The sequence below is a fragment of the Molossus molossus genome, unplaced genomic scaffold (genome assembly GCF_014108415.1).
Source record: "Molossus molossus isolate mMolMol1 unplaced genomic scaffold, mMolMol1.p scaffold_m16_p_4, whole genome shotgun sequence".
In the NCBI taxonomy this organism is placed as follows: domain Eukaryota; kingdom Metazoa; phylum Chordata; class Mammalia; order Chiroptera; family Molossidae; genus Molossus; species Molossus molossus.
In genome coordinates this window covers 31512813-31583760 of record NW_023425377.1, presented here as the reverse complement: position 1 = coordinate 31583760, position 70948 = coordinate 31512813, and the positions used below count along the sequence as shown (strand labels likewise).

The window sequence follows — 70948 nt, the reverse complement described above, 5'->3', positions numbered from 1 at the left end:
GATCACACTCATTCATTAATTTATTCAGTCATCCCATCACTCATTTGGTGGAATTCAGCATGTTCTTCTCTATTTACAAGGTCAATTTTTTTTTTTTTTTTGGCAAGGGAAGTAGCTGAAGTCGACCCACATTTTTCCTTCCTTTTAACCATTGGTTTGGTTCTTTTCTTCACATAGAATCTAATCAGCCAAATTCTCACCTTGCTTCAGAAAGGTTCTTGCAGGAAGGAAAAATGAGTCTTCCCTTCGTTACATAAATTCTCATGGGGCTTCCCTTTATTAGTTTATGACAGCCAGGAGTTGAGCCTGGAGCTCTGAGAGAAGCAACCACACACTGATTTATGATGGCAGCTGCTGCTAAATCTCACCCCTCTTTCCTTCTTACAGAGCCATGTTACCTTGGGGTTACAAAACTCTTTTCACTGTTATTCAGGGGAATAATAATAAAATGCCAGGTTGCAAGTATAAACATGATCATTCTGTGCCTATTATTGTAAATCAAATTTTACTTGCTTCAGAAGCACAGAAAACATTTTATATTGTCAGCCACCTCAAGCCTTTTTAGGAGTCTGCTTTTATATAACCCTGAGATGACCTGAGGTCCTGTTTGAGTTGCACTGACCAGGGAAGGTGGCCACACAGATGATAGACCTCACTGACCACTTTCCATGAGCAAAGTATTAACTTGATTTAAGCATAAACTTGGGGCTAATGATGTGGACTCAAAACTCCAAATACCTGGGTTCAAAGCTTGGCTTATAATTTACCATCTGTGTGCCAGTGGCAAGTCACTTAATTTCTCGTGATCAGTTTCATTAGCTTTAAAATAGGGATGTTGATGATGGCAACTATGTTATAGGGCTGCTGTAAGGTTTAGTGTAGTCGATACACAGCATTGAGGGCCTGGGACACGAGTAACACTCTGATTGTTAGTCATTTATAATTGTGCTTTTAGTGTAGTAGCTTCCATTTTTTAAAAGAATGAAACCCCCATTTTAAAGAAAGAACAATTTTTCAGATTCTCATGTGATAAAAATAAAACTTTTAAGACCTATAACGGGAGCAAATATACAATGACAGGAGACCGGCAGGGAGCCAGTGATACTTCTGTGCTTCGGTGGGGCTCACTACCATCCAGTTCTCTCCCAGGTTGGGACAGGGCTTTCCCTTTCACACTGCTGCCCCTCTATGTGTCAAGGCTTGTTTCAGGGGTGCTTGTGAGTGGTGGCCATTGAAAAGGGGGCTGTCCCCACTGGGCAGGTGGGATGAGCTCAGCAAAGTCTCTGGACACCTATTGGATGTCAGCAATGAATGAGAACAAGTGCAGGCAGTGCTGGAGGTCTGCTGGCCCTGACAGTTCTAGACATGGTCTGTGTCTCACTCCTGCTTCTCTGCCCAATGTCTTGGATCTTGACCTCAGGCCAAGGTCACATACCCCATCCTCTCTTAGCCCTCCACTCTACCATCTAGTATCCCCGAGGACAGAACATAGAGTTGGGTCTCTTTCTCTCTCTCTGTATTGTCATTCTCATCTAAGCTCTAATCCTAACTTCCCTAGGAACTTTCCTTTTAATTATTAAGGTCAAAACTACTTTGTTCTATTTTCCCTGGCCCTGTTGATACCCTGAGGTCCTACCTCACCTAACTTTTGGGCCAACCCAAGCTGTTTCCAGGGGCTTTACCATAGGATTGGCCTGTTTTGGCTCCTGCTTCAGATTTTCCTAAATTCTCTCAAACAATCAGCATCTGGCCACAGAGAGTTCCATACCTCTCGCTAAGTGGCCCCAGGCACTAGAAGCAGCCAGCCTTGGCTCACAGCTTGGTTTTGCCTGGGCATCTCCAAGCCCAGCACAAGAAGCAGCCATCGGCAAATCACTTTGTAGCTTATGCCTGGTGGACCTGGGTAGAACACAGGCAGTGGCTGACCTTGCCCCAGAGCCAGCACACCCAGTGGACAGGTTCATACCATGTTGAAGCACCACCACCCAACTATCTCCATAAGTGACACACTCAAGGAGTGGACTCAGTGGGTACCAGAGCCCTGCTGAAGTAAGTCTTGCTCTGAGTGGTGGGCCCCTGCACAGTTGATCATCCAAGGTAATCAGATGTTAGTGGATAGCGGGAACAGCCAGTCCTTGCACCTGATCAGCCTGAGTAAAACCCTCCCATTGACATGCCAACAGCAGTCAAGACTTAATTACAACAGAAGGGTATAAAGTCCACATCAGGGGTGCACCTCGAGGGCCCAGCTGGGGTGACCAGGGAGGCTGCGCCACTGGACCCCATAGGACACCTATTATAACAGGTCACCCTAGGAAGCCTAGGAGACATAGCAACTCTACCTAATACATAGAAACAAACACAGGGAGGCAGCCAAAATGAGGAGACAAAGAAACATGTCCCAAATGAAAGAACAGAACAAAACTCCAGGAAAAGAACTAAAGGAAATGGAGATAAGCAATATAACAGATGCAGAGTTCAAGAACACTCAGTGAACGTAGAGAGGACCTCAAGAGCATAACAAAGGACCAGTCAGAAATGAAGGATGCACTAACTGAAATAAAGAATAATTTACAGAGAATCAATAGTAGAGTAGGTGAGGCTAAGAAGCAAACCATCAATTTGGAATATAAGGAAGCAAAAAACACCCAATCAGAACACCAAAAAGAAAAAAGAATAAAAAAAAACAAAATGAGGATAGTATAAGGAGCCTGTGGGACAACTTCAAGTGTATCAACATTTGCATCATGGGAGTGCCAGAAGGAGAAGAGAGAGAGCAAGAACTTGAAAATCTATTTGAAAAAATAATGGCAGAAAACTTCCCTACCTTGGTGAAGGAAACAGACCTACAAGTCCAGGAAGCAAAGAGAGTTCCAAACAAGATGAACCCAAAGAGGTCTGCACCAAGACACATCATCATCAAAATGCCAAAGGTTAAAGACAAAGAGAGAATCTTAAAAGCAGCAAGAGGAAAGCAGTTAGTTACCTACAACAGAGCTCCCATAAGACTGTCAGCAGATTTCTCAAAAGAAATTTTGCAGGCCAGAAAGGAGTGGCAAGAAATATTTACAGTGATGAAAAGCAAGGCTCTACAACCAAGATTATTCTATACTGCAAAGCTATCATTAGCATGATAGCCATATAAAGAGTTTCCCAGACAAGAAAAAGCTAAAGGGGTTCATCACCACCAAACCATTATTATATGAAATGTTGATGGGTCTTCTTGGAGAAGAAAACAAAAATAGATAAACAATAAAATGGCAATAAATACATATCTACCAACAATCAAATCTACGAACAACATGAGCAAGCAGAACAGAAACAGACTCATAGTTAGAGAATTTTTTTTTAAATCCTCACTGGAGGATATTTTTCTATTTAACTTCAGATAGAGCGGGAGGAGGGTGGGGAGAGAGAGAGCGAGCGAGAAATATCGATATGAGAGGGACACATTGACAGGTTACCTCTTGCACAACCCCAACCAGGGCCGGTGACAAACCGCAACCAAGATACGTGCCCTTGGCCAGAATCAAACCTGCGACTCATTGGTCCACAGGCTGACACTCTAACTGCTGAGCCAAACCAGCCAGAGCACAGAAAACTTTTTGTTGGTTGCCAGATGTGAAGGGGGTTGGGTGAAAAAGATGAAGGGATTAAGAAATACAAATTGGTTGTTAGATTGAAGAACCTCAAAGGGAAGGGGGAAGTTGGGGCAGGAAGAGAGAAACCAAAGAATTTATATGCATATGTGCATAACCAATGGACACAGACAATAGTGTGGGGAAGGCAGGAATGGGGTGGGAGTGGGGAGGAGGGGATCAAAGGGGGGGGGGGAGGACATCTGTAATACATTCAACAATAAAGATAAATTTTAAATAAAAAGAATTTCCAGATGGCCATAGCAGATCATTAGACCAAGAGCTAGGCCCTTCTAAGCCTGAGGCCCCCCTAAGCACAGGGCTCTATGTGTGACCTCACAGGTGGCTGGCCCATGAAGCTAGTTCTGCATGGGAGGCAGTGGTGATTAATATCTTTAGAATCCTCTAGACTTGGGTTAGAGGCCTAACTCAGCAAGTTGCTTTACGGGGGGCAGAAATATATGATGAGGACACAGGAGCTTATTAGACTTTTAGGGGCACATTAGTTTGATGGTTCCCAGGAACAGGAACTAACATCTCAGCATCCCACTTAAATACTTGAGAACAGTGCTTTGTACCTAAATTATTGAGATATAATTCACATAAAATTCACCCTTTAAAAGTATACAATCCAGTGGTTTCTAGTATATTCACAAAGTTGTGCAACCGTCACCACTATCGAATTCCACAATGTTTTCATCCTCCAAGAGAATCTCCATTCCCATTTACAGTCCCTTCCCAAACCCTCCTGCCTCAGCCTCTGGCAACCACTAATCTACTTTCTGTCTATAAGAACTTGTTTATTCTGAACTTTTCATATATATAAATGAAATAATACTCTATGTGGCTTTTGTGTCTGACTTCTTATACTTAGCATAATGTTTTCAGACTGTAGCATGTATCAGTATTTCTTTCCTTTTTATAGCTGAATAATATTCCATCATATGGATATACCACATGTTGTTTATCCACTTACCCATTAATGAACATTTACGATTTTTCTACCTTTTGGCTATTGTGAACACTGCTGCTATAGTGTATATTTGTGTACACTACATACAAATAAATGTATACAAATGTAAATATGTACAAATGTAATTATGCATTTGTATATAGGTTTTTATGGGAACATATGTTTTAAATTCTCCTGGGTATGTATCTAAGAGTAGGTCTTATTGTAACTCTATGTTTAACTTTTTGAGAAACTGCCAGACTGTTTTCCAAAGCAGCTACACCATTTTTACATTCCCACCAGCAGTGTATGAGGGTTCTAGTTACTCCACATACTCATCAATACCTTTTATTCCCTGTCATTGTATTATAACCATCCTAGTGAACATGAAGTCATTTCTCATTGTGGTTTTGATTTGCATTTCTCTGATGGTTAATAATGTTGAGCATCTTTTTATGTACTTACTGATCATTTGTATATCTTCTTTGAAGAAATTTCTATTCAGATCCTTTGCCCCTTTTTATTAAAAAAAATTTTTTTCAATCAATCATTTACTCTTACATTTTCTTCTAAGAGTTTTACAGTTAGCTTTAGCTCTCACATCTAGGTCTTTGATCCTTTTTTAGTTACTTTTTCTATAAGGCGTGAGGTAGGGGGACATGTAATTTTAATTCCTGCTTAGCCTCTTAATAATCATGTGTCCCTTGGTAGGTTCTAAGTTACAGTTTTCTCATTTATAAAGTGGGAATAACAAAGAGTACCTAAATCATAAGGTTATAGTGAAGATAGACAATGTACATAAAGCATTTAGCACAGTGCTTGAGGCATCCTAATTGCTCAATAAATGTGGTAGTTATTATTGTTGTTTTAAAATGAACAATAAGTGAATACTTTCATCGCGGAAGTGCCAGAAAGATGGGCAGCATTTCTAAGAAGGTAGTTGGGATCAGAGAAGGAAGAGGAGACTTGCTTAAGTCTCCCTGGAGGAGCAGGTTTGGGATTGTTACAGGAGTGTCTGCCCCACGTAGACGGCTGCCTATCGATCACCTCTGGGATTGGTAAAAATTCTAATTCCTGGGCCCTATCCCAGAACTACTGAAAGGAGTCCGCTGGGCAAGGGGGTCCCAGATCTGCATTTGTACCAATTTCTTCACAAGCATAGGACTTTTGCTGGGCGGTGGTGGGAGTGACAGTGCTCCCGCCTGCAGCGCCACCTTCAGCCTGCTGGGGGCGGCCGAGGGGCCGGGGCGGACACGGCGGCTGCGCAGAGTCCTCCTGACGCTGGGGCTGTCCCGGCCGGATCCACCTGGCTCAGCTGACAGCTCTTAAGACGGAAGAGGCGGTGCGCAGGTTGAGCCGGGCGTCTCCTGACCGGTCGGCAGAGAGCCTTTGAGGGGCTTCGGGGTTAGGGCGGAGGGCGGAACCTTCGGGCCCGGCACGGGGGGGAGGAAGGGGGCGGCCGGAAGGTACCTTGGCGACCGCGCTCCGTGCGCGCGAGACAGAGAAGGGCGGCCGGGCCAGGACAGCTCAGTGGGCTACAGCCCTCCAAACACCGAACGGGGTTCCCCCAGTCTGGCCCGGCTAAGACCTCCCCGGGGCGCTCAGAGAAGGGCAGGGTCCAGGCCCTGCTTCTTCGGGACCTCACACGGCCGCACGGCGCCCTCCGTGTCCAGACGGTGGGGCAGGTAGCGAGGCTTGGGCCTGCTCCCCGATTGTAGGTGAGTCGCTCAAACTACGACTGACACTGGTGGGTGAGCGGTGGAGACACCGGCGGCGGCGTGCCCATTCCGGAGCCAGGGCTGACGCCGGCTCTGGAGTCCCCACGGTGTGGCCGGGAGAAGGAGGAGGATTTTCCCAGGCCGCCGGGAAACCCGCGGAGGAGGGGCTCCCCTCACCAGTGTAGCGGTTTCCAGTTTGCCAAAGCCAGTATTAAACTGGAATTACCTTGTCTGTTGGCGCCGGGGTTTATTCTGGTCCCTGTGTTACAGGTGAAGAAACAGGATGGTCTGAACCCAGTTTTAGTTATATATTAGCTGTGTGGTCTTGGGCTGGAAAAGGACTTAAAATGTCATTCTTCTCTGTGCAGTGGAAATAGGACTTGATTCATAGGTTGTGGGAATCTACGGTAAGAGTTCACCGAGTGTTTCTGTTCTTGCTGTGTGGTTTTTGGGTTTTTTTTTTAGTTATTGACATGAGATCTCTCTTTTTTTTAAATTGAATTTATTGGGGTGACATTGGTTCACAAAACCATACAGGTTTCTAGTGTACAGCTCAATAAAACATCTGCACACTGCATCGTTCGTCCATTGCCCCAAGCAAAGTTTCTTTCTGTCCCCATTGCCCACATCCATGCTCTTACTGTTACCTTGACCACCAACCCAACCTCCTGCTTCTAGTGGAATGTGCCAAGCAGTTACTGAACCTTGTGATTCTGGCCTCCCATTTCAGTGCACTGCATCTCACTCCAATTCACTTCTAAATTTTTCCAGTGTCTAATGCAAGGCACTGCCAGATGCTGAGAACAATACACAGACTTGATTCTTGCCCTTAAGGAACTTATGCAGTCCAGTAGGAGAGGAAGTACAAATTACTGTGATGCAAGGTGGGATGTGACGGTGTTATAGGAAAGTTACAGTAAAAGTTTGTTGGATTTTTAAAGAGAGTCATGACATTGAATTAGAAATTTCTACAAGGCATAGGGGCTTTGGAAGGCTGAATGGATAGAATCAGGGAAGTGTAGGTCACCGAACTGCATTAAGGGACTGGGACCCCATGGCAGCTTCAGAAGCTGGTATCTGGTGGGGTAGGTCATGAGGAACTGTTGATGGGAAACACAGCTTGGAGTAGATCTCAATCCTGGCTGCATGTAAGATCACCTGGAGAGGTTGGCTAGCTACTGACACATGGTTTCATTGCTCAGGTGATTCTAATGTGCTTAAAATATGGAGAAAATTAACCTAAAACCAAAAACTAGAAATCATCTATCACTCCATTTATAACTGCTTGAACAGGAAGAAACAGAGCTTAATTATGTTAGGCTTAATTACTACATCTGGTAAAATTGTTTAAAATTAAATAAGGTAATTTGAAAGGACCTAATATAGTACATAGTAGGTGCTTAATACATGTAAATTGATTCTGAATTTCATTTTTAGCTTATTTGGGAGTCATACATTTGAGAATCTGGTTTTAAAATTATTTCATATCATATTTTTGCATATAATTTTGGGGTGTTCATAGAATTCTCCATAACTCATCTATGGGCCACCCTCCTCTTTCTTCTCACTCCCAACTCTGAAGCCTGGCTCTAAAGCATTTAGAACAGAATTTAGTCTTTCTGAGCAACCCAGAGAGGGGCCCCTACAGTGTTGTTCTTGGTTCCCATGTAACTTAAAGGGCAACTTTCACAGTGTCCAGAGCCACTGATTTCCTGCAAATGAAGGAGGAGGATGTCTTTAAATTCCTTGCAGCAGGAACCCAGTTAGGTGACACCAACCTCAACTTCCAAATGGAACAGTATGTCTAGTAAAGGAAAAGTGACCTCATCCACATCATAAATCTCAAGAGAACCTGGGAGAAACTTCTGCTGGCAGCTCATGCCATTGTTGCCAGTGAATACCTTGCTGATGTCAGTCATATTGTCCAGGAATACTGGCAGTGTCAGTCATATTTTCCGGGAATACTGGCAGTGAGCTGTGGTGAAGTTTGTTGCCCCACTGGAGCCACTCCTATTGCTGGCTGCTTCACTCCTGGAACCTTCACTAACCAGTTCTAGACAGCCTTCTGGGAGCCGAGACTTGTGGTGGTTACTGATCCCAGAGCTGACCATGCAAGCCGTCCCTTGCAACAACAAGGGGGCTCACTCAGTGGGTCTCATGTTGTGGTTGCTGGCCTGGGAGGTTCTGTGCATGCATGGCACCATCTCCTGTGAACACCCATGGGAGGTCATGCCTGATCAATGCTTCTATAGAGATCCTGAAGAGACAGAAAAGGAAGAGCAGGCCACTGCTGAAAAGGCTGTAACCAAGGAGGAATTTCAGGGTGAATGGACTGTTCCAGCTCCCGAGTTCACTACAAGTCGAAGGTGTGCAGGTACTCTCTGCCTATTCAACAGTTTTCTACTGAAGACTATCTGCAGCCCCCACTGCTCAGGTCACTGAATGGGTAGAAATAACTACTGAGTGGTCTTAAGCTGTTCTTCCACAAACTCTTAAATAGAATGGAAATAAGGTTGACGGGAAAAATAGTGCCTGTGTTCACATGTGTGAGCACTTTCGTTGTTTTGTTTTGCTTTTAAACATCCTACTATCATGCGTGGAGTGTCTCTGACAGGATTAATTTGTTTGCAAGAGAAGAAAACTGGACGGGGATAGGAAATGAAGGAATAAAAGCAGCAGAAGAGGAAAAGAGAAACAAAAACCTTGGAAGATGTTTGTCAAGGGTTTTGGTATGCTGTCCTCTCATGACCTTGATGGTCCTTCTCAGCTCCACCCACGGCTGAAGTCTGTCAGATAAGACCTCTCTCTTTGCTGAGTACATACAAATGCCCCTTTATCCATGTGACTCAGGCTGTTCTAGGAAAGTAGCATGCAGCTGCAGATTAGGATTGACTGTGTATTAGGATGTGTTTGAATTAAATGGCAATAATGGAAATTCAGAATTTAAATTTGGAGAGGGTCCTAACATCTTTTGTATTTTTTTTTTTTTTTTTCTGCAGATGGCAGGATTTCTATAGTAAATCTAGTATGAATTCCACATCTTGGCCTCTTATCCAACTTCAGCAGTCTCATCTCCACCATCTAGAGAATAAATGGGATATTTGCATGAATTCCAGTCTCTGAACTGAAATAGACTGCAGTGTTAATATTCTTTTCTTGTTGTTATTAACAGGTACTAACTCAAATGGAACATGTCACTGTCTTAGATAGGGATACAGCTTAAGTACAACCATTATCATCTGCTGGAACAAAATTATTTTATCATTTTGTTGTTGTTGTTGTTAATCCTCGCTCGAGGATATTTTTCCCCCATTGATTTATAGAGAGAGTGGAAGGGAGGGAGGGAGCAGGGAGAAAGAGAGAGAGAGAAACATCAATGTGAAAGAGACACATCGATTGGTTGCCTCCTGCACATACCCTGACTGGGCTGGGGATCCAGCCTGCAACCTAGGTACCTGCCCTTGACTGGGAATCTAATCCAAGATCCTTCTGTGTACAGGCTGATGCTCTAACAACTGAGCCACATTGGCCAGGGTACAAAATTATTTTTGAAAGTGAAATTATTTTAAATGGGATTTGTCTAAAATTTTGTAGTGTCACCTTTTATAATGTGAACCATGTTCTAACTTTTTAGTTTTGTACATTTCAATTAAAAATGTTGCCCTGGCCGGTTTGGCTCAGCGGTTAGAGCGTCGGCCTGCGGTCTGGAGAGACCCGGGTTCGGTTCCCGCTAAGGGCGCGTACTTCGGTTGCAGTTTGTCCCCGGCCCTGGTTGGTCGTGCAGGTGGTGGCCACTCGATGTGTCCCTTCACGTCGATGTTTCTCTCTCTCTCTCCCTCCCACTCTGTCTGTACAAAAAATGGAAAAATACCCTCGGGTGAGGATAAAAAATAAATAAAAAAATGTTTTTGCTCAAGAGGGACTGTATTTGCAAATGCAGTTATAATCCCAATATTTTAATTGACAGAATGGTAATTTTTGTTGTTGTTTGATTAGATAATTTTTTTCTTTATTGACTTTAGAAAGAGAGAACATCGATTGGCTGCCTCCTGCGTGCCCCCCACTGGGGATTTGGCCCACAACCTGAGCATGTGCCCTGACTGGGAATTGAACCAGCGACTTCTTGATGCATGAGTCGACGCTCAATCACTGAGCCACACCAGCTGGGCTGATTAGATCATTTTTATAGATTCTCATTACATGTTTTTTTCACACTTAAATGACCTGAAATTGTGGTGCATCTTTTAGTCACTGTGATTAAAAAGCATTGATTCACACTTTAATTGTAGTATATTTGTGTTACCTAAAATAATGGTAAATCTTAAAATTGATTAGACAAATCTGGTATTATTTCAAAATTTAATGTTATTTTGCTGCTTCCTCAGTTATCTAACTTTTTTATATAGTATCTGTGCCTGTAACATTCTCTAGAACAGGGTGTTCTAAACTGGGAGTAATTTTGCCCCTGGGGACATTTGGCTATGTGGAGATAGTTTTTATTGTCACACTTTTGAGGGAAAAGGATGCTATTGGCATCTAGTGGGTTGAAGCCAGAGATGCTGTTACATGTCCTATAATGCACAGACTGGCCTCCCACAACAAAGTTATTTATTCCAAAATGTCAATAGTGCTGAAGTTAAGAAAACCTGTCCTAGAGATTCCTGTGGATTTTAAAAATTCATTTATTTTTTAAAAGGATATCAAATATATACTTTGACTCCTTTTGTGAGCAAGGCACGTTGCTAAATTTAGTGGACAAGTCAAAGTAATTTGTGATTTGTCCTTTCAGAACTTTGTTTTGTTAATCCTCACCTGAGGATATTTTTCCATTGATTTTCGATAGAGTGGAAGGGAGGAAGGGAGGGAGAGAGAGACACACATCTATGTGAGAGAGACACGTTGATTGGTTGCCTCCTGCATCCCCCAACCAGGGCCAGAGATGGAACCTGCAACCCAGGTACTTGCCCAGGACCGGAAATCAAACCCATGACCTTCTGGGTTGAGGGCCCACTCTCTAACCACTGAGCAAAACTGGCCAGGGCTCAAAACATTTTTTTTAATTATGCTTTTTTTCCTAAGTCAGTCATACTAACTGATAAAGTCAGCAATCAGAAACACCACTGTCATTTTTTTTTTTCTTTATTGATTTTTTAGAGAGAGAGGAAGGGAGAGGGAGAGAGAGATGGAAACATTGAAGAGAGACAACATCGATTGACCACCTCCTGCATGCCCCCCACTAGGGATCGGACCCACAACCTGAGCATGTGCCCTGATTGGGAATCGAACCGGGAACCTCTTGGTGCATGGGTCGACACTTAACCACTGAGCCACACTAGCCAGGCCACTGTCATTCTTTTTGAAAAAAGGCTGTTACTATTGCAAAACTACTAGAATATTAGACATGCCTGTCATTTTTTTAGTTTAGCAGACTAGTGACAATATTGATTAATCTTTGCACTTGTTTGTGAGGAACTTTTATTTATTTATTTATTTGTGGTGCCACTAGCCTTTTTCAAACTCAGCCTTTTCTATTCTTAACTGATTTGAATGATTGTCTTCAGCTCCTCAGAAAATTAAATGTCGTCAGAAGACCGAGAAGCTCAGGAGGATGAATTGCTGGCCCTGGCAAGTATTTATGATGGAGATGAATTTAGAAAAGCAGAGTCTGTCCAAGGTGGAGAAACCAGGATCTATTTGGACTTGCCACAAAATTTCAAGATATTTGTGAGCGGTCAGTTAATAATATTCTCTTAAACTGAGTTTTCTAAATAAAGGTTATTCTCAATTTCTTAGTGAAACCTAAACTATTTATTTTTCAATTACAGTTTACATTCATTATTATTCTGTATTAGTTTCAGATGTACAACAAAGTGGTTAGAAAAATCGTGCACTTTACAGAGTAGTCCCCCCAGTGCTTCAAGTACCCACTTAGCCCTGTACATAGTTATCACGATATTATTGACTGTATTGTCTGTTATAATCTACATCTTCTATAACTACCAATTTATACTACTTAATCTCTTCATCTTTTTCATCCAGCCCCCTTCCCTCTCTCCCCTGACAACTGTCAATCTGTCTCTATATCTATGAGTCCAAAACCTAAATTATTTATCCCTTATGTTTTTAGGCATTAGTGAGAGATGGTATTATTACAGATTTAATGCATGTTTCTGTTTTAAGTGAGAATAGTACTGGGAGGTAAACAGTTTTCAGTTTGATTCCACCTTTTGACCATTGAATTTGGGATATTATCCTGCATATTCCATGTGTCCTAATCTTCTAACTAGCAGTTTATCAGCCATGACTCACTGGCTATAAAATAGGGATAATAAAAGAGGAAATGAAATAATGTATGTGAAAACACTTGGAAGCTTTAAAGTACCATGGTGGTGGTTAATTTTATTTGGTTTCCAGACTCATTTAAACTACCATAAACATGCAACATGTGCTATTACTCTGTGACCCATTGCTTCAGACAAAACAAACAAAAAACATTTACAGAAAAGACTTTGATGCACGCTTTCTCAAATGTTACTATTATTAAAGGCATTGAGAAAAGAAAGTGTGATAATTTAAAATGAAATTTTGTGAAGTGTTGTGTGCTATATCTTGTCCTCAAGCCTGAGATCATTATGTTGTTACAAATTGTCCCAACTGTGATTCATGGGTAGCTGACACTTGCTGGTCTAAGTAGGTCAAGGCTTTTTGGTAGAAATAAACATTCTTTTCTGTAGATTGTGTTTTTAATTATCAACTGTAAAACAACAAAAGAAAACATTGTGTATTACTTGCTCATTAGTGTTAGGAATTGTACTCAAAAGTGTATACAAGAATAAGTTGTATATCTTCATTATAAATTTCATGCTGCTTAGTAGATATTTCAAGGGCTTCCAAGATTTTTTTTAAAGGTGGCGGATACAAAGTTAAAATTAGGAAATAGAAAGTGCTTTGGGGGAGGGTTTTTATCCCCTCAACAAAAGCATTAAGTCTTTCTTGAGCTCTGCCCAACAGTAATGGACACTCAAGTGTTGACCAGCTGATCCTTTCTACTCTTTGTTTTTGGTTCAGGCAATTCAAATGAGTGTCTCCAGAATAGTGGCTTTGAATACACCATTTGCTTTCTGCCTCCACTTGTGCTGAACTTTGAACTGCCACCAGATTATCCATCCTCCTCCCCACCTTCATTCACACTTAGTGGCAAATGGCTGTCACCAACTCAGGTTAGACCCGAAACTTAATTTCTCCTATCCATTTTTAGAAACTTAAAAATTCATCTTTAATTGAAGACTACTTTGATCTTGACTTCAGTGCATGAAGAACAAATGGCTTTGATTTTGTGATTTTTTTTCCCTTGCCTTCATGAATCCTGTTAAAGAATTGAAAATGTTTGGTGTTTTAGAAAGGAATGGCAGTAATTAAAATGATTAATCATTATGAATTGCAGTGGGAGTGATTTCTAATCAAGTATATTGTTTCTTGTTTTGCTATTTTTCCATTTAATCTGTATTGTGATGAAACTATAAAGTCCCCCTCATTTTCTGTAGATGTTGAAATTACATAGTTTCTTATCCATTCCTTAAAAGAAAGATTTCATTGTAATTAAGAGGATTAAAATTGATCTAATATAATTAGAATAAACAAATTGCCTAAGTAAACATAATAAGTGCTTTTATTTTTAAAGATCTATATAATAAGAACAAATACGTGTTGACTGGTCTCTCACGTCAATATAATTACACACAAATAGAAATGTATGTGATTCCTGTAGATAGCTCATGAAGGCTTAAGACCTTATACTATGAACCATCATTTCCTCCAGGTTATATATTCTCTTCTAGTAACAACCTTAACTCCTGATTGAGACATAAATATGACTTGAAGCTAATATAAAGTGTTCTGGGGTAGATAATAGATCAATAGCAGCTATTTGTCTAGAAGTCATGATGAAGATTGATAGGTTGATGTGTATTAAGACAAAAGCTGTCAGAATCATTGACCTTAAGGAACAGCTTGCCAGTTTTTCCTTTTGGATCATGTATTTTTCAATCCCCCACTTTCCCCTGCCCCAACAATCTAATCTTTAGATGAGAGTGCTTTTATAAAATGGAGCTTAAAATTGAGGTTCAAAAACAAAATTAAACTTAAAAAAGGATAATACACATAGAATAAAAAAGAATATTACCTTACATTCTAATAGCTGTGCCAGAGGCAATGCACACTAGACTGTAGATTATTTGCCCACTTCCCAATATTAACACTACTTGACATTTAGGTTAGTGATAGTTGACTAAATTATTTAGATATTTATAATTCCATTTCTCAAGAGAGCTTTTGATACTTGACATCCATGCATGTGTATGCGTATGCACACACACACACACACACACACACACACAACACAACACAAAGACTGATTAATAGGATGTGTGGTGGTTGTAGTTTCAGATTCCAGCCAAATAGAATCTCCTTAATGCTGGCTTTGGAGAGTGTGGGGAGGGGAGAGTTGTTCATTATTTTATGTTATATAGCTAAAATTACAGTAGGATTTTTCTATCAAATAAAAATTTTGTGTATATAATTGACATTTAACTGGTCTCTTATGCTCCTTCTTGGTTCAGTTCTTATTTGTTGCTGAGCCCTGATTCTTTGGCATTATGAATTTCACCTGCTGATAGTGAAGTTGACACATGGACCTGTCTTTCACTGAATTGGGGTTGGTAAATAGAAGGGAAGTAGGTTTAGTTTTGTATTTTCCATTATTCCTCCCCAACACAGTTGTCCCTCGCCACTTTGCACTTCGACTTTCACGGCTTCACTCTATTGTGGTTTCTTCAAATATAGTGATTAAAAAGTTGATCGAGACAGTGAAAATGATACAGTGCGCGCTCGGTTGTCTGAGTCAATTATACACCCCGGCATTACAATTAAAAGTAAAATTACTGTACGTATGGACTGTGGCCTATGTATTCAAGCACCCCAGGAATCCTTCAATGCCAGGTGCAACCGCTAGAGTCTGGAACAACTAACCGCGATAAACGAGGGATGACTGTACACACACACACACACACACACACACACACTCACTCTCTCTCTCTCTCTCACTCTTTTCCTCTTTCTGACTACTCCTTTCTCACATTCATGCACATTTCAGATGCCTCTTTTGAGAAGGGGCTGCAGAAGAAAAGAGATGGAGGAGAATGGCTTCTTCATTGGAATTGGTGGCTCAAACAGAACTCCAAGTTTCCCTTTTAGTGTTTATTACATTTTATAGCTTTCATCAGGTTTCTAAAAAGTGGATGATCTTATAAACATTCATGTAAATGTGGAAAAGCATTAATGGTTTAAATTCATGCCTGTATAGGGCTGAGTGCATAGCAAGGAACAGAAAATATGATATTTGTTCACTTGTTATTTAAATTTACAAAGCTGGTTTGCATCTAGAAGGCTTTTTTTGTTTGTTTGTTCATGTTTACCTAAAAAGAAAAGTTGCTTGTAGTTCCTGAGCTCTATGTATAAATATTTCACATTTCTAATGGAAAATCATATTTGTCATCAAAATTGAACAAACTACTTTTAAGGTGGAAAAGTTGAAATAGTTTAAACTCTGGTTGCTTAGCTTAGAAAGTGTGAACTTTCTCCCTTATGGCAGCCAAATCACATTGTGGGCTTTTAATCATGTCCAGGTTCAATATCAGTGTGCCTGCCTCCATTAACCAGGATCTGGTATAAGCCTAGATTGCTCAGTTAAAACCAGCTTGTAAATCTGAATAACAAGGACTCTGAGGTTGGATCCTGTTACTGATTCTTTTCACATGAATTGGCTTTTTGATAGGACTGAAAGAATTAATTTTAAAATCTTTGAACCATTCTCTTTCTAACTATTATTGCAGGGTACCTACAGGCTAGGACTCCATTTTAGAACTGGATCTCTTTCTCCTACATGTGGTATATAGCAATACTAACACAAAGAACAATGAAAGAACAGAGAAAGTCCTCCATTCAGCAGTGCATATGTAAACCTAGTTCTACATTTGTGAAGTCATACCATCTCTTGATACTTCCTTTAGCTTTTGACTTTGCTACTATGGTTTGTTGCTGAATATAGTTTAAGAAGTGCTCTGATGAGAATTTTGGTGCTGTTTTGCAGAACTGTTTATCACAGCAGTAAAATAATAATAATAATAATTTTAAGAAGTGTGAGGGCCTAACAAAGATTTCAAGGTAAATCAGGAGTTGAAGGCATCATGGCCTTTCCAAACTCAGTAGTATCCTTATGTGTTTTCTCCTAGCTGTCTGCTCTCTGCAAGCACTTAGACAATTTGTGGGAAGAACACCGTGGCAATGTGGTCCTGTTTGCCTGGATGCAGTTTCTTAAGGAAGAGACCCTAGGGTACCTGAATATTGTCTCTCCTTTTGAGCTCAAGATTGGTTCTCAGAAAAAAGTGCAGAGAAGGACAGCTCAAGCCTCTGCCAACACAGAGCTAGATTTCAGAGGAGCTGCTGGATCTGATGTAGACCAAGAGGAAGTTGTGGATGCAAGAGCCGTGCAGGATGTGGAATCACTGTCAAGTCTGATCCAAGAAATCTTAGACTTTGATCAAGCTCAGCAGATAAAATGCTTTAATAGTAAATTATTCCTGTGCAATATCTGTTTCTGTGAGAAGCTGGGTAGTGAATGCATGTACTTCTTGGAGTGCAGACATGTGTACTGCAAAGCCTGTCTAAAGGATTACTTTGAAATCCAGATCAAAGATGGCCAAGTTCAGCGCCTCAACTGCCCGGAACCCAAGTGCCCTTCTGTGGCCACTCCTGGTCAGGTAACTCTTTATTGACTGACAGCTGCATCCTAATTTTCTTTCACAAAGAAAAAAATTCTTCTTTCATCTTCTCAGGAAATTCCTTGCTAGGGTTCATCAGGGCACTCTGAGGCCTTGGAGCCAGCCCACAAGCTGTTTCACTATATCCATCAAGAATGCTGTGGTCTTACTTTACCATTTAAGCATACATAAATACGTCCTTTGCTGGCCTCAGTATGGGCAATCCTCAGCAGGGATAAATGTTAAAAAGGTGTAAAGTAATTCTGGTGATTTTGTATATTTACTAGGATGCCATCAACATGGGAGAATCACTAGCCTGTCTTTATGAGGTTGGGATCTGAAGGGGATATCTCTTGGAATGGCTAACTGAATCATTTACAGACTTTAACATAAGGACAGCCTGCTTGATGTGATTTTTTTTTTTTTTTTTGGCGCTTATTCTCAGAGAGGGAGGAAGAGACAGAGAGAGAAACATCAAAATGAGAGAGACACATCGACTGGTTGCCACCTACACGATCCCAATCAGGGCCGGGGACGAACAGCAACTGAGGTACGTGCCCTTAGCAGAAACTGAACCAGGGACTCTCTGGTCCGCAGGCCAATGCGGGCTGACGCTCTAACCGCTGAGCCAAACCTGCCGGGGCTTGATGTGATTTTTTAAAAAAAAAACAAATTTATTGCACTGGTTGGTTTGGCTCAGCAGTTAGAACATCCGCCTGTGGACCAGGGAGTCTTGGGTTCGGTTCCTACTAAGTCCACATACCTCTGTTGCAGTTTGTCCCCAGCCCCGGTTGGGGTCTTGTGGGTGGCGACCAGTCGACATGTCTCTCTCACATCGATGTTTCTCTCTCTCTCTTTCTCCCTCTTTCCCTCCCACTCTATCTGAAGATAAATACAAAAAACTGTCCTTGGGTGAGGATAAAATAAATAAATAATAAAGTGTACAATTTCTTAGTTTTAAATTTTTAATTTATTTTTATTTCTATTGATTTTTAGGGAGAGAGAAAATCATTGATTTTTTTCTACTTATTTATGCATTTATTGGTTGATTTAATTTTTTAATAAATATTTTTAATTGATTTTTTAGGGAGAGGGAGAGAGATAGAAACGATGAGAGAGAATGTGGATCAGCTGCCTCCTCCACTCCCCCCACTGGGGATTGACCCACAATCTGGGCATGTGCTCTGACCTGGAATCAAACCAGTACCTCCTGGTATAGGTGTTGACACTCAACCACTGATCCACACTGGCCAGGCGACTAGTTGATTCTTGTATGTGCCCTGACTGGGGGTGGAACCTGCAACCTAAGTGCATCGGGATGATACTCTAACCAACTGAGCTACCCGGCTAAGTTTTGACAGATATATAGATCCATATAAGTGCCATCTCAGTTAAGATACAGACTTGCCATACTTGGTTTGATCTTGCAGTGAGGTAGAGGGGTTTAATTTATGTGCATCTGATTTGCACCAGCAGCCTAAGAATATCCTCAGGATCAGAATTGGTTGGAAAATTATCAGACCTATGTGTTTTAAAATATTTTCTTTCAGGTCAAAGAGCTAGTAGAAGCAGAGTTATTTGCCCGTTATGATCGGCTCCTTCTCCAGTCTACTTTGGACCTGATGGCAGATGTGGTATATTGCCCCCGCCCATGCTGCCAGCTGCCTGTGATGCAGGAACCTGGCTGCACCATGGGCATCTGTTCCAGCTGCAATTTTGCCTTCTGTACCTTGTGCAGATTGACTTACCATGGTGTCTCCCCATGTAAGCTCACTGCAGGTAAGTGTGTGAACTCAGTTCCCCTCTCCCCCCACCAGAAACCCCAAAACTTATCACTTCCATTTTCCATTTGGAAATGTTCCTTCAACAGATATTTTTGTGTTATTTTACTGTCCTAGCTTCTGTAGGTATAGTAGTGACCAAATGCCCTCATGGAACTTATATTCAAATGGAGGCAAACAACATAAATAAGAATATCAGATGATGGTAAGAAAACATAAATAAAACGGAAACAGGATATGAAATATTCTGAAGGGGAAGGGACTTGGGATATTACTTGGGGAAGCCAGGGGAAGTCCCAGGAAGCCTCACTGGCAAAGTGGTTTGAGTAAAGATTTGAAGGAAGGAAGGAAACAAGTCATGCGGATATCAGGGGAGAACAGTCCAGGGAAGGAATGGCAAGGTAATTTTATCTATGAACATGAAATAATGGTAGATCTTGTTGGCAGATGCATAGCTGTCACTCTTATTTCTGTGGCACATATGTCTGCTTGTCATCAAGTGCTCTCTCATTGAGCTCAGGAAGGCCTCAAAATCTTCCTCAACACAGCACTTCAGAATGCCAAACCTGTTTGCCATTTCTGATCTAGATAAGGATTGAGAAATTAGGCCCTTGACATCAATTTAACTGGCCTCTGGTGACTTAGTCTTTTTCAAACTAACAGGGATGATGATAACAGCTATATCATAGGATTATTCTAAGGAAGAAATGCTCTATTATAGTGCTTCTCAAAGTTGTTATACTGGTCTATGAGAAGATAAATATAGAAATTGAGGGTCAGGATTTGAAACTTACAGCGAAGTCACAATAATTTTACGTCGGGCAAATCTAATAAAAATTTAGGCTTATAGTTTTTTTATCTTTTTACTTTTATTTTTTTTAATAATTCATTTTATTGTATGTTTCTAAATTATTGGTCCTTGACAGGGTAAGGAAGGAAAACTAGCCCTTTACCATAGATAATTTGAGAATAATGGGCTAATACATGTAAAATGCAGAATGGTAGCTATTAATGCCATTATTATTATAGTTACTAGTTGGCACTGTTAGAGTGTTATTATCTCTAAGAAAGTACCCTGAGAGAAGAATGAGTAGATACTCCCAGTGCCTAGAGCAGAGTCTTGTAGTGGGTCCAGGCAGATGGGATGGAGAACTCATCACAGCATAATTATAAGCTGTTCTTAGATTTCTGTACCTTAGCATTGAGAGGCTAAAGTACATTTCTCATGTTTCACAGCATTTGAGGAAGAAATCGAAGATAGGCTTGGGGGCTTCAGCAAAATTTGACATCTCATTCTCTCTCTCTCTATCTCTATATTCATATACATGTTAGATATTACCATGTAAAATATATGGAATATTAGCATTTTTATTATTTTGAGGACATTAGAGCAGTAATCTTTGTCCTTAAGATGTCTAGGAACACAAAAATGTTTTGAGTTATTAGAGGAATAAAAATGACAGGATAAAGAGACACACATTTGCTACATCTAAGCAGAGGTGATGGAGCCATGGGAATGCACAGTGCAGAGAAAGGATTCACAAGTGAAGGAAAAGAGTGCAGATAGGCTTCTGTACCAGAAGATGTTCACTGCACAAAAAGGGAGACAGCTCTAAATATGAGGAAAGTAAACTAATAAAATAACTAGAACATTGTTGAAAGTCTTTAATTGGTTGTGTTGAAAATTAAGATAACAGGATTGTGAACAAAAGCCTTTTGTCTATAAGTAAAGCCTTAAGGAATGGCTGCCTGTTCATGTAAGTGATAAAGCAATAGAAACCAGATTGAAGAGTATCAAGGGGGAAAGTTGGCAGGAGTAACTGTTCAGTAGCTGTGGGTAGTAAATTTTATTCACTGACTTTTTTTTTTTAATTTACCAAATTAAACAGTTAGTATTTACCCTTAAGCCAAAGGTGCTTTTATTTATTATCAAATGGTGAATGATGCTGAATGAAAATCAGTGTCAGTTTCAACCTTTGCATTTTTTAGATAAGTCAGTCTTTGACTGTATACTACTAATTGCACAAACATATCAGCATTAATAAATTAAAATCAAAGGGAGAAAAAAAAACCTATTATTCGACCACCTTTAGCAAATCCAACTTTTTTAGTTGGAGGATTCCTTTTTTTTCTTTGTCATTTGTGCATGTCTAACTTTTACCTAATTAAAACTTAAGTATGCTTTTTTTCTGGATTCTATAATGAGTATTTTAATTGAGCTGTAGCCATCCTAACTAAGTTTTTAACAACTGAATAGTATGTCATTAAATGGCTCTTTCACACATAATTATTTCCTAGGACATTTAATTTGTTTGCCATAGTTATATGCATTTCCATGCGTATAACTTTACTTTGGATTATTTCCTTATGATAAAGTCCCAGGGATAGCATTATTGAGTAGTCAAAGGTATTGGCCATTTTTAATGGTTGTTAATCAGCTTTGCGAAATTGTATAAAAGTTAATTTTCCATTTCTCTTTCTAGAGAAATTAATAGACTTACAAAATGAGTACCTGCAAGCAGATGAGGCCAATAAAAGATTTTTGGAACAGAGGTATGGTAAGAGGGTGATTCAGAAGGCACTGGAAGAAATGGAAAGTAAGGAGTGGCTAGAAAAGAACTCAAAGAGCTGTCCATGTTGTGGGACTCCCATAGAGGTAAACAGACTTGTAGGCATGTTACAATTGTCTCAAGAAGCCTATTAATTTTATGACTAATTAAGAAGACACATTTTGGTATTTTTTAAACCTTCTCACTTGGAAGATGTAAATTTATTACTTAATATTGTTATTGACCTTAAATGCATGTACGTCCCTTTCAGAGTGCTTTTTTTCATATAGTGACAATTGTTCTCACATTATATCCCCCTTAAAATGGAATGGGTTATGGGGAGGCTACACTGGAGCCACAATCAACTCTTAACTCATCTATGGGATTAAAAAAAAAAAGTCAAGTCTGTCTTCTCAGAACTATTTATCCTGGAATTTAACACACCTGTTTAACAAGTATATGCATAGGAAATGGAGACATTTTCCCATGAATCTGAGCCAAAATAAATAAATATATTGCTTCCTGACAAAAATCTTAATGTGTTTTAAAATTGAAATATATTTTTGTATTTGATTCTACTGTTTCAATCTATTACAGTGATCCTCCCTTATTTGTAGGGAATATGTTCCAAGACCCCCAGTAGATGCCTGAGGATAGTAGTAAACCCTATATATTCTATGTGTTTTTCAATAGATACCCATGATGAAGTTTAATTTATAAATTAGGCACAGTAAGAGATTAAGAACAATAACTAATAAAATAGAATGATTATAATAATATACTATAATAAAAGTTATGTGAATGTAGCCTCTTTCCATCAAAATGTATTATTATACTGTACTCACTCTTGAGATGATACAAAATGAGGTGAATAATATAGGCATTGTGGCATAGCATTAGGCTGTTATAAGGGTTACTTGAACACAAGTGCTTTGATACAGAGACAGGCTAATGGGAAGGGAAGATTCACATCCTGGTTGGGACAGCACAAGATTTCATTTCACTACTCAGAATGGTGTACAATTCAAAGCTTATGAATTGTTTATTTCTGTAATTTTTCATAGAATATAGCGTGGGGCAAAAGTAGGTTTACAGTTGTTCGTATGGAAAATAGTACAAGAATAAATTGTTTTGCATACTCACAATTGTAAACCTACTTTTGCCCCACTCTGTGTTTTTGGACCACAGTTAACCATGGGTAACAAAACTGGAGATAAGGGAGACTACCGTGTGTCTGAACTGAACCTCGTAGTCATTCCCTAATTACTCCATTAGGGAAACTGACATTCTGTTTAACCAATTTAATCCCTTCTGATGTTCCTCAGCTCTTTGATAGGGTGGAGAACTTGATACCAAATGTTTTCTTAGATTTATATAAAAAGTTTAAAATTACACATATTAAATATAAACATTTAAATATTAATATGACTGACTATATGTTCCATGTACGATATAGTAAGTACATGTTTGGTTTGTATCTGGAGTTTATCAAAAGAGAACTTGCTAAGTATCTAGTTGTAGAAACACTTGCTAAATATTTTCTTTTTTTTTTCTTAATATGTGTTCATTGAATTTTTTAGAGAGAAAGGAAGGAAGAGAAAGAGAAACATCGATGTGAGAGAGCTATATCGATCAGCTGTCTCCTGCATGCTCCCTACTGGGAAACCCAGGCATGTGCCCTGACCAGGAATTGAACCAGGACTTCTCAGTCCATGGGACGAAGCTCAATCCACTGAGCCACACTGGCAGGGCACACCTGCTAAATATTTTCTTTTTCACTTGTAATGCAAAAGTGTAGGCAGTAAATAGCTATCAGTGTGTTACCATATGTCTCAGCCCTGTGTAAGAAAAGGACTAGGAGAATGTTGTACTGAATCTTTTTGATGTATGCATTTCTTTTGCTTTTACAGCCGTGATATTTTTCCCTTTCTGTCTTTCCCACCAGAAATTAGATGGATGTAACAAGATGACATGTACTGGCTGTATGCAATATTTCTGCTGGATTTGCATGGGTTCACTCTCTAGAGCAAACCCTTATAAACATTTCACTGATCCTGCTTCCCCATGTTTTAATCGGTACGTACACACAGAATTCCCTAGGCTCAGCAGCAGTTTTTGGCATTTGATTTGCAAACCACAGATTCGGTGTTTGACTTTAGTGCTTTGCTTATTAGAGAATTCTCTTACACATTTTCTCCACATACATGAAGTTTTATATTCTTGAAAATGAATATTATAATGAAAAAACACTATTTGGAAAATTTCTTTTTTTTATCTTTCTCAACATTTTATAGTGAAAATATTCAGAGAAGTTGAAAGAATAGGACTATGTATAATAGGATAACATCCACCAAAATTAATCATTGATAGTATTTTGCTATTTTTTTTTTAATTCTAACCCGAGGATATTTTTACATTTATATCCAGACAGAGTGGGAGGGAGAGAGAGAAAAACATCAATGTGAGAGAGACACGTCGATTGGTTGCCCCCCACACAACCCCAACTGGGGCCTGGGACAAACCTAAACCGAGGCATGTGCCCTTGGCCGGAATCGAACCCAGGACTCTATGGTCCACAGGCTGACGCTCTGACCACTGAGCAAGACAGGCCAGGGCTAATAAACATCTTTAAAACCTCCTAGTTATCCCTAAATATATCCTTTTTTTCTTTTAATCTTCACCCAAGGATATTTTTCCATTTATCTTCAGATAGAATGGGAGGGAGGTAGGGAGAGAGGGAGGGAGGGAAGGAGAGAGAGAGACATCTATGTGAGAGAGGCACATCGATTGGTTGCCTCCCACATAACCCCAACCAGGGCCAGGAACTGGACCGCAACCGAGGTACGTGTCCTTGACCAGAATCAAACCTGGGACTCTTTAGTCTGTGGGCCAACGCTCTAACTGCTGAGCCAAACCAGCCGGGGCTAAAAATATCTTTTAAATTTGTTGTATTGAACTAGGATCTAATCAGTTTCACTCATTTTATTTGGTTCTGTCTCTTGAGTTTCTCTCTTTTTTTGTTCTATTTTTAAAATTTATTTATTTATTTACTTATTATCCTCACCCAAGGACATTTTTCGATATTTTGTTCAGATAGAGTGGGAGGGAGAGAGAGAGAGAAACATCAATGTGAAAGGGATACATCAAGTGGCTGCCACCTGCACGACCAACCAGGGCTGGGAACAAACTGCAACCGAGGCATGCACCCTTAGCGGGAACTGAACCCGGGCCTCTCTGGACTGCAGGCGGACGCTCTAACCGCTGAGAAAACCAGCCAGGGCTCTTGAGTCTCTTAATGTAAAAAGTTTTGCCCACCTTTTTTTTTTGTAAGTGTTGAGGGGTACAAGACTTTTTTCTTTGTTGTTAATCCTCAACCAAGGATTTTTTTTCATTGATTTTTAGAGTGAGTGGAAGGGAGGGAAGGTTGTGGGGAGAGAGAGAGAGAAAGAGAAACATTGATGTAAGAGAGACACATCGATTGGCTGCCTCCCACACATGCCCCAAACAGAGGTGGGGATTGAACCTGGAACCCAGGTATGTGCCCTTGAATGGGAATCAAACCCATGACCTCTCAGTGGGAGAGATGATGCTCTAACCACTGAACAACATCACCCAGGGCAAGGGGTACATGACTTTTGAAGAGTCCAGACCAATTGTCCTATATTATGTCTTACCTTATAGAATTTTGTTTCTCCATGGTGTCTTTGAACCTGTTTTTCTATCCTCTCTGTTTTATAAACTGAAAATTAGGTCTAGACTGAAGCTGGACTAGATTTAGAGTAACTTTTTTTTTTTTATCCTCACCCAAGGATATTTTCCCATTTTTTGTTCAGACAGAGCAGGGGGGAGAGAGAGAGAGAGAGAAACATTGACGTGAAAGGTACACATCGAGTGGCTGCCACCCGCACGACCCAACCAAGGCCGGGGACAAATTGCAACAGAGGTACGCGCCCTTAGCAGGAACCGAACCTAGGTCTCTCTGGACAGCAGGCCAATGCTCTAACCAGAGCAAAACTGGCCAGGGCTAGAGTAACTTTTTTGACAACAATACTACTAAGTGATCTGTGGGGATTCCTTGGCACAATGTGAATATTCTGTTCTCCACCAGCTCCAAATTCAGATTATTTTTATTAATAGGCATTTATATAGTACCTATTATTGTTGGTGTTACCAGACTATAAGAAAAATTAAAGAAACAAACTCTGCCCATGAATTATTGGAAATCTAGTGTTGAAAATTGCTTAAAATTTAGGTATACAGGAAGGAAGAGAAGTTGGCAACTATAAAACATTCTATAGATAATGAGGGCATGGACTATTGAAGATAGAATGTAGTGATTAGCACGTGATAGAGTTATAGTGTCTTGAGAGTTCACCTTCTTCTAAATTGCCTGACTTCCCCAGTCTTGGCTCATTCCACATATTGTATACATTGAGCATTAGTTTTGTGATACCCATCTTCCATTATTGTTTATCCTTGACCCTAGAGAGTTTGTCTGGATCCTAAAAGGGCTATTCAGAGGGTCATTCAGCTTGTTCAGAGGGACCCATGTTTCATTCCTTCTCAGTGGAAGATTAAAGAAGAGGAAAAGAGCCCTGACCGGTTTGGCTTAGCGGTTAGAGTGTTGCCCTGCGGACCAGAGAGTCCCAGGTTTGGTTCTCGCTGAGGGCATGTACCTCAGTTGCAGTTTGTCCCTGGCCCCAGTTGGGGTCATGTGGGTGGCAACCACTCAATGTGTCTTTCTCATACCGATGTTTCTCTCTTCTCTTTTCCTCCCTCTCTCCCTCCCGCTCTATCTGAAGATAAATGCAAAAATGTCCTCCGGTGAGGATAAAAAAAAAAGAGAGACAAAAAGATAAAGATGTTATCAGAAGAGTAAAGAACATATTTTTGAGAGAAGGAAAAAAATTATAGTTTCTTCCAAGTTTTTGACATTGTACCTTATATGCTTCCAGATTGTTCCATGCTGTGGATGTTAATGGAGATATTTTGGAAGATCAGATTGAAGACTAGTTAATTCCTACTGCTCAAGATGTGGAAGTGAAATGGTTTGCCCTAATCTTTTGTTGAGTATACAAAATAACATTGCAGGATATTTAGGGTTAGGGTTACCATTCATTCACTCTTCCAATATAGAAAATAAGGAAGAACGAGGTTTATATTTTCGTGTGGTACTACTGACTAAGGCACGTTCATACATTTTTCAATGTAACATAATTGAGAAAGTTAAAGCCAAAGGTTTAGGAAATGAAAACTAGAGAATATTGATATTACTATGTTCCCAAAGCTCTAAATAGTTAAAAATTTAAATATTTATTTTCTTCCCCAAGCTTTAGGTAAGGAGAGGGTCAGGAGGTGAACTTACAGACCTTTTTATCTCTGAGAAGCATCCCTCTAAGACGTTCCATGGGAGTCCCCTCAATATGACTCCTTACGACTCCGGTGGTTAGAAGCCTTATTAAAATTGTACGGAGAGCTTGATCTCACTTACTCCCTATTACATACCTTCCAACCTAAATTTCTGCTAAGTTCTTTTTGGAGGAAGCCCTTTATAACTGATTGAATGGCCCAGTGTCATTTTGGTCTACTACTTTTCAGAATAGAAATTTATAATTTTAAAAATATTTTTTATACCACAAACAATGTGGGTCACCTGATGTTTGTCAGTGGTATATAGTTCATGAGTTTTGAGCCACTTTTATTATTTAATGACACTGGCCCAGAAAAATTTCAGCTGTGTTCACCTTTCCTGGGCAGTGGAGCCTAGGTTCAAAACAACTTGTCTTTGCTGACTTTCATTATACATTCTCTCACTTTACCTTCACCCAGCCTTCTGTTGGTAAGGACAATTTTAATACCGACTCTATCGGGTCACATTTTATTTTCTCTGCTGGAATAGGAGAAAGCCTAATATATTCCCAAGCTGAACAAGCTGAGCTTTCTTTAATTATGTGCTTTTTGAACTCCACACTACTGTAGTTCAGTCCTAACTTTCTAAACTCTTTTTGTAGGTCCTCTCTAATGTACTTTGGGAATTTGTTTTCCCACCTCTTTGCAATAGCACTGTTTTGGGGGATAATTTTGGCTTGTCTAGATCCCTCTTTCTGGGTTTTATTGGCTTTTTGAAAAACTGTCTTTCCTTTTGGTTTGGTGAGCTTTGATAGCAAAATAAGATTTTTTTTTTTAAAAAAGGACAGAATTCAGCTGTAGCTGTGAAATGTTCTTTTCTCCTACCTTGTCATTGAAAATTGGGAAATCACTTTTAACCATTTTATGTGTGTATATCCAAAGATTCAGCAGTGACTGTTTCTGGGTTGTCAATGAGGATGCTTAATCTTAAAAATAAAAATAATTTAGCCCGGCCGGTGTGGTGCAGTGGTTGAGTGTCGACCCATGGACCAGGAGGTCGCCGGTTCGATTCTCGGTCAGGGCACATGCCTGAGTTGAGGGCTTGATCCCCAGTGGAGGGCGTGCAGGAGGCAGCTGATCGATGTGTCTCTCTCATCGATGTTTTTATCTCTCTCTCCCTCTCCCTTCCTCTCTTTCTAAAAAAAAATTAATAAAACATATTAAAAAAAAACAATTTAAACATTGTCTTATAATTAGAACAGAGTTGCTGATATGTGTTCTGTCACCAAGGGCTTATAAAGTCTTATTTTTGAGGCATGAGTTATGAGCTAATTTTAAGATGGTGATGTTTTGGGTAGAGTACTTTTGTCTCTGAGTAAAATGAAAGATTGAGGTAAGCCCCTGAATGCTCTAGAAATAAATGGGTTTGTTAAAGGTCGGTATATCAAAAAGTACGTGAACAAAGACTTTTGTATCTAACTTAATTTCATGAAGGCCATTTTTACAAGTGGACTGAGATTTGCCATAAATTGACATGAACTCCATGGGTCCTTTTGGTGAGAGAGAGCGAGCAGAGGGTCCCTTTGCAGACTACCAATTCATCCTGCCCAAAACTAATTTGAAGAGGCCACATCTCTTAATTTTATCTAAAAGGTTTGGATCTAGAACTGATAAATGAAAGTACTAAATGATCTTTTAAGTCAATATAGAGGGCTCATGACTTTTTAAGTCAATATAGAGGGTTTGTGATTGAACTAACTTAAGGGCCTGTCTTTGTCAATTGAGATGCATCTTGTCCCATTTATTTTTTTAAGTAATTATTTTTTTTACTTAAAATAAATATGCTTAAAATACACATCTCTTTCTGTTGAGAGGAATAATAGAGAAAAGACTTGGCAGCCATATTCCCAGACCTATAGCACTAACAACAAGGTCATTTTTTAGTTGTAGAGGGTTCTAGTTTACATTAGACATTAATATTATTACATTTTTAAAGAGAATTAATCAGATATGATAATCATAAAGTCATTTATGTGGCTGTCTGCTTAGGCAGGGAATTTTTAATTTTTGACAGGAAATTTGGAGATCCCACCAAATAGTAACTTTGCCATAACCATCACCAGCAGGTGGCAGCAGTTACCATGTTATAAGAATTCAGTAAATGATTAAGAGTAGTTTTTGTTATAAAAGCAGTTTTATTTCTGGGGTTTTCATTTTTCTCATTGTGTTTCATTACAGTCTGTTATACATTTTGGTAGGTAGAATGCCATCTAATAATAGCAGTAGGGCAGGAACAGGAGTATTACGAAAAACTAAGGCCACTCAAACTTAGTTTGAACCATAGTTGACACCAGTTGTTATGTAGGAACATGTCACTCCTGATAGTAGCACTTGTCTGCAGCCACTGAAGAAAATGACTTATAGCAATAAGTTATAGCTGAAGCTCTAAGTAGGATGGCGAAATTGTGACACTGTGATACCCTCTGGTAAGAGTAGCCAAATTGCGCTGGCCAGTTTGGCTCAGCAGTTAGAGTGTTAGTCTGCAGACTAAAGAGTCTCGGGTTCAATTCCGGTCAACATACCTCAGTTGCAGTTTGATCCCCAGCCCTGGTCGGGGTCATGCAGGAGGCAACCTATTGGTGTGTCTCTCTCATCAATGTTTCTCCCCCCCCCCCTTCCTTCCCTCCCTCCCCCTCTATCTGAAAATCAATGGAAAAATATCCTCAGGTAAGGATAAAAAAAAAAAGTAGCCAAATGGTCTGCTCCCTAAACTTGGGCTCAATAAAAAAGTTAGCCAGAATACCAGACTGAGGGTTTGTAGTCAGAAAGCTGGCTTTGAAAATGCTCTTAACAGATCAGCCAGTGTGGCTCAGTGGTTGAGTGTGGACCCATGCATCAAGAGGTTGCCAGTTCCATCCCCAGTCAGGGCACAAGCCCAGGTTGTGGGCCTGATCCCCAGTAGGGGGGCATGCAGGAGGTGGCCAATCGATGTTCTCTCTCATGGATGTTTCTCTCTCTCCTCCCACTTCCTCTCTCTCTAAAATCAAAAGAAAAAAAGAAAGAAATTGCTCTTAACAAATGTTTATGATAATCATCATCTTTTAGCACCCACACTCTAGTCTTTGCACATTTCCAAGGATTTCCATATTTCTCTGAGCCATAAGATGCTTTGGAGAAGATTATGCACGCTGAAAACTTAGTGAGAGTCTGATGCCAGAGTTGCTAAGTACAAAGTCAGCACAGTTACTTCTTTTCCTTGCTTGGCTCTCTCTCTCTCTCTCTCCATCAAATCAACAAACAAAATATTAATACATTAAATGCATATGAATTTAAAAGATGATTGTGTTTTCATTTCAATCCCATTTCATCTCTTGCAACCTATTGTGTTTCCTAGTTTTTATTCACTAATTTAACAAATATTTACTGAGTACTTCACAATGAGCCTTACTATTTTCTAGATGCTGAGAATGTAGCAGTGAATAAAACAGACAGAAATCTCCCTGCCTTTGTGGAACCTAAATTCTGGTGGAAGTACACAGACACTCAGCAAAGTTTATGGTTCATGCAGAAGATGAGCACTATAGAGAGAAGTTGGGAGAAGGTATAGGGAGTTAGGGGAGGCAGAGTGATGTTGGGATTTTAAAGAGTAGAGAAGACTTCATCAGATAGCACTTGAACAAAGGCTTGGCAGTAGGAATAAACCCCGTGGAAACCTGAGAGAAGAGAGTCTAGACAGGGGAAACTGGAAGGCCAAAGGTCCTTGGATAGGAGTATGCTAGAGGGCTCCAGAAACAGTGTGGTAGCTAGTAAGGGCTGAAGCAGACCAAGGAAGGGAGAATAGTAAGAGGCGGGGTGGGAGTGGGTAGTCCTGCAGACTGCTCAGGGCCTTGTGTGAAATATGGCTTCTGCTTTGAGATGGAAGCCTTTGGAGGGCTTGAGCAGAAGTGTGATAGGGTCTATTTTAGGGGAGTAGGGTAAGCAAGAGTTGAAACAGACCAGTTAGGAGACGACTGTAGTAACTCAGGTGAGAATTGCAGGTGGCTAAGAACAGTGTGCCAGGGCTGGAATCTTGAGAAGTGGTCAGATTTTGTACTTACCTTGAAGGTAAAATACATAGGAGTTGCTGATAAATTGGATGTATAATGTAAGAAAGTGAGGCATTGGAGACTAGGTGTAATTACCAAGGGAGTGAGTTGTTCAGAAGTCCAGAGACTGAGTTTTGGGGCACTCCACATGCTAAGAGGTCAGGGCAGTGAGGAGGCCAGCAGAGACAGTGGACAGTATGGTAGGAAAAGCAGTAGAGGGTGATACCCTGGAAGCCATTTCAAGTTCGAAGGAAGGAGTGGTTCCCTGTATCAGGTATTGCAAATAGGTCAAGTAATAGGAGCTCTAAGGATTGACTTAGCAATCAGTGTAGAGGTCATTGGTGACTTTGACAAATGCTCTTTCAGTGGAGGGGAGGTGAAAATCTGGGGTGTATTTGAGAAATAATGGGGCATCCTACAAGAAAAAAGCTGAACAAACTGAAAATCAGCTTTTTGAAGGTCCATCAGAGAACTGAGGCCACAGGGCAAGAGGCACAAAAACTAGAGGCAGGAAAATGCAGAAAATACAGATCAGTTCACCTAAAGCAGAAGCTGCTGGAGTCACTAATTAGGATTTAAATGAATTGCTGAAGTTGAGTATGCTCTAGCTGGAGAGTTAATAACTCCTGGAGCCCCCACACTTTAGTGGGTTTTACCTCCAGACGTTCCCCCAGGTTCTCACTGTCATGACAGCAGAAAAATCCCCCTGTAGCCATTTTGAAATACCTTTAAAGGTTTCTGTTTCCATGGCAGAAGCCCGCCCTCAGGGAAAGGGATTTGCTGGAGCCTTCTCTGACCTAGGGGAAGGTCAATTGGATGGTTTGAGCCCCCTCTAGCCTTCCTGTCTTAAATAAGAGGGTTTGGGGGAAGTCAAGAGACTTTGAAGGTCTCAGCCCAGGGACTCTAGCCCACTAAAAAACAAAAACAAAACATTTAATCATAAGATTATTGAATGCTTCTCCCTAAAACCATACCATGAACAGGGCTCCAGGATTATAACTGGATTATAGCTCTTAAAGAGAGCTGTAAAACACAGACTGTTTCAAGAAGGAGTTTCTAGGGAAACCCAAAGACAACAGTGGAGACAAAAACAAAGGTACCAAAGGAAATTGGAGCCTCTGACACCTACAGCAGACATTAAACAAGGTCTAGCTGCTAGCCAGATCAATGTGAATGCTCACACTACAGGTCTGTTTACCTCAGTTCCTGTTACCCAATATAGCATGTCCAGCTTTCAATAAAAAATTACAAGAATGCTAAGAGGCAGGGAAATGTCTGAAGAGAAAGCAAGTATCAGAACCAGACTCAGATATTGCAGATTTTAAGAGTTATCAGACAGGAAATTTATCTATGATTAATATGCTAAGATTTCTGATGGAAAAATGACAACATGCAAAAATCAGATGAGTAATGTAAACAAAAGATGGAAACTCTAAGAATCAAAAAAGTGCTAAAAAAGATATTGTAATAGAAAGGAATGAATATCTTTAATGGGTTCATCACATCAGTAGACTGAACACAACTAAGGAAAGAATCATTGAGCTTTAAGAAATGTCCACAGAGTCCTGGCCGGTTTGGCTCAGCGTTTAGAGCGTTGGCCTGCGGTCCGGAGAGACCCGGGTTCAGTTCCCACTAAGGGCATGTACCTCGGTTGCAGTTTGTCCCTGGCCCTGGTTGGTCGTGCAGGTGGCAGCCACTCGATGTGTTCCTTTCACGTCGATGTTTCTCTCTCTCTCTCTCTTCCTCTTTCTCCCTCCCACTCTATCTGAACAAAAAACGGAAAAATGTCCTCGAGTGAGGATTAAAAAAAAGAAGAAATGTCCATAGAAACATCCCAAACTGAAATTTAAAAAGGAAGGGGAGTGGGGTGTACAGGATACCCAAGAACTGTGAGACAATTACAAAACATGTAGCATATGTGTATTGGGATTACCAAGTAGAGTGGATGGGAGGCAAAAGATCAGAGCCAGCCCTGGCCGGGTAATTCAGTTGGTTAGAGCATCGTCCCAATACCCCAAGGTTTCAGATTTGATCTCTGGGTCAGGACACATACAGGAAGCAACCAATGAATGCATAAATAAGTGGACAACAAATTGATGTTTTTTTCTATATCAATAATTAAAATTTTTCTTTATTAATATTAGAAAGAGGGAGAGGGAGAGAGAGAGACACCAGTGAGAGAGAACATTGATTGGCTCCCCACTGGGGATTTTGCCGACAACCTGGGCATGTGCCCTGACCAGGAATCAAACTGGCAACCTCTTGGTACACGGGTCGATGTTCAACTACTGAGCCACACCAGCCAGGCTATAAATAATTTTTTTGAAAAAAGATCAGATGCCCAGCCGGTGTGGCTCAGTGGTTGAGCATCGACCCATGCACCAAGAGGTCGCCGGTTGGATTCCTAGTCAGGGCACATGCCCAGGTTGTGGACCACATTCCCAGTGGGGGGCATGTAGGAGGCGGCCAATTGATGTTCTCTCTTATCGATGTTTCTATCTCTCCCTCTCCCTCTCCCTCTCCCTCTCTAATATCAATACAGAAAAAAAAATAATAATAAAAACTGATTTAAAAAAAGACCAGAGCCCTGGCCAGTGTGGCTCAGTTGGTTGGGCGTCATCCCGTGCACCAAAGCATTGCAGGTTCGGTTCCCTGTCGGGCACATGCCCAGGTAGGGGGTGTGAAGGAAGCAGCCAATCAATGTTCCACTCTCATGTCGATGCTTCTCTTTCTCTCTCCCTCTCCCTTCCTCTGTCTGTAAAAGTCAATATAAAAGATTAGAGCCAGAATATTGCTAACTCCAGAAATTTTGCAATAAAGGGAATCAGAGAAAGAGGCTATTACAGGAGGGGGCAAACGGGGTAGTTTTGTTTTTAAAGCTTGTTTTGTATGCTCATAGGAGTGATCCAGGAAAGAACAATGTGATACTGCAGGTGGGAGAGGACAGTCATGCTGGAGCAGTGCCTTCAAGGAGGCAAAAGAAGATGGGATCTAGTGCATAAGTAGAGGGACTGGCCAAGGAGCAAGTAACAGGAAGAAGGCAGAGTATGAGCGCAGGGCTGGCAGGTGGGTGTGTGTGGTGAGGAGAGCTTGTTCTTTCCTGATTACTTCTACTTTCAAGGTCATCAGCTGCAAAAAAAATAGCTGAGGGAAGAGAGATTGGGGCAGGAGACCATATGAACTAATCTTTGAGGAGAGTGAATGAACTATGGTGTGATTGCCAGCTGGTGTTAAGGGTACCCTTGAGGTCTAAATTGCTGTTGTTTTACCTACCCATTATTACAGAACTCAGCATTCTGTCACAATATCTTATTGGAAACTTCTGCATGCTTCACTAGCATCTCATCACAGTAAGGTTTTGGTTCCAGGCAAGAGGCATCAAATTTGCAGTTAGATCTCCTCAGTAGGCCAATTGGCTAATCCATTAGCCTAAGCTAGTTATTGTATATGATCACTACTCTTGGGGGTAACGATCAGGCTTACAACAAATAATGGGTGCCATCTAGAAATCAAGGCACTGATAGGGACAGAATAGAGCATTAGTAGGATCTGCTCTCATGAGGCTTACATTTAGTGGGAAACAAAATCATGCCAGGTGGTAAAGGCTCTGAGAAAATAGAGCAGGGTAAGGGGGAGAGGGAGTCAGGACTGCTACTTTCTGTTGGAGGGCCAGGGAAGATTTCTCTTGATAAATGACATTTTAGCAGAGATCTGAGGAAGTTAGGGAGTAAGCCATAGAGGGCCAGGCTCTTGTATCCATCTCTACTTTATAAATAGACAAATTTAATAGAAGAGGTGATACATTTATGTCAACATGCTGCCACTTATAACTTTAAACATTCTATCCACGCTTCCTGAAACACAACTCTCCACGTATACGCTTTTTTTCCTTTTTGAGTGTCAGACTTGCTGTTTCAGGCTCAACTTTTTCTACTTAGCTATATTTACTTTTTTTTTTTTATTATTGACCAAATTGTCACAACCTGGCCATTGGGAGCCCCATTTAACAGGCTGCTTTGTCCTCTCAATACTGCCTCATTTTTTAAAGCACCTTTGTTTTTTGGCAACAAATATTCCAGGCCCACTGTAATCCCTGCCCAAAACATGTCATTAGTTTCTGTCCAAGAAGCCCTGTGTCGTACCAGAGGCCCAGGCTGGCCCAGGCTCCACAAAGGAACTGGTTGTAACAGGATGACTCTGTTAAGCCACCAGGGAAACACAGGCCTGGGAAAGGCAGATCTTTTTTTTTTTTTTTTTAATATTTTTTCTTTATTGATTTTAGAGAGGGAGAGGGAGAGAGAAACATTGATGAGAGAGAACAATGACTGGCTGCCTCCTGCACGACATCCACTGAGGATTGGGCCCACAACCTGGCCATGTGCCCTGACCGGGAATCGAACCAGTGACCTCTTGGTGCATGGGTCGACACTCAACCAGTGAGCCACACCGGCTGGGCAAGACAGATCTTTTTAAGGTCCTGAGTTCACACAGACATCTCCAGTTTGGCTGTCATCACTAAATCTTTTTTCATTTCATTCTAATGTAATTTTTTCTGTAACATACCTACTTAAAAAGTAATCCCTTTTTTACTGGATAAACAAGATGGCATATTCATATAATGGAATATCTTCAGCAATAAAAAGGAATGGATTACTGCTGCATGTTATACAAACCTCAAAAACATGCTTAGTGAAAGAAGCCAAACCCCAAAGATGTCATGCTGTATGAGTTATCTGTATGAAATGTCCAGAAAAGGTAAATCTGTAGACAAACTCACTAGTGGCCACTTGGGCTGGGGTAGGAGCAGGGAGCTTTGGGGGAGATAGAAATGGATGGTGGTGAGAACTTGCACAACTCCATACATAGACTTAATAAAAATCATTGAATTTATATTTAAAATAGGTGAATTTATGGACACATGAATTGTATGTCAATATAATATAAAAAGTTAAACCCCTCTTCTTCTACTTGTACTTCAATTGGTTATACTGACCCAAGACGTTCCATCTATTGATTTTTTTTTGTGTTTTTTTTTTATCCTCACCCGAGGACATTTTTCGATATTTTGTTCAGATAGAATGAGAGGGGGAGAGAGAGAGAGAGAGAAACATCGACGTGAGAGCAACACATCGAGTGGTTGCCACCCACACGACCCAACCAGGGCTGGGGACAAACTGCAACCAAGGTACGTGCCCTTAGCGGGAACTGAACCCGGGTCTCTCCGGACCACAGGCCAACGCTCTAACCGCTGAGCCAAACCGGCCAGGGCCATCTATTGATTTTTAATTAAAAAACAAAAACAAAACTAAACTGCCCAGCCGGTGTGGCTCAGTGGTTGAGTATCGACCTATGCACCAAGAAGAGGTCGCTGGTTTGATTCCCGGTCAGGGCACATGCCCAGGTTGTGGGCCAGACCCCCAGTGGGGGGCATACAGGAGGCGGCCAACTGATGTTCTCTCTCATCAATGTTTCTATCTCTCTCCCCCTCTCCCTTCCTCACTCTCTAAAAATCAATAAAGAAAAAAAAAATTAAAAAACAAAAACAAAAAAACTAAACCTATTTTCCATACCATGCAGTTTTTATATCCCTCCTGGTCACAGATCTGCCTTACTCTTTTTAACAGCTGTCTTTGTTTGGATCCCAAGTGTAGCTAGAACATGACAATTTATTGCCCAACTGTTCATTCCTGCCACTTTCCAAGCAGGTGCTTCCCTTTTCTGGAATATTTTTTCTTCCCCAGTAAACGAAAAAAGATAAACAGTTGCTATGATTGTGCCTTCCTGCAGAGCTGTTGTGAGGAGTGAGTGCAAAGCTTTGTTCACCAGCTGTTTTCAAAATATATATGAATCCAGACCATCTTCTAATTTTGGGGGGTTTCGGGGAGTGGAAGTCCACAAATGACAAACTTGAAAATATTGAATTTAATAGAAAATATCACATTGTAAACAAGCCCATTGATCTATCAGCTCAAAACAGAATGACAACATAACCACGTACAAAAGTTAAATACAAGATACTGGTACCAAACACAGCACTTAGGCCTGAGCCAGGCAGGCTCTGAAAGGTCTTCACCAGAAGTAGAGGCAGCAGCAGCTTGAAACAGGCACAAAGACAAGGAGGAGGAGGCTTAAGAGAGTAAAAGAAGGCAGAGCAGTAGATTCATCTTGTGACAAGGGTGAAGGAAAGGGGACAAAGGTTCTATTTCCTACTGCTCTGGAACATCAGAGCACACCACAGCCCCTGAGCGGGTTAGGAGGGCACGGTACTAGGTGGGGAGGGGCAACTGTAGAAGATCTGTAGTCGTCTTGGGCTCAGCTCCCAGGGAAGCAGGAGAGCATGCCTCTCGTGTTGTGACTAACTCATAATTGAGCTGCTTGCCCCAGCCCCCAGCCCCTTCTTGGCTGAACACCACATTGAAAGCATGCCAGTGTCTGTCGCCCCAGTGGACCTCCTACTTATTAATGAGTATGTAAAATGAGGGAGCCACAGTGAGACCTCAGAACAAAAACACAGGGCCCTGGTGGGAAAAGGGTTTCCACCTTCCCCTGGTGCTGGAGGGTCCCTGAGGGAGAGGAGTTTGACGTTGTTGGGCCCCTGGAGGCTCTAAGGTTATTGGCACAGCCTTCTGTTTAGCCCTACTCTCTCAAATCCCCCCAAGGAGTCCTCAGAGTTCATGGAAAGGCCAACTGAGAGAGAAAGAAAGGGGAGAAAAAAAAAAAAAACGAGGAAAGAAAGGGGCAGTTTTCTTTCCATGGCACTTGTTACTGACCAGAGGGACTGCCTCATTATGCTGATTTTAGACATTGAGAATTTGTCCCTTCATCTGGAACAGCGATTCTCAAATAAGGGGCAGGCCTGCTCAGGAGGGGCTCGCAAGCCTCTACTAAGAGGTCTTGTCCAATACAACAAGCCCCTATTTCCCCAACTGAGAATCTGCACATAATGACAGAAATTCCTGACAGGAGAGTGTTGTACATGTGAAGTGTCAGAGGCAGAATAAAACGCTAAAAACCCCTAATCTGTGTGAGGCAGACATCAGAATTATGGATTGATTTTTTTTTTTTCTGATTAAGAATAAGTTACAAATAAGTCATTTCTCCTGTAGCTAAACTCCACGACTAGGCTCCACACTGCAGAGCCCAGATCAGTAAGCACACCCATTTATCCAGAGTAATCATGCTGGATTAAAGAAATACTGTTCTGTCCTCCTAAAGACAATTCCAGGAAGACCTGCCTGGGTCAGCGAGGTACTGACAGGGTCAGCACAGGCTAATCACTGTATGGTTTCTTAGAAGACTGGCTTTTCTCTGTTTCTTTCTCTTTGATACTGTACAAGGGGTCCACCAACTTGTTATGAACAAGCATTAAACCTACAAAAAATTAAAAACAAAAAGTGGTTAATGCAGGTAGAGGCAGAGTTCCACAACTGTCAACAGTAATGCCCAGAAGCTCTCAAAGTGTGTCCCAGAACTGATATCCATCATGTGTTCTCTCTGGCTCCAAATGATAAAACACCAAGAACAGAAAAAAATTTGTTATTCCCAGTGAATGCTGGAATCCACAGGGCTTTTGTAAATGGAATCTCTAGGAGAGTTGGCTGTTAAAAGGAGACTCTTTTCAGCAAAGAACAAATTCCTAATTTGCCTGCTCAAGTAAATGAGGATTGTCACACAAGTTTGCTTAAAGCAGTGTCCTTTTGAAGGAGAACAAAAGACCCTCAGGACAGTTCAGGGCCTTTTCTAGAGAGGAAAGGCTTGTGTGAGAACTGGGAAGAGAAACAGCCTGAGGCTCAGTGGTGCTGCAAGGGCCACCACATAGCCCTTGGACTACAACTCTTCATCTTTCCTCGTCCTCAGAGCATATGGTCTCCAGAAATGGGCCCTCGCAGTTATGGGTGGAAGAGAAATGACTGTGTATTCTGAGACAGGGTTTGATTTTCATTCAAATCAGAGTTGATGATTAAAATGCCCAGAGCATGAACACTACAGCCACTCCCCACTCCTGGCACATCCTGAACTCGGCCACCTACTCCCAGCCCCAGCCCCCCTCACCTTTGAAGTACTTCACGGTCTTCACTTTCAGCTCCAGGGTGGCGTCCTCATCGCACACGAACACCGTGCGGGGATGCTGCTGGAAGGCAGACACGGTCCACATGTGGTTCACTCCCTCCTCGATGGCTTTGTACAGAGCAAACGCCTTGTGAGCACCTGTGATGAGGATCATCACCTGGGGACCAGAGAACAAGCCCGTGACGGAGAAGGAGCAGTGAAACCGGAGGTCCAGCGCCAGAACTCTAGCGTGGCCGCCCCGAACAGCTATACGGACTACTGTGCTGTATGCCATCGCAAGTCGTTAGCATGCAACACACTCCGTGCTCTGGGCTCCCCATGCATTGTCACACAAATAGCCTGAGCAGGGAGCATCATTATCCCCATGTTCTATGATGAGGAAATGGGCTGGGGTTGGGGGCCAGGGTTAAGTAACTTGCCCCAGGTCATTTCAGACCCTAAGTGCATATTCTTGACCATCACTCCATAGTGCCTCCTGGTACCTTCGATGGTGACTTTGCAAGTGCCATATAAAGGCCCGCCTCTTATCCCAACAGTTCTGATACTGGGTTCCAGGAGGTCCTAGGATGGGTGAGTGTTCACAATCACAAACAAAAAGATGGGTCCCAATCTGCCAGGGGGCCTTAAAAGCAATGTTGACAGTCCCCTGCATGGTAAGGTCGAATCCCACCAAGGCTGCCCCTTAATCTGGTCACTTTCAGTTCTGAGTGTTAGACCTACTAATGTGACTTGGGGTGATGTTTTTTGATTTAAATCAAACAAGGGCACAGATTCCCATCAACAGTTAAAATACCAAGAAAGTAAGTGCTGGACAGCGATGATAAAGAACTCTGCTCTATGGGTTTCCTTCCACTGAAACTCACTTGCACCATGGAGTTGTGACCAGGATTTACTGTTCCTTTCTTAAAAGGTGAGACAACAGAAACAGAGAGAGAATATGACTCTTTGTTCAGGACCCCAGGTCTAATTTTAAAAGAGAGAATTTCCAGATACCCAGCCCAGGCTCTCACATTAGGGTACACCAACCTGTCAGGGAGGGTTTACAAGCTGCAAGGCCACGGACAGCCGAGTAGCCGCCCTCAGCACTGATTCAAGGCTGCTCCACAGAACCCGGTTGCCATCGCACATTTCACAAAAGTTCACTTTAGACTTAGATGTTTATTTATAGACTTGGGCAAAGCTTAAAGCTAAAATGTCTGTAGCTGCTTCCCACTAAATATACCCCAGGAAGAAAAAGCTTCTAAAATTCTAGTGAAAGACAGTAGGAAATTGGAACTTCAAATGTTAGCCAACTTCCTAGGGTAAAACTTACCAAATTCCGTTTAGGCCACTTAGATTTCAATCACTTTTCCGCATGTATGAGTCCCTGAACACAGGGCTCTAACCACAAACATCCTGGAGCTGCAGGAGCTCCCTTCAAACAGTGACCTCCCCCAATCGCAGGAAACTAGAGGCTTCCCCTTAGTACCTGGGCAGGTGCAAATTCATATTCGGACATCAGTGGTTTAGGGCTCCTCTGCCTGAGAGAAGCTCAGAAAGGGCACACAAGCAGGGGCCAGGGCGCCTACGGTCTCCTGGGCAGTCGGTGCTCAAAGGAGTCACCTCGCACTGGGAACAATGGTTTCCTCCAAAGAGGAAGGAGGAACAATGATAGGATCAGTTGGGATTTTATCCTTATTTATAATGTCTTCATCTTTAATACAAAGGTGTTCAGGTGGTACCTATACATTTAAAATATTTTAACAAAGGACCAGTCCAACCCTCCACTGAAGGCCTGTGGACCCCTTGCCCCTTACCTCTCTAGCATCCATGACAGTGCCCACACCCACAGTCAGGGCCATGGTGGGCACCTTGGCGAGATCTCCATCAAAGAACCTAGCATTGGCCAGGATGGTGTCCATGGCCAGTGTCTTCACCCGGGTCCTGGACACCAGACTGGAGCCCGGCTCATTGAAGGCAATGTGTCCGTCAGGGCCAATGCCTGCCGGAGAAACAACAGGGCAGCCCTATCAGTGCCAGGGACCCAAGACTGCAAGGGATGCTCTCTCCTCCCCACCTAGGGTCTGCAAAACTTGAAAACCATGTCTCTTTTCTCATTCACCCCTGGGCAGATACACTAAGCATATAATCTTCCCCTCTCCCCTCTTCCTCCCATTTCTTTCTGGGATACACACAGCCATTAACTTGCTACCATCCTCAAAAAGCTAAGTAATGGGTACTCCAAATAGCTTCTACCCCTCAGATCATCAAAGTGTAACCTCTCTCTCTCTCCTGCAAATAGTCAGGGGCCCTGCTACTGGGATAGAGTCACAGTGAATAAAACACACACAGCAGCTGCCAAGTTTATACAGTCTCAGAACATGAGTGTTCCTGGCCTCTCCCTCCCCATCTTGGTAAAGGCAAATCTAGAGAAGTAAAAGGCATCCGACTTCACACCCCTGTGGGTGATTCTAGGACTGGCAGCAGATGGAAATTAAGAAGGCAGCCCAGGGTAGAAACAAGGGCACAAACCCGAGAGGGGGACCCCCTAAGTGCCTGCCTTGTCTCCACTACTCTGGCCAGCTACCCTTGGCAAATCACACAACTTCCCTGGAGTTTACTTGGCTGTCTATAGCGTGCAGAGGCTGTGTGGACTCTTCGAGAACTATACGAGCCTGTGATTTTACCTATTAGATAAGTCCCACGAATGAGCTATGAAACTTTTAAGATTGGGAAGTAGAGTCTCAGAGCCCAAATCAAACTTCTCCACTTACAGATAAGGCATTCAAGTACAGAAAGAGGAGCTATCCAAGATCACACAGCTACTGTGCAGCAGAACCAGGGCAGGGAGCCCTCCCTGCCTCCTCAGAGTGATGAGCGACTCCCACTGTCACTCGCACAGAGAGAAGAAGCTGTCTGAGACAGGCATGGGTTCTAACCACGCAGGGTCTGGCCTAGACACCCGCAGTGTCAAACTCACCTCCAACGAACAGCTCAATCCCGCCTGCAGCCTTGATCTCCTCTTCAAAGGCGTCACACTCAGCCTGCAGGTCAGCTGCATTCCCATCCAAAATGTGGGTGTTTTCAGGGTGGATGTCAGTGTGCTTGAAGAAGTTGTTCCACATGAAGGAGTGGTAACTCTCTGGGTGGTCTCGAGGAAGACCTGTGGGGCCACGACCACTCTGTCATACCCAGACTGAGCCAGAACTTCCCTCCCAATGAAGAGGCCAGGATATCCCTAGACCTCCAGAGATGCTCTCTGGAGAACGCCAATCAGGGAGCTTTGGGCACCAACCCTCTGACCCTCACCCCCTCAGGATAGGCTGAGCTGATGTCCCTAAGTGTCTACCCACCACCAACACCATCGACTATAGGATTGGGCTAGAGTAGCTACACACCAGAGGCTTGAGGAATCTCCTCATTTTGACCTTTTCACAAGGGAAAGACCATAGGCTGGAGACCAGGGTTACTCTGGGCTTCTGGGGGTGGCCCAGGCACCTGGGGTGAGGCCAGGCCTGTCCGGGAAAGGAAGCAAGCACACCCTCACCCTGTGCCTCCAAACCCCACCATTCACCTCCGTATACCCTGTTCAGCCTGAACCCCAACTTGAACACCAGGTGGTTAGAATTATCTCAGGACTTCCCCAAAGAGATTTTTTTTTCAGCCAAGAAGAAAAAGAATATTTAAAGTGAATATTGAATGTTTAATGTTAAACATTAAGAATATTTTCAGTGAGCCTTAAAAAGGAAGGAAATTCTGACATATGCTGCAACATGAATGAACCTCAAGGACATTGCGTTAAATGAAATAAGCCAAATAATAAAAAGACAAAGTACGCCCTGGCTGGTTTGGCTCAGTGGTTGGAGCGAAGGCCTGTGGACCAATAAGTCGCAGGTTTGATTCCAGTCAAGGGCACGTACCTCAGTTGTGGATCATTCCCGGCCCTGGTTGGGGTCGTGCGGGAGGCAACCAGCAGATGAGTCCCTCTCACTGTCAATGTTTCTCCCTCCCTCCCACTCTATCTGAAGATAAACAGAAAAATATCCTTGGGTCAAGATTAAAAAAAGAGACAAAATACTGTATGATTCACTTATATGATGTACCTAGAGTAGTGAAATTTATAGAACAAGTAAAATGGCGATTGCCAGGGGCTGGGGAGTGGGAGATGGGGACTTGGTGTTTAATGGGGATACAGTTTCAGTTTTGCAAAATGAAAAGATTTGTGGAGATTGGTTGCACAAAAATATGAGTGTGCTCAACACTACTGAACACATATAAAAATGGTTAAGACGATACATTTTATGTTATGTGTATTTTGCTACAATTTAAAAAAAGCACTGGTCAGTATGCTCAGTGGTTAGAGTGTCAGCCTGCACACCACAGGGTGGCGGGTTCGATTTCCGGTCAAAGGCACATACCTAGGTTGCAGGTTCGATGCCCAGCCATTGTCAGGGCACATCGATGTGTCTCTCTCACATTAGTGTTTCTTTCTCTCTCTCTTTCCTCCTCCTCCTCCTCTTTCCTCTCTCCACTCTCCCTTCCACTCTCTCTAAAAGGAAAAAATATCCTCAGGTGAGGATTAACAACAACAATAAAATGTTTAAAGTGAAGCCATTACAGAATTACAAGTGGGGGTGTGGGGGCATTGAAGGAGGTGAAGGAAGACCAAGGTGTAGATTCAGCAGTGGAAAGGACAAACCCACTCTCAGCTCCATGCAGCTGGCAGAAAAGGGAGCTAGAGGATGAACACTGGAGAGAAAGTCCAGACACAGACATGGGGATACACCCAGCCACGATCACGATCCTATTTCCAGTCATGTGTTCTAAAAACAAAGGGCATGGCCCTGGCCGGTTTGGCTCAGCGGTTAGAGCATCAGCCTGCGGTCCGGAGAGACCCGGGTTCGGTTCCCGCTAAGGGCACGTACTTCGGTTGCAGTTTGTCCCCGGCCCTGGTTGGTCGTGCAGGTGGCAGCCACTCGATGTGTCCCTTCACGTCGATGTTTCTCTCTCTCTCTCCCTTCCTCTCTCTCCCTCCCACTCTATCTGTACAAAAAATGGAAAAATATCCTCGGGTGAGGATAAAAAAAACAAACAAACAAAGGGCATGGAGTTGGAGAGGAGGCAAAGGAGAAAATACTATAATATTTACTATGTGCTTGCCCTAAACAAGAGGCTTCCACATGTTATACCATTTAATGCTTACAATCTGCAAAGTCACTTTTATTAGCCCCATTTTAGAGATGAGTAAAGCAAGGCCCGGAAGAGATAGGTATCAGTAATGGAACCTATCACCTAATGTCACTGGTATCCTGACACACCTGAATTCCTTGCCAGGGCTGAACCTGTGAGGGGGAGGAGTATGGACTCTCCTGGAATCAGGTAAGGACTGAAAGGAAAGACTCACCCACGTACTCGTCCATGTTGAAGGTCTTCACATATTTGAAGGACAGGTCTCCATTCTTGTAGTACTCAATTAGCTTCTTGTAGCAGCCAAGTGGGGTGCTCCCTAGAAGAGAGGCCATATCCATGAACGCCCTTCAGTCCCCCATCCCCCACCTGGGCTCTTGCAAGCCCAGAGGGCACCTAGGAATGAGTCAGGGCTGTTTCAGACAAGTCCAGTCTGAAGTCCTACCCAAATGCTGCAATCCTGTCATGCACTGATAGCTCCTTGGCTGCCTATTTCCCCACTAGACTGTAAGCCCAGAGGGGCAGAGCTGTGTCTGTTTTGTCCACTGCTAAATCCCCAGGATGCAGCACACTGATGATTGAAGGGACTGATTAGTACTTGAGTGAACATCAGATTTAATTACTAACATGACACTCCCTGAACAACTACTATGTGCGAGGCAGAGGGGCTCATGATGGGGATGCAGAGGAGTGAGAGACACAGCAGCCACACTGAAGAGCCCACTGTCTCGGAGTGGGGACAAGAAGCAGTAATGTTAGCTGTGACAGGGGTAAGCACAGGCCAGCCTGAGGGTTCAGGAAAGACTTCCCTGAGGAGCAGCAAGCTCCCAGGTTGTCTTATTAACGAGTCAGCCATAAAACATAAAAAAGGCTGGAGGACTGCTAGGGACTAAAAGATTAACGTGAAGCTAAACTGGACATTGGATTCATTTTTCTAAGTTATAAAAGGTAAATGTGGCCCTGGCCGGTGTGGCTCAGCAAATAGAGCATTGGCCCGCACACCAAAGGGTCGTGAGTTCGATTTTCAGTCAAGGGCACGTACCTGGGTTGCAGGTTCAATCCCCAGGCCCAGTTGGGAGGCAACCAGCTGATAGATGTGTCTCTCTCACATCAGTGTTTTCTCTCTCTCTCTCCACCCCCCGCTCCTCTCCCTCCCTCCCTCTCTCCCATTCTCTCTAAAAATCAATGGAAAAAATATCCTTGGATGAGGATTAAACAAAAAACAAAAAAGTAAATGTGGACAATTAGGAAAGAAATTTTCATATAGTCTGTATATTAGATGATATTAGGGAATTATTTTTAATTTTATTAAGTATGATATTAATATGTGGTTATATAAGAGAATGTACTTAACTGAAGAAATAGGTGCTAAAGGATTTAGGTGGTAAAGTGTCAGGATGTCTAGAACTTATTTTCAAGTAATTCAGAAAAAAATTGTGTGTAGATAGAGCATGAGCCAGAAGAGATGAAGGCAAATATGACAAAATATTAATAATTGGTGAATGGTACAGTACTATTCTTTCAGCTTTTCTGAATATTTGAAAAATTTTGAGAAAAAGATGGAAAGAAAAGAGCCCCATCCAAATCAGATCATTCTTTCCACAACCCACCAATGACTTCTCATTTCATTCTGAATAATACCCAGAACTAACAAAGGCTCTACATAACCCAGACCCTGGCTACCTCTCTCTCCCTTACTTTTTCTGCTCCAAGCAATTCAACCTCAGGGCCTTTGCACATTCCCTTTGCCAGCAGTGCTCTTCCTTAAGGTATCTGCATGGGGACCTCTCACCTCTAGGCCTCTACTCAAATTTTTCTCAGACCTTCCCTGCCACCATATTCGACACTGCAACCCCTACCCCTGCCTGGATACTCCCTATCCCCCTTCCTTACTTCATTTTTCTCTTTCCCTCTTGTCACCATCTAACATACTCTATATTTTGCTAATTAACTTGTTTGTTATCTGTCACTCCCACTACAATTTAAGCTTCAGGAAAGCAGAAATTTGTCTTTTTTATCCATTGCTGTATCCCTACCACCTACAACAGCCAGAGCCACACAGCTTCCCTGTTCTTCCCCTGGGCTAGTTCATTTACCATCTAGTCCCTTTTCCAAACCTCTAGCCTTTCCATGAATTCTGTTTGTTGTTGTTGTTGTTAATCCTCACCCAAGGGGCATTTTTTCATTGATTTTTTGATAAGAGTGGAAGGGAGGGAGGAGGAGAAAGAGAGAGAAAAACAGAGAAACATGGATGAGAGAGACACATGAATTGGTTACATCCTGCCCGACCCTGACCAGGGCTAGGGATTGAACCTGTAACCCTTTAGTCCAAGGGCTGACACTCTAACCACTGAGCCAAACTGGCCAGCGCCTTCTCATCAATTCTGTAAGCTCCCCAATATCTAGTTAATAAATTCCTTTTCTGTTTAAGTTAGCCAGAGTTGGTTTCTCTGGTCTCCACCCAGAACCTTGCCTGGTGCTTCATCTAACAGAAGGAATGTTCCAAGGAACCTATATTGAATTGTGCCGGTTCAAGTGTGACCGGGGCCACACTTGAAAGGGGCCAGGATCCATGGAAGGTCCTGAATGCCACTCTGAGGAGTATGGATCTGATTCTGCAGCTCATAGGGAACTAGTGAGGGTTTCAGAAGTCCAGGCTCTGGCCCAGTTAGAAACCAGGATGCTGGTGCAGCCCCCACATGGCCTGAGGCATTGGTGGTTTCACAGGTACTGGGAGACACTGCTCCCACAGATCTCCAGTGCTGGGGTCCCATAGACCTCCCATGCTGACGTTGGCAAACTTTAGCCTACAGGCCAAATCTAGCCTGCTATTTATGTACCGCTCATGAGCTAAGAAGAGTTTTTACATGTTTTAGGTTTTTGAAAATCAAAAGAATATTATTTTGTGACATGAAAATTATATAAACTCAAACTTCAATGTCCATAAATAGAATTTTATTGCTGTTCCTTCATTTATATATTGTCTATGGCTGCTTGTGAGCAACATGGACACAGTTAAGTAGCTGCAATAGGCTGTATGGCCAGTAAAATGCAAAATATTTACTATTTGACCACTTACAGAAAAAACTGAAGACCCTTGCTCTAGTGGATGGGCCTTTGGGACAAATCCGCCCCACTTCTGAAATAATCAGGACAGCCCTGGCCAGTTTGGCTCAGCAGTTGAGCGTCGGCCTGCGGACCAGAGAGTCCCAGGTTCAGTTCCCTCTAGGGGCACATACCACACACACACACACACACAGCCTTGAAATAATCAGGACATTTGTTTTGAGAAGCTGGGGTCAAAATATCTTCCTATTAGGGCAACATTCTAAAGTTTTGCAAAGAGACTGGGACTGTTTTGCTTTAAGTGACTATCTTCTCAATTCTCCCAAGGATGGCAGAACTAGCTAGTAGCACTCCAGATGCACAGAAGAGAAATTCACTCATTACATGAAATGTATGCCTTCAGGCACTGGGACTTAATCCTGCTAAGGAACCCATGTCTGACAAAACTGATTTAGGATGTAGCCAAAAATCAAGTTCTTTCTGCTCCAGGAGTCTTCAGAAGCAGGCAGCAACTCAACCAACCCTAAAGGAAGCTGGGTCCTCTGTTTTGTATGTCCAGGAGGCAGGGGAGTTGTTCCCTCATAGCACCGGTACCTCGGAGCCCTCCTTAAAGTCCCTTGGCTGAGTGAGCCCACCTGCCTAGCCCCCTAAAATCCCCTGATCCGCCTCCCAATCCATGACATCCTTTCCATCACACAACGCACCAGTGGGGAGCCCCAAGGTGAAGTACTTGTCTGGTCCCGGGTTAAACTGGATGATGCGGTTCCTGATGTATTTGGCGGCCCACTCGCTGGCCTGAGAATAGTGGTCTAGGATGATGAGCTTCATCTTGTCCTGCAGGTGGCAGGTGACAAAAGGACTCAATGGTAAGGGGCAGGGAGAAAGGGATGCAGATGGTTGGGGTAGGGGAGAAGCCCCCTCTCACCAGGCAGCACACTCTCCCCAGGCTGTCTGAGTCAGGAAGAGGAAAGCCATCGTTTTCAGTTCGCAGAGGAACTGACAGCTGGGCCAATGCCTCCACCAACCAGCAGGAGGAGCCGCTCTGGCACAGACCTGGGTTCTAATCTGGATTCCTTCATTCACCTACTGCAGGATTTTGGTCTAAGGACCCAAGTTTTCTGAGCCTGTTTTTTCTTATGTGAAAATGGGGACAAAAGTACCTACCCGATAAATTTCACTATGGTGAATATTAAATGAGAGAATGCATGTAACCACAGTATTCAATATGTTAGCTATGATCTAGTAGTTTGAACCCCCCCGCCCCTATTCCCCCCCACCTCTGGATATTCTCTACCCACGGGCTCCTCAATAACTAGAGGGGCCACGGGTTCACCTTGGGCCACCACGGCAGGTGGGGCCGTGGGCTCTGCTGAAGTAGGGGTGCTCCCACCCGCCGGCCTTGCTTGTGGGTCTTCAGTTTCCTCCAAATCACACGGGGAAACGTAATCGCTCCAGAGGAGAGCATTTGCTCCCCGCAGGGCGCTCGCCGTGGGAAGGCCCGGGGCGGAAGTGACCCAGTCCGCCGTCGGCGGGGTACAGGAGCGCGTCCCCACCCGAGGGCGATCGCAGCTCCTCCGGCGGGCTCGGGAGGCAGTCCGAGCGCCCTGGCGTCCCGGCTTCCGGCGTCTCAGGGTAGGGAGCCCCGCCCGCCCCGCTCCTGCCCACCCCGCCCCAACCGCTGCTCGCGAGGAGGGTCCTCGGCAGCCCCGCTCCCCACTTACGCCGACACCTCCCGCTGCGGCTGCAGCAACGGCGCTGGCGGCCCGGCCCGCGCGGGTCACATGGCCGCGGGTCACGCGGCGCCGGGCACAGCCCACCGTGCAGACTCCGCTGGGCGGGCCCAGCGGGGCGGCACCTCGCGGGCCGACTCCCGGCCCCTGGGGGCCACCCACCCTCTGTCTTGTGCAGCCCTGGGGCTTGCGGCCCAGCACAGCCCGCGGGAGGCGGGGCTTGTTTTGTGCGGGAGCGGGGGAGACTTGGAGGCTCAGGTCGCCCCCAGGAATGTTGTCCCAGGGCCCTGGGGCTGGGGCTAGGTTTTCGTGCTGGGGGGTGGGGTTGGGCTTGGCTTTGCTTTCAGTGTCTTTGGGTTTTGTGTGTGTGTTTTTAGATGTCTCTTACCTAGATATTCAATTACTATGTTGTTTTAAATATAATTGGTTCTTTTCTGCCTTTTTTTTTTTTTTTAAACCCCAACCCATACTAGAGAAAAAGGTAGGTCCCTGGTCTCCCTACCAGTCTAAACTGTTTTTCCTTGAATATACTTACATTACATTTTTCAGAAATGGGAGCACACCACCCGAGCCATCCATGATCAGCAAGGTGGCCACATTCTCCAGTTCCTGGTGGAGAGCCCCTAATCTGGTGAGACCCCGATGAGACAGAGCGGTGGAGCTAATCCGCTTACAGTTGGAGGGACTTGTTCTTTGTTGGTATAATTTTTGGGGGTTGTTTTTTGTTTAGAGAGAAAAAGGAGGGGAGGGAGAGAAACATCAATTTGTTGTTCCACTTATTTATGCTTTCATTGGTTGATTCTTGTATGTGCCCTGGACCAGAGATCGAACCTGAAACCTTGGCCTATCAGGCTGATGCTCTAATCAACTGAGCTACCCAGCTGAGGCCTTGGTATAGTTTGTTTTCACTCAAGACAGAAATTTCATCTCAGCATGAGGATTGCAGATGTTTCACAGTGAGATTCCAACTCCAATCTTCAAACACATCAGATAACAGGGCCTGGTAAGCAGCAGCTGCTGTCAGATCTTTCCAGGAAGAGTGATTTAATAGGGCCTGTTTCCTTTCTGTAGGAAACCTGGAAGCTCTGGAGTCAGACAGCCTCGGGACTAAACAGAAAGACCTGGGTAAACATTCTGGACTAGCTAATCTCTACTTCTTGAGTGAGTGACTCAAGCAAATGACTCAGCTTCTCCAGCTCTCAGTGTTCTTATCTGGAACATGGGAATTTAGTAAAACTGACCTCATGTGGCTGTTGTGAGTATTAAATGAAATATTGGCATAGCTTGGCATTCATGGCTAGCCATGATTACCCCTTATTTCACCTTACTGCCCTTACAGCCCGTTCTCAAACCCTGAAATGCTCTCTACCCTGATCCCCTTCACACCCCTCCCCCTCCATGCCTGGGTTTAAACTATTACCCACACCCATCCTCCCATTCCCTTGTTTTAGAACTAAATGTGACTGACTAATTCAAAGAATTATGAGTTCATCCTTACCGTGGAACTGTTTGTTACCAGAAAGGGGACCTGGCCCTGAGCAGGTCTGCCTAGGGCCAGCTGGTAGTGGGCCGGCTCTTGACTTCTGCCCTTCAATTTACCTCCATCTTCTCTCTTTTTTTTATAGTCTATTTCTCTCAATCCTTTTCAATGCAGATGCCTTGGTTTGACTTCTCTGTTGTCTCATCCTCTCTCTCATCTCAAAAACTCAGACATGAAACTGCCCAAAACTGACTTCTTAGAGAGCAGATGAAAGGGGAGAAGCTGAGAAGGCAAAGGCAAATTCCTTTTTTCTTTTTCAAGATTTTTAAAAAATATATTTTTTATTGATTTTTAGAGAGAGAGGAAGGGAGAGGGAGAGAGAGAGAGAGAAACATTGATGAGAGAACATTGATTGGACGCCTACTGCACGTCTCCCACTGGGGATCTGGCCCACAACCTGGGCATGTGCCCTGACCCCGGAACTGAACCAGTGACCTCTTGGGTCGATGCTCAACCAGTGAGCCATACCAGCTGGGCTTTTTCAAGATTTTTAATTGTGGTAAAAAAATAAATAACATAAGGCTTACTGTCTTAACCATTTTAAAATGTACAGTTCAGTAAAGTGAAGTACCATTCACATTGTTGTGCAACCAATCTCCAGAAATTTCATCTTGAAAAGTTGAAATTCTATACCCATTGAACATTTCCTCCTTACCCCAACCCTTGGCAACCACCACTCTTCTTTCTCTGTGAATTTGATTACTCTAGGTACCTCCCATATGTGGAATCATATAGTAGCTGACTTTTTGAGACTGGCTTATTTCATTTAGCATAATCTCAAGGTTCATCCTTCCTTTTAAAGGCTGGAAATTATTTCATTATATGTATATGGCACATTTTGTTTATCTGTTTATCTGTCCTTGGACACTTGTGTTGCTTACACCTCTTGGCTATTGCAGAATTCCTTTTAAAGGGGGGGAAATGGCCCGGCCAGTATGGTTTGATGGATTGAGCGTTAGGGCAGATGCCTGGGTTGTTGGCTCAATCCCCAGTAGGGGGCATGCAGGAGACAGCCGATCATTGTTTCTCTCTCATCGATGTTGCTGTCTCTCCAAAAAAAAAAAAAGAATAAAAACATATTTTAAAAAAGGGGTAAGGGGATGAGGACAAAATTAGTAATTTTAGGGTCCTTCACAAGAGAAAGACAATATAATAAACCGCACAATTGTGTGGTTCAAACATTAAACGGGAAAGCAGATCAGAGCCTGCAGATAGTCACATAGAGCAGAACAGGACAGATGCAGGTGGCCCGTGCAGGAATGGACTCCAGAGCCACGCTATCTGGCTGTGAATCCTAGCTCTATCATTTACTGATTGGGTAACTTCTGGTAAGTCAATTTCTTTGTGCCCAGACTGCTTCATCCATAAAAAAAGGAAACATAATATCTCCCTTAAACTATGTACTATACTGCCCGGCCAGTGTGGCTCAGTGGTTGAGCTTTGACCCGTGCACCAAGAGGTCACCAGTTCGATTCCCAGTCAGGGCACATGCCCAGGTTGTGGGCCCGATCCCCAGTAGGGGGCATGCAGGAGGCGGCCAATCAATGTTATCTCTCATAGATGTTTCTATCTCTGTCTCTAAAAATTAATAAAGGGGAAAAAAAACAGCTATGTACTATACCAAGAGTAATTACCTTGGGAAGGAATAGATGACTTAATACATGTAAGGCACTTAGAGTAGTGCCTGCACAGTTACCCCTTACTAAGGGTCATTATTACTAGGGTTTTGAGATGGACCTTGAAAGAGAATTAGGATTTGGTCATTGAAGAGAAGGAAGGAGGCATTACAGACAGATGATCAAAGGTATGGAGGCACAGAGGCTGAAGGAGTAGTTTCCAGATCTAAGAAATAAAAACATACGGTACCCAGTTAAATTAGAAGTAGTTCTATTTTTATTTTATTGTTGAAAATATTACAGATGTCCACCCCTTTTCTTTTGTATTTCTATTTTTTATTGTTGTTAATCCTCACCCAAGGATATTTTTTCCACTGATTTTTTTTTTTTTTTTTTTAGAGATTGGAAGGGAGAGGGGGGAGAGAAAGAGAGAGAGAGAGACAACAATGTGAGAGAGACACATTAACTGGTTGCCTCCCACATGCACCTCGACTAGGGCCAGGGATCAAACCAGGTTAATTAAACCAGCGGCCCTTTGGTGCACAGGCCGCCTCTAACCACTGAACCACACCAGCCAGGGCAGAAGTATTTCTAATTGCCTATGCATATGTACTTTGAGATAAAAGAAGAATATATGTGAGATATACTTACTCTAAAAATGTATTTGCTGTTTATCTGAAATAAATTATAAGTATCTAAATTACAGACCTCTTTCTGTATATTTCCCTGGTGATTTGGTTCTCCTTAATAGTTCCTTATTTTGTAAAATTTTCTTTTAAAATTCTTCCAAGTTACAGTATATGTTCATTTACATTTTAACATTATTGCTGCAGTGGTCACATCTAACTTATTTGATCCTTGACCATTAATAAGAAATCGTGGTCAGCATTAGCATTATGAGCCAGTATACAGAACATGTACTGGCATGAAGTTAACATCTCTGAGACTTGCTCTTCAAATCTGATTGGCTGAAACACATAATACCATCTTTCATAGTATAACTCACTTTTCCACTCTTTAGAATTACATTGCATTTCTTGATCAACAACTTTTTTAAATGTCCACTAACAACAACAAAAAAGTAGTCATCAATTTTTATTCCTTTTTTCTTCAGTGCTACACATGATGATTCCACTTGTTCCTGTGCTGAAAAAGGACTTAGTAACATCCATGTAAAATAATCGAATTTTTCAATGGATGAAATCCATTTCAAAAGAGAGTCATAAGCAAGTGGTACAGTAATTATACTCTTTGGCCTGTAATTTATTTGTCTGTTTATACATAATGTTGTCCCTTTTAAGTACAGCTTTGCTAATAAAAGGGATAAATATTTTTTAAATATCTTTTTCCATTGATTTTTTTTTTTTTTTTTTTAGAGTGAGAGGGAGAAAGAGATAGAAACATCAATAAGAGAGAACATTGATTGGCGCCTCCTGCATGCCCCCCACTGGGGATTGGGCCCACAACCTGGGCATGTGCCCTGTCCGGGAATCGAACCGTCCACCTCTTGGTGCATGGGTCAAACCTCAACCACTGAGCCACACTGGCCGGACTTCCATTGATTTTTTTATTTACTTTTTTTTAAAGAGAGTGGAAGGAAGGGAGGTAGAGAGAGAGCGAAACATCGATGTTGAGATGTTTGGTTGCCTCCCGCATAGCCCTTGTCAGGGCCTGGAAACCTGCAACCTAGGCACATGCCCTTTACCAGAACTGAACCTTCGATCCTTGGGGCTGAGGGCCGATGCTCTAACTGCTGAGCCAAACCAGCCAGGGCAAAGGGATAAACTTTTTAATTAATTCTTTAACATATTCAACAAATCCTTTAAGCAATGAAATACTTCAACGACACTGTTTTTCTTTCATTTGGCATAATCCTATGCTAAATTATATTGAACGCTGAACAAGAAATAAGTAGACTTCATCCAATGCATCATTTCAAAAGTCAACCAGGTTTGTGGGGTTCTTTTATTCAGAATTAAGGTATAATGTCAGTACTTCATATAAGTGGAGGATTCAATGACATTTGTTAAAGAGAGTCAATGGTCTTTTCTTTGAATGTGAGAGAAATTAAGAATACTGAAATGCCAACAAAATAATCAAAATCCTTAAATTGCTCAGTCAAAACAGTAAATATCAAAGTAGAACAGTTTCATGACAGTTACTTCAGTCTCAATAGAAAAGACATCAGATACTGTTGAGCAGCATTATGCAGAATATGGGCAGGACAGGCAACGCCTTCCATAGTTATCCATACTTTGCTTTAACTTTGAGTAAACATTGTACCTTTCTGCAGACATCCATCAAAAGTTGTAATATCTCCAACTAATTTGTAAAAAAAATTCTCATTAACTCCTTTTTATATATACAAAAAACTGCATATATTTAATATGTATAATTTTTTTCAACCATCATTCTTTCATTAGTAATTAGGATCACTTAGACCTGTTTTTTAACATAAAATTCCTGTCCATTCACTACTAGGCGCAATGGAAAAGACCAGGTATTTAAATCAACAATGTTGTCTTGTTGAGGTAAATACTAAGGACTGTGTCTGTACTTTTAATGATTACAAACCTATATTTAAATTCACACAGCAAGTTCAAATATAAACATTATTTAATTGCCCCATTCTACATTTTTTAAGTTTCTTTTTTAAATTAAATTTATTGGGGTGACTTTGGTTAATAATATAGGTTTCAGGTGTACATTTCTATGATACATGATCTGTATATTGCATTGTGTTCCCATCACTCAAAGTCAAATCATCTCTTTTGGCATATATTTGGCCCCCTTTACTACCCCTTCACCCCCTTCCCTCTGGTAACCACCACACTGTTGTCTGTGTCTATAAGTTTCAGTTTTATATGCCACATATGAGTGAATTATATGGTTCTTAGCTTTTTCTGACTGGCTTATTTCACTTAGCATAATATACTCAAGGTCCATCCATGTTGTTGCAAATGGCAGGATTTTATCTTTTCTTATGGCTGAGTAGTATTCCACAGTATACATATACCACAGCTTCTTTATCCAAATCATCTATTGAAGGACACTTTGATTGTCTCCATGTCTTGGCCACTATGAATAATGCTGCAGTATATCTTTGCAAATAAATATTTTTGAGATTTTCAGGTAGATATCCAGAAGAGGGATTGCTGGGACATACAGTAACTCTATTCTTAATTTTTCAAGGAACTGCCATACTGTTTTCCTTATTGGCTGTACTGGTTTACATTCCCATCAGCAGTGAATGAGGGTTCCTTTTTCTCCACAACCTCTCCAACACTTGTTATTACCTGTCTTGTTGTTAATAGCCATTCTAACAGGTGTGAGGTGGTAGCTCTTTGTAGTTTTGATTTGCATTTCCCAAATAGCTAGTGAAGTTGAACATCTTTTCATATATCTGTTGGCCATCTGTAGGTCTTCTTGGGGAGGCGTCTGTTCTGGTCCTCTGCCCATTTTTTAATTGAATTGTTTACTTGGTGTTGAGTTGTATGAGTTCTTTATATATTTTGGATATTAACTCCTTGTCAGAGCTGTTGTTTACAAATATCTCCAATTCGGTTGGTTGCCTTTTTGTTTTGTTGGCAGTTTCTTTGCTCTGTAGAAGCTTTTTAGTTTGATATAGTTCCATTCATTTATTTTTGCCTTTACTTCTCTTGCCTTTGGGGTCAAATTCGTAAAGTGTTCTCTAAGACCAAGAGAACATGAGTACCTATGTTTTCTTTTATGTAATTTATTGTTTCAGATCTCCTATTTAGGTCTTTGATTCATTTTGAATTAATTTTTGTACATGGGGATAAACGATAATCTAGTTTCATTTTTTTTGCATGTGGATTTCCAGTTTTCCCAGCACCATTTATTGAAGAGTCTTCTTTTCTCCAGTGTATGTTTTGGATTCTTTGCCAAAAATTATTTGCCCATATATATGTGGTTTTATTTCTGGGTTTTCACTTCTGTTCCTTTGGTCTGTGTGTCTATTTTTCTGCCAATACCATATTGTTTTGATTATCATACCTCTGTAGTATAATTTGAAGTCAAGTAGTGTGATACCTCTAGCTTTGTTATTTTTTCTCTGGGTTGTTTTAGCTATTCGGGCGTTTTTTTTGGTTTCATACAAATCTGATGGGTTTTTTTGTTCTATTTCTTTTAAAAATGACATTGGGATTTTTATGGGTATGGCATTACATCTATATATTGCTTTGAGTAAGATGTATAATGTGATGAGTTTGGACATATGCATACATCTGTGAACCATCACCACAATCCAGGTAACATATCTATCACCTCCAAAAGTTTCCTGTGTCCCATTACATTTGGGATGTGTGTATTTATCATTAACTATTAAAAGCAGAGTTTCTGCAAAAATTTGTTCCTATTTCTGAAGTTTCATCTGGAAAGAATTCTACTTACAATATCCTTATAAGCAAGCCTTTTTTACAAGAAAATATTGCACAAAGGAAGAGTTATTTCTGCATTGGGGTTACCTGCATTGTGGCTATGCCATAAGAAGGTGAGACATTTAGATGTTTGATAATCTCTGTAATATGGAAGTAGATTTCATCATAGCTTTTGAAAAATTGCTTGCAATTTTGGAGCCAGAAAACATTTCTGGTAGTAGAACATTCAAACAGTTATTTGAGCTGAAAGACGGGCTGATGATGGTACACATTGTGGAAGTACATTACATTTCTGCTGCAATTATTTTATCTTTTTTTTTTTAATCCTCACTCGAATTTTTTTTCCACTTTTGTTCAGATAGAGTGGGAGGGAGAGAGAGGATGAGGAGAGAGAGAGAAAAAAAAAAACATCGACGTGAAAGGGACACATTGAGTGGCTGCCTCCTGCATGACCCCAACAAGGGCCAGGGGCGAATTGCAACCAAGGCCTATGCCCTTGGCCAGAATTGAACCTGCAACTCATTGGCTGACGCTCTAACCACTGAGTAAAGTCGGCCAGGGCTATTTTATCTTCTTTTAAAAATGTTTTCTAATTTATTAATTTAGAGAGAGAGAGAGAGAGAAACATAAATTTGTTGTTCTACTTATTCATGCATTCATTGGTTGATTCTTCTGTGTGCCCTGACCAGGGATCAAACTCACAACCTTGGTGTATTGGGATGATGCTCTAATTAACTGGGCTACCCAGCCAGGGCCTATTTTATCTTCTTCTTTTTGTAATTAATTTACTTTTTTGTAATTTTTTTTCCTTATTGATTTTAGAGAGAGAGGAAAGGAGAGGGAGAGAGAGATAGAAACATTGATGAGAGAGAATATCGATTGGCCGCCCCCTGCTTACCCCCCCCCCCCCCCCCGCACTGGGGATCAGGCCCACAAACTAGGCATGTGCCCTGACCGGGCATTGAAACAGTGACTTCTTAGTGCATGGGTCAATGCCCAACCACTGAGCCACACCAGCCAGGCGTTCTTCTTCTTTAAAAAAAAAAAAAATGGCCCTGGCCAGTTTGGCTCAGTGGTTGAGCGTTGGCCTGCGGACCAGAGAGTCCCAGGTTCGGTTCCCGCTAGGGGCACATACCAAAAAAAAAAAAGTTTTTATTTTTTTTAGAGAGAGAGGAAGAGAGAGGGAGATAAACATAGATTGGCTGCCTCCTGCACGCCCCCTACTGGGGATTGAGCCCACGACTGGGGCATGTGCCTGATCTAGGAACCATACCGGTGACCTCTCAGTGAATGGGAACATGCCCAACCAACTGAGCTACACCGGCCAGGGCTGTATTTTATCTTCTTACTCTGAATTTCTCTTAATCAAAAAAAATTGTTAGTTTATCACTTTTCTTTGTACTAGTTGAGGAACTCATACATGTCTTATGCTTAACTATTAATATGTGTTGGTTTATATCTGACTTTCCACCTTTTTTATATTAAATGAACACTTGCATACTATAGAAAGCTTCAAATGGAATATTTCCTCATTTAATAAATATCCACTGCCCAGAAAGTTCAGCACAAAAATTTTGCTTGCTTTTTAGTCTTTGGGGTTCAAATATACACAAAAAATAGATAATAGAAACCACTGTAAGAATCAAAGATATCGAATTTGATAATCTCACAGCTGCAACAGAGCATCTTTCACGAGACTGAACTCGTACCTGTTAAAAGGGCTCCAGATTCATTAAATTGAACTTGACATCTGATGCAAAGAAGGTGAACTTCCTGTTTATCTGAAAGCAACTGTACTATTAGGGCAAAGGCTCCCCCACAAAGCCAGAACTGATGTAAGGTAAGGTTTTGGGAAGCCTGGCTCAGAGCCTGGGGTACTTTCAGAAGTACTTAGGAATGGATGTTAGGTCTTTCAGCTGGGTTAGTGCATCTCTGGAGCAAGGCTGCCTTTAGCTGACTTCAAGCACGGGTCCTGGAGTGAGGTACTTGCTGATTGGCTGTTGTCTAGGAGCATGGGGCCTGTCACTGATTGGCTGACTGTCAAAAACTAGGGTCTGCCCCGGATTTGCTGACTTTCAGAAGCACAGAGAGTATTGCTGATCGGCTGATTTTCAGAACAAAAATCCTAAATTATTTCTTACTAACTAAGGGTAGTTACTATTCACCACTGGCCAAAGAACCATGTTTTCCTTTCTGGAATATGAAAATAAATGCCTTTACTTCCCAGCCTCCCCTTTTATACTTCCCTTAGCCAAACCTGCAGGAAACCATAAGGAATTGTCCAGGCCTTTATTTGTGGAGATAAGCTTTTCAGCTAGTGTTGCTATTTAAGTAATTTAAGTACCAATTACTATGGAGGAAATTACTCGGATGCATTTTGGTAATTTCTTAAAAAAAAAAATGCTGAATAGCCTTGGCTAGTTTGGTTCAGCATTTAGAGCATGGGCCTGCGGTCCCGAGAGACCCAGCTTCGGTTCCTTCCTAGGGCACATACCTCGGTTGCAGTTTGTCCCCGGCCCTGGTTGCGTCACGTGGGTGGCAGCCACTCGATGTGTCCCTTTCACACTGATGTTTCTCTCTCTCTTCCTCTGTTTCCTTTCCACTCTATCTGAACAAAAAAATGGAAAAGTGTCCTCGGGTGAGGAAAGGAAGGAAGGGAGGGAGGGAGGGAAGGGAGGGAGGGAGGAAGGGAGGGAGGAAGGAAGGAAGGAAGGAAGGAAGGAAGGAAGGAAGGAAGGAAGGAAGGAAGGAGGAAGGAAGGAGGAAGCTGAATATAAGCTATTCAGGGTGTCCTGACAGTCAATACAGAATGCAGGACAAAATAATCAACACGTCCTATACATACAGGCACCTCTGTGAGGACAGTGCAAGGGGAAAGGGAGGAAGCCCCACCCCTAAAAGAAGGGAATCTGATTCTCATTTCCTTCTAGAAGGGTATTCATTGTAGCCCTGTTTGTTAAAGGGAAATACTGGAAACAATCTAAGTGTCCATTAATGGAGAACTGGTTTGATAAAGTTTTGCGTGTCTACACAATGGAATACAATGCAGTCATTAAAAAGGAGTTGGAATTCTGTGAACTAATATGAAGACTACCACGAAAAACAGATTTTAAGAAAGTGAGATGCAGGACTTCATGTATTGTATTGTTTGTTCTAAATTATGCATGGGGTCATGGAAGTAGGAATAAATATATGTTCCCATATGCATAAACGGTCTCTGGAAAGATATTCAAGAAATAGTTGTGATGGTCTCTTTGGGGAGGGGAACAGAAAGGCTGGAGGGCAGGGAGCAGAGAGTCTTCCTTTTTAGGCATGGATAAGGAAACTGAGCCTTAATGAGCCTTATAACTAACCTATGCATACGCTACCAACAGAGATTCAAAACCAGGTCAGTCTTTGTCTCTTCTCCACTACATCCTTTGATTTTTCTTTATCCTTTGTGTATGCATTACCTGTACTAGACAAGTCGAATTATTTTAAAACATCAAATGTGTGAACTGAGCAGGGATAAGAGACATGGGTTGGAATGTTTGGGGGCGGGGTGTAGTGAGGATGTTTTCTGAGCCTGGTGACCCTCTGCACCAGAATAGACCTCTGAGGCTGACTGACCAGCTATGTGGACTGTTTCCCACATCTCAAGTCTCCGCCACACCGCAGAGCACAGGAAATAGCCTGGGGCTGCGAGGGGAGCAATGTCATGCCACACAGCGAATGACTGAGAAGTAGAACTCAAGAAATGCGCTAAACTGCACAAGCAGCCAAAGGGAACAGGAACCACTTTAAATTATTCTGCACCAAGTTCACTTCCTGGGAGCTCTGCTGCTGAGGGAAATAAAAACCAAGAAGGGTCGTCCAGAGTGTCCTTGGAATTTCATTGCTGGAGGTCTCCTCATTTGCAAGTCAGTCCACTTTGAGTATAATAGCTTCTTCCCTGGCGAAACAGAGCTCTGCAGCACAAAATGCATTACAGAGAGATGCTATGACAGAAGCTTGAAAATAGAGGGGCTGTAGCAGCTAATTACCATGATCACAGTGGTGAGTACTTACTGAGCATTTATTGTGTCCCAGGGACCGTTCAAGTGCTTTGCTTGCATTATAATCTCAATTCTTAGAACAACCCTGTGAGATAGGCACAGTTATTCCAACTTTACTGATGAGAAAACTAGCATACAGAGGTTTAGAAATTCACCCAAGGTCACAGCAGTGGCTGATCACATTCCCTCCAAAAGACAGCCTCTCCAGCACAGCCTAAACACCAATTAAAAGCATCAAGAATTCATTACATACCTACTTTGTGCCTGGGGCTGGGAGAGGTGCCACAGGAACATTTTTTATTTATTTTAAAGGGAGAGGGAGAAAGAAAGAGGGAAACATTGAGGTGAGAGAGAAACATCGATCAGCTGCCTCCTGCGTGCATCCTGACCATGGACCAAACCCAAAACCTGGGTATGTGCTCTGACTGGGAATCGAACCTGGGACCTTTTGGTGCATGGGCAATGCTCAACCAACTGAGCCACACCTGCCAGGGCTGGAATGTGTTTTTTTAAATGGAGGTAAAATTCACATGACAAAACTAACCATCTTAAAGTGACAAATCTAGTGGCATTGAGTACACTTACAGTGTTAACTCACACCACCTCTATTTAATTTCAAAACTTTCATTATTCCATAAGGAAACCCCCTACCAACTCCCTCCAACCCCTGATAACCTCCAAATCTGAGTTCTGTTTCTGGATTTACCTATTCTGGATATTTTCTAGAAATGGAATCGTGCAGTATGTTGCCTTTGTGTCTGGCTTCTTTTACTTAGCATAGTGTTCTTGAGGTTTATTCACATTGTAACATGTATCAGTACTTTTTCCCTTTTTATGGCTGAATAAAATTTCATTGCATGCAGATACCACAATTTGTTTATCATTCATTCAATGGTGGACATTTGGGCTGTTTCCACTTTTGGGCTATTGCTAATAGTGCTACTGTGAATGTCATGTACATGTACTCCAGTTTGTTGAGGTGTATACCTAGGAGTGGAATTGCTAGGTCATATGGTAATTCTGTGTTTAACTTTTGAGGACCTGCCAAATTGGAATGTGATATTTTGACATTAGAATCTTTCTTTGTCCCTGGCCAGTTTTGCTCAGTGGTTAGAGCGTCAACCTGCAGTCCAGAGAGACCCGGGTTTGGTTCCTGCTAAGGGCACGTACCTCAGTTGCAGTTTGTCCCCGGCCATGGTTGGTCGTGTGGGTGGCAGCCACTCGATGTGTCCCTTCCACGTTGATGTTTCTCTCTCTCTCTTCCTCTCTCTCCCTCCCACTCTATCTGAAAAAAAAAAGGAAAAATGTCCTCGGGTGAGGATAAAAAAAAGAGAGAGAGAGAGAATCTTTCTTTGGTACCTTGGCTTTCTCCTATCCAAGAAAGGAGATCTTTCTTCTAAGGTGCATAAAGGAAACACAGTGTGGTCTGGCCAGTGTGGCTCAGTGGTTGAGCATCAACCCATGCACTAAGAGGTCGCCAGTTCGATTCCTGGTCAGGGCACATGCTCAGGTTGTGGGCCAAATCCCCAGTAGGGGGGCATGCAGGAGGCGGCCGGCCTGTTGATGTTCTCTCTCATTGATGTTTCTATCTCTCTCTCCCTCTTCCTTCCTCTCTCTAAAAATCAATAAAGAAAAAATATTTTTAAAAAAAGAAAGAAAGTGTGGTGTAGTGGAGAGAAGACACAGATTGACCTGTATGCATGAATCTGCTGAGGGCATATTGTGTGCCAGGCACTGAGGATAGGGTGAGCCATCATGAAGTTTACAGAAAAGGGGACTGGGGGAGGAAGGGAGGACCAAGGAGCAAATTATTTTGCAAAGGAAAGAATCTTTTTGTCATGAGAACAATCACTCTCTTTAATCACAAGTAGTTAGTGAGTGCATTCAGGTGGGCCTGCATCTTATTCTGTCCCCAGCAGCCAATGCAGGGCCTGCAGAAAGAGATGTTATTTAGAGTTCTGGGGTGGCAAGCAGCAGAAATTGAGTAGCTAACTTTAACAAGGATTACTAGAAAAAGATTGGGATAGCTCCTAGAATTGAAAGAATCGCTAATCAGTCAGTCCTCTGGGAGGCAGGGAAGAAGCCAGGCAGCGACAGGCATCTCTGCACCAGAAGCTTTTCTTTTTGCTCTGCCTCTCCTGGGGCTGTGCCTTCATGACTCTGCTCTGACCTTTGTCTCCCACCTGAGAGTTCCCTAATTGCCACAGCTCAGGACGTGTGGCAGGGTGCTGCCTATAATTGCAAGCCAGGCTTTGCATAACTCCAGGGTGGGGGCTTTAAGTCACAGCCGGGAGAAGGAAGATAAAGCCAGCTGCAAAGCCAACAGGAAGCACATGAACAAGGGCATAGATGACGTTCTCCCAAAGTCATGCAGCAGCTGTGAAGTGTCATGAGGACCCCTCGTTGGGTGACCACTGCTTCCTGACCTGTGACAAAAGCAAAGGCCTGCTCAGCTGTCCTCATCTGTCACTGGGGATAACCACCTGCTCAGCCACCCTCACCTCATGACAGCACTCAATTCGTAGTTAATCTTTGCTTTTCTCAATCCTGAGCCCAAAAGAGCAAGCAGACCAGAAGTAATTCCTGCTTCACTTAGAACTCACTCAGAATCCTTGAGCTGGAACACAAAATTTACAAAAGTTGGCTCAGTGTCGGCCCGCAGACCAGAGAGACCCGGGTTCGGTTCCAGCTAAGGGCACGTACCTCGGTTGCAGTTTGTCCCCGGCCGGTTGGGGTCATGTGGGTGGCAACCAATTGATGTGTGTCTCTCTCTCTTCCTCTCTCTCTCACTTCCTCCCTCGCTCCCTCCCCCTCTATCTGAAGATAAATGCAAAAATGTCCTCGGGTGAAGATAAAAAAAAATTACAAAAAAGCTTCCCTCCTTCCATGAGTCCTCTGGAATGCCCCACCTTGCTGCATCAAGTCAAGAAATCGCACTCTGCCCTGGCCAGTTTGGCCCAGCAGTTAGAGTGTCGGCCCATGGACAGAAGGGTCTTGGGTTCGATTCCCATTCAAGGACAGGTTGCAGGTTTGATCCCTGGCCCTGGTCAGGGTCGTGCAGGAGGCAACCAATTGATGTCTTTTGCATTAATGTTTCCCTCTTTCTCTCCCTCTCTCCCTCACTCCCTTCCACTCTCTAAAAAAAAAAATCAATGGAAAAATATCCTTGGGTGAGGATTAACAGAAGAAAAAAGAAATTGGGCCCTGGCCGATTTGGCTCAGCGGTTGGAGTGTCGGCCTTTGGTCCAGAGAGACCCAGGTTCGGTTCCCGCTAAGGACATGTACCTCAGTTGCAGTTTGTCCCCGGCCCTGGTTGGGTCGTGCAGGTGGCAACCACTCGATGTGTCCCTTTCACGTCGATATTCTCTCTCTCTCTCTTCCTCCCACTCTATCTGAACAAAAAAATGGAAAAAGTGTCCTTGAGTGAGGATAAAAAGAAAGAAAGAAAGAAATGGGACTCCGTCAGACTGCAGGCTTGGTCCTGGTGGCCTCTGGCTAATTAGGCTTTTTTAGAACTGTCAGGGGCTGGATTAGAAGTCTGATTGGCAGCCCTGCCAGGTCCTGGGATGGAGGCGTGAAGTTCCCTAAAGGAAAGTGGACTGCTGTCATCAGGAGAAGGTGAAAGTATTGGGCAGTCAGACCCAAGAGATGGCTCTTGGAGTGGTGCTCAGTTAATGCTAGTTATTATTATTATTATTATTATTATTATTTTATCCTCTCTTGAGGCCATTTTTTCATTTTTGTTCAGATAAAGTGGGAGGGAGAGAGAGAAAGAAACATCAGTGTGAGAGAGACACATCAAGTGGCTGCCTCCTGCACAACCCCAACCGGGGCTGGGGACAAACTGCAACCGAGGTACGTGCCCTTAGCAGGAACCGAACCCAGGTCTCTCTGGACCGCGGGCCAACGATGCTCTAACCGCTGGGCCAAACCGGCCAGGGCAATGCTAGTTATTATTAATGAGGTCATATTTTTAGAAACACTAGAGCAAATATTTTATAAAATTATAGATAATAATTGTTAGGGTCTGGCCAGTGATGTGGGCTTGTGAAAGAATTCACGACAGGGAGATGAGAGAAAGGGAGGAAGTTATTTTACTTTCCCATAAAGAAAGGACCCAGGCGTTGACTGGCAGTACAAGGGCAGGAAAGAGAGAGCGAGTTTCTCTTTTACTGGGGGCTTTAGGGAGTAAACGGCAGTCGGAGCAGGGAGGGGAATCAGGGACGGGAATCCTGTTGAAGTAGAGCAGATGCCGGGGGTTGTCTCGAGAAGTTATAGTTTGATTGCTTTCCAGGAGATAGTCCAGCAGATGTACCAAGGTGTCTTATCAGTATTTTCCCCATGTCTATAAAACAAGCTTAGGACAAAAGTTGTAAAGAGTTCAAAAGAGAGAGACCTGTCTGAGGGGAGTGGGGTATGAGGAGGAGGAATTCTTACTCACCAGTCTGAGGCTGTTAAAGCAGCAGTGAGGAGGGGGTAGAAGAGTGTAGTCCCCCCCCTCCAATCCCTGTAGCAGTAATAAATTGGGTATGAGTGCAAACACACTTGGGCTTTGATGGCTCTTTCAGTTCCCACATAAGAGTGTAGTCTTGCCCTGGCCAGTTTGGCTCAGTGGTTAGAGCGTCGGCCTGTGGTCCGGAGAGACCCGGGTTCGGTTCCCGCTAAGGGCATGTGCCTCGGTTGCAGTTTGGATAAAAAAAAAAAAAAGAGTGCAGTCTTGAGTATCTTTTCTGGTTCTTCTGTTCTGTTTGAACAGAGGCGCTGTTTGAGTCACAGGAGCCAACAATCTCAGGGTTTAATTACCAGGTGCTTATTATAAATTGTGGAAAAATTAACAAAGAAAAGAAAGGTCTGTTTTCTATCCGTACAACAATAATGACTAATAATGATTGGATACTGGCTGTGAGCCAAACACTGTCTGTGACCTCATTTAATTCTTTTTTTTTTGGATATTTTTTGTTCAGATAGAATGGGAGAGAGAGAGAGAGAGAGAAACATCGATGTGAAAGGGACACATCGAGTAGTTGCCACCTGCACAACCCAACCAGGGCCGGGGACAAACTGCAACCCAGGTATATGCCCTTAGCAGGAACCAAACCTGGGTCTCTCGGGACCGCAGGCCGACACTCTAACCGCTGAGCCAAACCGGCCAGGGCCCTCATTTAATTCTTAAAGTGACCTCATACCTATTTTATAGATCTTTGCACTTTCTAGGACATACTCTCTGTGCAGGGAGAGTCATCCAGCATGATGAATGGAGGAGGCAGGTGGCTCCCAACTCTGGGCACCACCTCAGCAATTACACTGGCCTGGCAGCTGCCTGCCCAAACTCCCTCCCCCTCCCCCTGATTTCTGTGGATCTTCGTGGGAATGTGTGATGTCAGAAGTGGCTTTAGCCCTGGACAGTTTGGCTCAGCCGTTGGAGCGTCGCCTGCCGTCCAGAGAGACCTGGGTTCGGTTCCCGCTAAGGGCATGTACCTCGGTTGCAGTTTGTCCCCGGCCCTGGTTGGTCGTGCGGGTGGCAGCCACTCGATGTGTCCCTTTCACTTCGATGTTTTTCTCTCTCTCTCTCTCTTCCTCTCTCTCCCTCCCACTCTATCTGAACAAAAAATGGAAAAATGTCCTCGGGTGAGGATTTAAAAAAAAAGAAGTGGCTTTAGACCCAACTCACCCTACTTCAGGACAGGGGACCCACACTCTGCTCTGGCAGTAATAATGATACTAACAACCACTATAAACACTCATTCGCTGTTTTACTACATGCAGGCCTGTGCTAAGAGCTTTGCATGCATCATCTTATTTAGTCCACAGAGCAGGCCTATGAGGCACATGCTTCCTTGTTTGACAAATGAGAAAGCTGAGGCCCAGGGATGTTTCTTGCTAGGATCACACAGTCGATGAATGACAAAGCCAGAACTTGAACTTGAGGCTGTCTAGAGCTCATGTGCTAAACCACAAGGCTGCACTGCTTGACTGACCTGCCATCTGTAAATGTGATTACATTTTTTTTTCTTTACTGATTTGAGAGAGAGAGGAAGGGAGAAACATTGATAAAAAGAGAACATTGATTGGCCACTTCTTGCATGCCCCCTACTGGGGATTTGGCCCACAACCTGGGCATGTGCCCTGACCAGGAATCAAACCAGCCGCCTCTTAGTGCATGGGTCAATGCTCAACCACTGAGCCACACCGGCTGGGCTGATTACATTTTTGTACTTATTTACTTAGGTACTCGTTCATGTGTAAATATATTTTTAACGAATTAAGGAAGAAAGCACTCGGGCCTGGCTCATGAGTCTCATGAGTCATTATTATTACAGTTACAAATGGGAGTGTTCTTGAAAAGTGTATAAATCAAATCCTACTGTCTGTAACTTTAGCTTGCGATTCTCCTTTACCTTCATTGCTCAGTGATGTTCAGTTTGCCAGTGGCTCTACAATGCCCTCCACCTCTCCCCTAAATGCCATCTGCTAAACTTCTCCCACATTCTCTTAATGTGGCAAACAAACACATAAAAGCAAGCACCTAAAGAATAAAAGCATCTCTTAGCAAACTTCTTGGGAAATGAAGAATCCTGTTGTCATGGGGTAAATGAGTCATCTCCTCCAACTTTTCTGTTCTTAGTCTCAGGAATTTGGGGAGGGATTTGGGGAGAGAAAGTGGAACCAGGACAATGATGGCTGTCCGACAGGCGGGGGAAAGCCCAGGGCAGTGCCTGCCGCTGAGAGTGGCCGGAGGGGCTCAGAGCAGGTGCTCCAGCCATTGCGTCCCTGGCATCGTGGGTAGCTGGGTCAAAATACAAGTTCCTGGCCCTGGCCAGTTTGGTTCAGCAGTTGAGCATCGGCCTGCAGACCAGAGAGTCCCGGGTTTGGTTCCCGCTAGGGGCACACACCACCAAAAAAAAAAAAAAAAAATACAAGTTCCTGGCCCCTGCCCTAGGCTCACTGAGGCCGTATCTCTAGAAATGGTGCCCATGAACCTACATTTAGCATATTTCCTGGTGAAGAGCTATAGTCTTATTCTAATGTCATGGGAAGGAATCTGGGGCAGGGCTGGAGTCACTGTCAGAGGAGGACGTCTGTTTAAAAAGTGCCTCGTGCGTCGGCCTGCGGTCCGGAGAGACCCGGGTTCAGTTCCCGCTAAGGGCACGTACTTCGGTTGCAGTTTGTCCCCGGCCCTGGTTGGTCATGCGGGTGGCAGCCACTCGATGTGTCCCTTCACGTCGATGTTTCTCTCTCTCTCTCCCTTCCTCTCTCTCCCTCCCACTCTATCTGTACAAAAAATGGAAAAATATCCTCGGGTGAGGATAAAAAAAAAAAATTAAAAAGTGCCTCGTGGATGGCTGTCTTTTTGGGAGTGTTCCTGGGTTTGTTCTCATGTGTCTTCCCTCCACAACTTGTCATCCTGGATGCACTTATTAACACCATCTTACTATTACACTATTGTGCTAAGACTCTACCTCCAGAGAACGTGATGGGGGAGAAATCACTGTTCTTGCTTCCTCCCCCCCCAACTCCCGGACCACGTATCTGCTCCCAGAAGGCTGCTTGCACAGGACCTAACATCTTTCCAAACCCCTCACTCTTCTTATTTCTTCTGGTGTTTGCTGCTGCTGGCCCACTGTGGGGGAGGCAGCCCCTAGAATGCTCAAAGACCCCTTCCCCTTGTCAGGTTCAATGATGAAATTCACATGAATCACTTCACATTTGGATTTGAGGCACTAAGATTTTGTACCTAATTTGGCATGGACTGGGTTGAAAATTACAGCCTGTTTGTTTATCTTTTTGGCTGACTTTCCCCTCCCTCCTTTCTGCATTTGTTTATTTATTGTCTCTAGTTCTTGTTGCAGGTTTCATTTGTCAGTCTGGTCTGCCTCCTGATCGGGGCAGAGGAAGCAGGGCCTGAGTCTGCCTGGCTGGGCGATTAAGAGGAGGCTGTGGGCCGTTGTGGGAAGAAGGGAATCAATGCTGGTAAAACACCTTGCTACGACTCAACAACAAAAACTGCTCAAACTCAGAAACTAGCAAAGCACTTGGTACACATTTCTTCAAGGAAGATATACTGGCATACTACTGGGAACACTGGCCTAAATTATGATGCTCAAAGTAAATTTATGGAGGTGGATTCTCAGGCTTGAGTGGACCACGGGTCAGCTGCGGCTGTGAGGACCTTCCTGGCAGTGGGTGGGACCTCACCTGCCTCTCTGCTGTGAGTCTCAGCGCATTCTCTTCAGTGGGGGCCAATGCGTCAGAAGGCGCTGTGTTTAAACTTTTCAAGTCACTCCACACTCCTGTTAGCACTGTGTGCCCTCCTCTGTTCTTCCTTTTAGTGGAGCTGGTTGCACTCTGCTCCACGAACCCAGGGGCAAGACTGTAGTACGGGCAAATCAGCCGACTTGAGGGTGACCTTGGGACTCTGAACAGTGTCCTCTGCTCCAGAGACGGCCTGTCAGCTGAGCTGAAAAGCCACAGGCTGCTTTTCTTTGCCTGATATGTCTCCTAGCCCTCTTTATTTTTATTTATTTTAATCCTCACCTGAGGATATTTTTCCATTTATCTTCAGATAGAGTGGGAGGGAGGGGGAGAGAGAGGAGAAACATCGATGTGAGAGAGACACATCGATTGGTTGCCTCCTGCAGGATCCCGACCAGGGCCGAGGACTGAACCACAACCGAGGTACGTGCCCTTGACCAAATCGAACCCGCAACCCTTCAGTCTGTGAGCTGACGCTCCAACTGCTGAGGCAAACTGGCCAGGCCCTAGCCCTCTTTTTAAAAACATTTATTTAAAATAATTGTTTTAAATATGTTTTCATTGATTTTTAGAGAGAGAGTAAGGGAGAGGGAAAGAGAGAGCAAAACATTGTAAGAGAGAGAAACATGGATCAGCTGCCTTCTGCACGCCCCCTACTGGCGGTTGAGCCCACAATCTGGGCATGTGCCCCAACCTGGAATTGAACTGTTGACCTTTTGGTGTATGAGATGACACTCAAACAACTGAGCCACACCAAAACTTTTATATCTTAAATGATGAGCTTGATGAATTTTTACATAAGTATACACCCATGAAGCCACGACTCAGATCAAGATACAGTCCTGTGCGGTTCATTACACTAGCTTCCAGCAACCATGTGGCTACTGAGCAATCGCAGTGTGGTTGGTTGGAACTGAGATGTGCTGTAAGTGTAAAATGCACTCTTGACAATTAGTACAAAAAGAAAACATTGATTTTTCATTAATAATTTTTAAATAGTGATTAAATGTTCATGTATTTTGGGTTTACTGCATTCAGTGAAAATATATCATTCGGCTTAATTTCACCTGTTTCTTTTTAGCTTTTTTTTTTTTCCCTCACCTGAGGAACTCCCTCATGATTACATCTCATTCCTGTGGTCCGTGTCTCCATGCATAGCAGAGATGGTGAAGTCTCAGGCTTGCATCAGCTCAGTGAGCCAGTCAGATTCCTGCGAGTGTTGAAGATGACTGCCTGGGTGATGGTGAGGGTCTCATACAAGTCACACAGTGTGTCCAGCTTCCACTCCTCTTGTTCCACATTGATGCAGAATTGACAGATACCCTCCAGAGTCAACTCTTCCTTCTTGACAAGAATTCAAATGGGGTCCCTCATGAACTTCTTGGTCACCTCAAGCACATCAGAAGGCACTGCCGCTGACAGCAAAAGCACTGGGTGTTGCTGTTGAGCTTTTGAAATATGTAATAGATCTGGTCCTTGAATCGAGGCTTAACATTTCATCAGCTTCATCCAGTACAAATATCTTGATGTATTTGGGAGCCAAGGATCTGCAATTAAACATATCAAACATGGTCTGGAGTGCCCATGATGACATGGGGAGCTTCCATCTGCAGCTTCTGCACCTCAGCATGCACGTTGGTACCCCCAAAGCAGGCATGGCAGGAAGCACCCATGTAATCTAAAGCCGTAACTACCTTCTGTATCCTTGATATAAGGCAGAATAGCTCGCTGCTGGATGGCAGAGGGCTTTTCAAAATCAGGCTTAGCCCTGGCCGGTTTGGCTCAGCAGTTAGAGCATCGGCCCAAGGACCAATGCTTGGTGGCTCCATTCCCAGTCAAGGGCACATACCTGGGTTGCAGGTTTGATCCCCACCCTGGTCAGGGTCTTGCAGGAGTCAGACAATCGATGCGTCTCTCTCACATCGATGTTTCTCTCTCTTCCTCCCTTCCACTCTATCAAAAAGAAAAATCAATGAAAAAGTATCCTTGGGTGAGATTCAACAACAACAAAATTATAGGCGTAGATGCTGAGGAGGAGGGACTCTGAGAGGTTCTTGTCTTCAGAGCTGTCGGCAATCTCATTCTAGTCACTCTCGATGATGCCTGCAGGCTCCGTTCCATCCATGCCATTGTCTGTGGATGTGTTGGTTTAAAGTAAGAGTATGTTGACTGAGGCACGTTAGA

The 70948-nt window shown here is 42.9% G+C and overlaps 2 protein-coding genes and 1 pseudogene across 17 annotated transcripts; 1 reads left to right on the top strand and 2 right to left on the bottom strand.

The window, feature by feature from the left end:
- Positions 1 to 5856: 5856 nt before the first annotated feature.
- On the top strand, positions 5857 to 27647 carry RNF14 (ring finger protein 14). 14 transcript variants are annotated; one of them, XM_036282124.1, is made up of 10 exons: positions 6012 to 6308; positions 8561 to 8674; positions 9308 to 9480; positions 11870 to 12039; positions 13377 to 13528; positions 16598 to 17125; positions 18676 to 18904; positions 21390 to 21562; positions 23401 to 23531; positions 26411 to 27050. In XM_036282124.1, exons 4-10 carry the CDS (start codon positions 11886 to 11888, stop codon positions 26466 to 26468), a joined length of 1425 nt encoding a protein of 474 aa, XP_036138017.1. In that variant the 5' UTR covers positions 6012 to 6308; positions 8561 to 8674; positions 9308 to 9480; positions 11870 to 11885; the 3' UTR covers positions 26469 to 27050. The 14 variants fall into 14 exon arrangements, with proteins under 14 accessions (XP_036138020.1, XP_036138018.1, XP_036138024.1 ...); XM_036282123.1 differs by having other exon boundaries at positions 8561 to 8682; XM_036282127.1 differs by lacking the exons at positions 6012 to 6308; positions 8561 to 8674 and adding an exon at positions 5857 to 5940.
- A 9198-nt stretch (positions 27648 to 36845) lies between these two features.
- Positions 36846 to 48953, bottom strand: GNPDA1 (glucosamine-6-phosphate deaminase 1). Of its 3 annotated transcripts, none has more exons than XM_036241256.1 (7): positions 48913 to 48953; positions 47896 to 48025; positions 44343 to 44444; positions 41919 to 42101; positions 40756 to 40940; positions 38942 to 39116; positions 37947 to 38260 (listed from the first exon to the last, which is right to left on the bottom strand). In XM_036241256.1, the coding sequence occupies exons 2-7, from the start codon at positions 48017 to 48019 to the stop codon at positions 38160 to 38162; spliced, it is 870 nt and encodes a 289-aa protein (XP_036097149.1). In that variant the 5' UTR covers positions 48020 to 48025; positions 48913 to 48953; the 3' UTR covers positions 37947 to 38159. The 3 variants fall into 3 exon arrangements, with proteins under 3 accessions (XP_036097151.1, XP_036097149.1, XP_036097150.1); XM_036241257.1 differs by lacking the exon at positions 48913 to 48953 and adding an exon at positions 48525 to 48634; XM_036241258.1 differs by lacking the exon at positions 47896 to 48025 and having other exon boundaries at positions 36846 to 38260; positions 48913 to 48945.
- Positions 48954 to 68099: 19146 nt separating this feature from the next.
- LOC118643547 lies at positions 68100 to 70437 on the bottom strand (annotated as a pseudogene).
- Between the last annotated feature and the right edge of the window lie 511 nt (positions 70438 to 70948).

Excerpts from the sequence above, each read along its gene's own strand:
- RNF14 (XM_036282122.1), top strand. The coding sequence starts at position 11,886 with ATGTCGTCAGAAGACCGAGAAGCTCAGGAGGATGAATTGCTGGCCCTG. Across the intron at positions 12,040-13,376 it reads TTTCAAGATATTTGTGAGCG|GCAATTCAAATGAGTGTCTC; the intron begins GTCAGTTAATAA and ends TTTTTGGTTCAG. Across the intron at positions 17,126-18,675 it reads CTGTGGCCACTCCTGGTCAG|GTCAAAGAGCTAGTAGAAGC; the intron begins GTAACTCTTTAT and ends ATTTTCTTTCAG.
- GNPDA1 (XM_036241256.1), bottom strand. The coding sequence starts at position 48,019 with ATGAAGCTCATCATCCTAGACCACTATTCTCAGGCCAGCGAGTGGGCC. Across the intron at positions 40,941-41,918 it reads GATTGAGCTGTTCGTTGGAG|GCATTGGCCCTGACGGACAC; the intron begins GTGAGTTTGACA and ends TTTCTCCGGCAG. Across the intron at positions 39,117-40,755 it reads CTGTCATGGATGCTAGAGAG|GTGATGATCCTCATCACAGG; the intron begins GTAAGGGGCAAG and ends TCTGGTCCCCAG.